We start from the raw sequence: 72,089 nt of genomic DNA on the forward strand, positions 1-72,089 counted from the left end.
AAAAAAATCCAGAAATCACAATGTATGATTTAATAATTTATTTGCATGTTACTGCTGCAAATAAGTATTTCAACACCTGCCAATCAGCAGAAATTCTGGCCCTCAAAGACCTGTTAGTCCGCCTCTAAAAAGTCCACCTCCACTCCACTTATTCCAAATTATAAGCACCTATCTGAGGTCGTTAGTTGCATAAAGACATCTGTCCACCCCACACAATCAGTAAGACACCACTTCTAACATGGCTAAGACCAAAGAGCTGTCCAAAGACACCAGAGACAAAATTGTAGACCTCCACAAGGCTGGAAAGGGCTACGGGGCAATTGCCAAGCAGCTTGGTGAAAAAACATCAACTGTTGGAGCAATTATTAGAAAATGGAAGAAGCTAAACACGACTGTCAATCTCCCTCTGACTGGGGCTCCATGCAAGATCCCACCTCGTGGCGTATCAATGATCCTAAGAAAGGTGAGGAATCAGCCCAGAACTGCACGGGAGGAGCTGGTCAATGACCTGAAGAGAGCTGGCAACCACTGTTTCCAAGGTTAATGTGGGTAATACACTAAGACGTCATGGGTTAAAATCAGGCATGACACAGAAGGTTCCCCTGCTTAAATCGGCACACGTCCAGGCCCGTCTTAAGTTTGCCCATGACCATTCGGATGATCCAGAGGAGTCATGTGAGTAAGTTATGTGGTCAGATGAGACCAAAATAGAACTTTTTGGTCTTAATTCCACTCGCCGTGTTTGGAGGAAGAAGAATGCTGAGTACCATCCCAAAAACACTGTCCCTACTGTGAAGCATGGGTGTGGTGGAAGCATCATGCTTTGGGGGTGTTTTTCTGCACATGGGACAGGACGACTTTACTGTATTAAGGAGAGGATGACCTGGGCCATGTATTGTGAGATTTTGGGGAACAACCTCCTTCCCTCAGTTACAGCTTTGAAGATGGGTTGTGGATGGGTCTTCCAACATGACAATGACCTGAAGCACACAGCCAGGATAACCCAGGAGTGGCTCCGTAAGAAGCATATCAAGGTTCTGGAGTGGCCTAGCCAGTCTCCAGACCTAAACCCAATAGAATATCTTTGGAGGGAGCTCAAACTCTGTTTCTCAGCGACAGCCCAGTAACCTGGCTGATCTAGAGATCTGTTTGGAGGAATGGGCCAAAATCCCTGCTGCAGTGTGTGCAAACCTGGTGAGAAACTACAGGAAACGTTTGACCTCTCTAATTGCAAACAAAGGCTACTGTACCAAATATTAACATTGATTTTCACAGGTGTTCAAATACTTATTTGCAGCAGTAACACAAATAAATTATTTAAAAAAATCATACATTGTGATTTCCAGATTTTTTTTTTTTTTTTAGATTATGTCTCTCACAGTGGACATGCACTTAAGATGAACATTTCAGACTCCTCCATGATTTCTAAGTGGGAGAACTTGCAAAACCGCAGGGTGTTCAAATACTTATTTTCCTCACTGTATATGTTTTCTGCTGCTTTCTTTTTACCTTTTTTGATTGTGCATTTAGAGCATTTATCCAGTCCAAATTCCATACAAGTGTCTTTGGAGAACTCTCGTATGGACTGTTTCCATGAGTCGGCAAAGACTTTTAAATCATCCATGAACAGCAGATGGTTCACAGGTTTTAGAGTTTTCCTTCCTCTGCCTCTACTTAAGTCATACCCGATGTCATGCTCCTTCAGGATCTTGCTAAGCAGGTCTATGGTTAAGCAGAATAAAAGTTGTGAGAGTCTGTCTCCCTGAAATATCCCTCTCTGAATTCATATACTCAACAAAAATATAAACGCAACACTTTTGGTTTTGCTCCCATTTTGTATGAGATGAACTCAAAGATCTAAAACTTTTTCCACATACACAATATCACCATTTCCCTCAAATATTGTTCACAAACCAGTCGAAATCTGTGATAGTGAGCAGTTCTTTGCTGAGATAATCCATCCCACCTCACAGGTGTGCCATACCAAGATGCTGATTAGACACCATGATTAGTGCACAGGTGTGCCTTAGACTGCCCACAATAAAAAGCCACTCTGAAAGGTGCAGTTTTGTTTTACTGGGGGGGGGGATACCAGTCAGTATCTGGTGTGACCACCATTTGCCTCATGCAGTGCAACACATCTCCTTCGCATCATCCGTGAAGAGAACACCTCTCCAACGTGCCAAATGCCAGCGAATGTGAGCATTTGCCCACTCAAGTCGGTTACGACGACCAACTGGAGTCAGGTCGAGACCCCGATGAGGACGACAGATGAGCTTCCCTGAGACGGTTTCTGACAGTTTGTGCAGAAATTCTTTGGTTATGCAAACCGATTGTTTCAGCAGCTGTCCGAGTGGCTGGTCTCAGACGATCTTGGAGGTGAACATGCTGGATGTGGAGGTCCTGGGCTGGTGTGGTTACACGTGGTCTGCAGTTGTGAGGCTGGTTGGATGTACTGCCAAATCCTCTGAAACGCCTTTGGAGATGGCTTATGGTAGAGAAATGAACATTCAATACACGAGCAACAGCTCTGGTTGACATTCCTACTGTCAGCATGCCAATTGCACGCTCCCTCAAATCTTGCGACATCTGTGGCATTGTGCTGTGTGATAAAACTGCACCTTTCAGAGTGGCCTTTTATTGTGGGCAGTCTAAGGCACACCTGTGCACTAATCATGGTGTCTAATCAGCATCTTGATATGGCACACCTGTGAGGTGGGATGGATTATCTCAGCAAAGGAGAAGTGCTCACTATCACAGATTTAGACTGGTTTGTGACAATATTTGAGGGAAATGGTGATATTGTGTATGTGGAAAAAGTTTAGATCTTTGAGTTCATCTCATACAAAATGGGAGCAAAACCAAAAGTGTTGCGTTATATTTTTGTTGAGTGTATGTCTGGGATTATTATTTGCCCCTCTGTGTGATTGAGGGTGATGGTGGTGTTCCACTTGAAGATCTTATTTCCTCATTGATGTTGTAGAGTTCTAAGCACCTCATGATCCAGGAGTGTGGTACACTGTCAAATGCCTTTTTGTAGTCAATCCAAGCCATGCTGAGGTTTCTCCTCCTTTTTTGCAGTTCTCCAGGATAGCTTTATCTATCAGTAACTGGTCTTTAGCTCGTAATCTTTTTCTGAAACAACCTTTCTGTTCATTTTCCAGGTAGCCACCAGTGTCCAGATGTTCATAAATGGTATCAGCTCTGATTCCTGTCAGTCATTTGTACGTTGTTGTTAGGCAGCAGATGGGTCTGTACTTCTTGGGAAGCTGTGTTTCCTCGGTCTTTGGAAGTAGGCGTGTTTTCCCAGTCGTTAGCCAGTCTGGTGTGTTCTCTTCTCTGTTCAATATTTTTGTGAAGTTACGGTATAATAGTGGTGCGATGCTGTCAGTCTTTTCAACCAAAAATTTGAAGTTCCTGTATTCACTCATTTTCTTTCTGATTTCCTCTTCAGTGATTACAACTGCTGGCATTTGCTGTTTGTCTTTGTTTTTCTGTTTTATTTTTTCAATCCACTCTGCCTCTTGGTGTTGTTTTGGGTCTTCAAAGAGTGGTCTCCAGAATTTTTCAACTTCTCTCTCGGGTGGCCGTTGTACTTCTATTGTGTTGTTTGCCAACTTCCTGTACACTGGCCTGGGGTTTTTTGCAAATTGTTTATCTGTTTTGCTTGTATTTTCTTGTCTTTGCTCCTCATCTGTACAGCCAAAGCTTTCACTAAGGCTTGATGTTCAGCCAGACTCCCACTCCCATTCAGAATGACCTCGGCTCCTGTACCGCTCCCATTTTTTCCCCTTCTTTTAATTTTAGTGTTCTGCAGTTTTATTTCAGAAGATAGACAGTTCTAGAGTATCCCAGAATCCTTTGCGTGCTGGGGAGGGAGGCTTGATAATGGCTCGGCTTAATGCTAATTTTAACATTGAAAATGCCATAGATATGCTCACGCGTTAGCATCGGCCCCGTTTTTAAGTTACATAATACATCTATGAACTGTTTCAGAAGACCATAACAGGTCGGTTTCACATAAAAAGGTAAATATTACTCACAGACATATGCTCTTTAGGGTTTTAGCGGGGAAAAATTAAGACAAAGGGAAATAAAACAAATCTTAGATCGAAGCACTTCTTCATGGGTCAAGGTTCAAAGCAAAGGAGCGCTGCAGAAATGCTTATTTACAGACCAGCTGCAGGGTCTGTAATCAATATGGAGATATGACCATTTTCATGACAAACACCTCAAAATAACGGCCACTCTGAAGGACAGATAAGGGAATCGATAAGCAAAAGGCTATTGATGTCGATGGATCGAATCATTTCTTAAGGATACCCAAAAAGATACCCGACACACAACCCTAACAGCAACACATTGTATTGGTTTTTTTTTTTGTTTTTTTTTTTTTTAATAAAACTCACATTAAAGACTCACGATTATCTTAAACACCTAAAAACATATTTTGGTTGAACTCACCTCCATAGACGCAATGTTGCAAACAAGTTGCCGCAAACGCTTGTTTACACTGACAACGAAATCTCGGCCTCCCCAGCGAGAACGTAATTAAGCGCAAGATTTGACATCATAAAGGTGTCAATGGCAACAGGGACACTTCATCTGTGGTAATACAGGGAGGCACTTATTGCCTTAATCCAAAAAAAAAAAAAAAGTCACTAAAAGACACAAAACATAAATAATGCACAGCCTGTGGTCTTACAGTTTTTCAAAAATGTGGTGGACACGTAATGATCCCAACATTTACTTAAACTTCTATTTCTGTAACTGCAGACTGTACGAAACCAACATATTTCATGTTTTGTGAGGTCAGCTTTATTTTTATTTTTTTGTTAATATATATATCCATTCCTACATTTAAGGCCTGCACCATTTTCCAATTAAGAAAAGGTTGGGACAGGACAGTTTATTCTAAATATAAGAATTAATTAATAATTTTTACATTCAGTTTTCTTGAGAAATGTCAGAGGATGAATACATGAACATTTCCAAGTCACTGAATATTTCTTAGACTTCATTTATATCAATCATTCAGAAATACAAACAGTGTGGTACTTTATGGTAAATCTGTGTCAGGTAGGCAGTTCTCAAAACTAATGTCCATGCTGGAAGAAGACAAGTGAGGGAAGCCACCAAGACAACTCTGGAAGAACTTTTGGCTTCTGTGGGTGTGAGTGGAGAAACTGGGATTAGTGGAAGATTTTTATTTTATCTTCATTTTACATACAGAACCAACTTTTTCTGATTTGTGGTTGTTTCTGTTGCATTTCTGAAATTCAAGAACTGCTATAAAGAAAAGTGTTAACATTTTATTGTTTTTTTCAGACTTTGTAGAACAAATGCAAATGCCAAACTCTTATGAAGGAAAAAAAAAAATACACAACGTGCAGGAAAAACTGAACAATGCAGACTGATTTGACTCATGATTTTTGAAAATACACTCAACAAAATATAAACGCAACACTTTTGGTTTTGTTCCCATTTGTATGAGATGAACTCAACGATCTAAAACTTTTTCCACATACACAATATCACCATTTCCCTCAAATATTGTTCACAAACCAGTCTAAATCTGTGATAGTGAGCACTTCTCCTTTGCTGAGATAATCCATCCCACCTCACAGGTGTGCCATATCAAGATGCTGATTAGACACCATGATTAGTGCACAGGTGTGCCTTAGACTGCCAGCATGTTCACCTCCAAGATCGTCTGAGACCAGCCACTCGGACAGCTGCTGAAACAATCGGTTTGCATAACCAAAGAATTTCTGCACAAACTGTCAGAAACCGTCTCAGGGAAGCTCATCTGCATGCTCATCGTCCTCATCGGTGGTCTCGACCTGACTCAAGTTTGTCGTCGTAACCGACTTGAGTGGGTAAATGCTCACATTCGCTGGTGTTTGGCACGTTGGAGAGGTTTCTCTTCAGGATGAATCCCGGTTCACACTGTCCAGGGCAGATGGCAGACAGCATGTGGCGTCGTGTGGGTGAGCGGTTTTCTGATGTCAATGTTGTGGATCGAGGGCCCATGGTGGCGGTGGGGTTATGGTATGGGCAGGCGTCTGTTATGGACGAAGAACACAGGTGCATTTTATTGATGGCATTTTGAATGCACAGAGATACTGTGACGAGATCCTGAGGCCCATTGTTGTGCCATACATCCAAGAACATCACCTCATGTTGCAGCAGGATAATGCACGGCCCCATGTTGCAAGGATCTGTACACAATTCTTGGAAGCTGAAAATGTCCCAGTTCTTGCATGGCCGGCATACTCAACGGACATGTCACTCATTCAGCATGTTTGGGATGCTCTGGACCGGCGTATACAACAGCGTGTACCAGTTCCTGCCAATATCCAGCAACTTCGCACAGCCATTGAAGAGGAGTGGACCAACATTCCACAGGCCACAATTGACAACCTGATCAACTCTATGCGGAAAGAGATGTGTTGCACTGTATGAGGCAAATGGTGGTCACACTAGATACTGACTGGTATCCCCCCCCCCAATAAACAAACTGCACCTTTCAGAGTGGCCTTTTTATTGTGGGCAGTCTAAGGCACACCTGTGCACTAATTATGGTGTCTAATCAGCATCTTGGTATGGCACACCTGTGAGGTGGGATGGATTATCTCAGCAAAGAAGGTGCTCACTATCACAGATTTAGACTGGTTTGTGAACAATATTTGAGGGGAAATGGTGATATTGTGTATGTGGAAAAAGTTTTAGATCTTTGAGTTCATCTCATACAAAATGGGAGCAAAACCAAAAGTGTTGCGTTATATTTTGTTGAGTGTAATAAGTGGTAACTTACTTTGAAATAAATGAAAATGCAGAGCTGCAGCCTGATAACTTTGAAAAATAACTCAGCAGCTTGTATTTTAATTCTGACTAGAGTTCATTTCCTCTTTTTTTTCTCCTCCTCAGTCACACTTTGTGCTTGAACATAAAACAACTGCATTAAGCCCTCTAAAATAAATATCTTTGGAAATATCAACCTGTTAATTAGTTCAGAGTTCTCAGTGCTTTATGTGATTTCTGCTTCTGAACATCACTGCAGAGTTTCTCCACATCAGGTTTTTAACACGTGTGTGATTTTTATTCGTTCATTCCTTTATTCTCATTTTTAAGTAATTTTGACCATTTATTTCATCTCATAAATTCAGTATGTCACCGACATGTGCACATGATGTAACAGGACGTACTGTCAGACACTCCAGAGAGAAATAGACAGAGCCACCGTTTAGTTTGTGTTGTTTTCTCTCTGTGCTCAGCGCAGCGCTCCACTTTGCACTGACTGAAGCGCTCACACCCCGCTCCCTGCTCGCAGCCAGCCGACTCACACACAGACAGACAGACAGACGGACAGACGGCTGCAGCGATCAGACCCAGTCCTAATTTTAGACGGCGCAAAACTGCGGCTATTTTTTTCGGCGTCTTTCTTGAAAATTGACCGCCCAAATAATGGCTGCCTAAAACCTTGGTTCCCGCTCCCGTCGCTCCTGTGAACTTTAATCCCGTACCTTCCCAATCATGTGATAATAGCAACGTTGACTCGCATCCCATGGGAATATGTGACCCATGGGATTCCCGAAAAAAAGTCAGCCTCTACCTCCCACCCAGCTGTTTATCTTCAACATTGTATTTTCTTTTTAATGCAATTTACTTTTTAAAGAGGTTCTTTTTATGGTTTTGGCCTCCCCAAAAATGTTGCCATTTGGGAGACTCTGCTCTTAGACAGCTGATTTTTTTTGTTGTTGTTGTAATAATGTCTTTCTCCATCCTGGCACGGTATTCTTTTTCTTAATTGTGGTTCCTTTTCTCTCCAAATCATGTGGGGCATAATTTACTTTGTATGTACCACGCCGCTCCATAATTTACACAGTTTAAATCTATCAATGTGGTTCCTTCTGGGACCAGTTTAGCCAATCCCAGGTTAACTTTCTGTAGTATACTTTTGACATTGTTATTCTCAATTAATTTAGTCAGTTTTGGATGGTATTTCATGACCATTCTCCTTGTTTCCTCAATCTTATTTACCAATTTCTCTTAATTCCCACTGCTCTGGTTCGGGTGCACCTGTCTATTGTTTTGTGGATGAGCTGGTGAATGACTCCTTTTTTTGTGGGGGGGGGGCTGACTTCCTTTTTTGTTGGTGTGGTGGTTGACAACCTATTGTGTTGGGTTGTGTTTGACTCCTACTTCTTCTTTGGTGCGAGAGGCTGGTTTGGTCTGGTATTTTTGTTGGATGCATGTTTTCTGAGGACAGTCAATCTAGGTGGTACAATGGGTTGTGTCAGAGGGCAGATGCCATCCCTGACCATTTGCTCAATCTCGTGTTGCATTACTTGTATTCCCACTTCAGAGAAGTGTTTTTGTGTGACAAAGTTGTGACTTTGGGTGGCGAGTTGCCCTCTTGGTATGTCTTTTTTGCCTTTTATGATCATCATGTGTTTGTTTAGAATGCTTTTTCGTCCAAATCTTTGACCCACCTCAAAACAGACAAATGACTTTTTGCCCTGTATGAATATCATGTTGTGTTCATGTTGCTCTTTTGGCCAAATCTTTGACCACACTCAGAACAGACACATGCCTTTTGCCCTGTATGAATTATCATGGGTGTATTCAGGTTGCTCTTTGTCCAAATCTTTTACCACACTCAGAACAGACAAATGCTTTTTGACCTGTATGAATTAGCATGTGTGTGTTCAGAGTGCTCTTTTGTCCAATCTTTGAACCACACTCAGAACAGACAAAGCTTTATGCCCTGTATGATTATCATGTGTGTGTTCAGGGTGCCCTTTAGTCTAAATCTTTTACCACACTCAGAACAGACAAATGCCTTTTTGCCCGTATGAATTATCAGTGTGTGTTCAGGGTGCTCTTTTGTCCAATTGTTTTACCACACTCAGAACAGACAAATGTTTTTTGCCCTGTCTGAATTCTAATGGTTTGTTCAGAGTGTCCCTCTGTTTTCTGTCTTTTACTCCGTTCAGAACAGCTAAATGGTTTTCTGCGTGCTTGCCTCCCTTTCTGTGCTCTGAGTTGTTTATGTGACCAGATGCTTTTTCCATATTTAAAGCAATTAGATCTGTTCTGATCCTGTGTTGCCCTGAATTTTTTCGACAGTTAAAACGCTGACTGAAGTCCATGATCTGATCCCAGTCAAAACTGTCATCAGTCTCACTTCCAGAATCGGTTGTAAATAACTGTTTGGACCTGAGTTGCTGGCTGGTTGTGGTCCTCCATCGTCCTCTCCACGGCTCTGCTGTCAGTGTTCTGTGTCACAGATGAGCTGCTGGCTACAGGTTCAGCCTCTGTGCTCTCATCACTTTGTTTTTGATGAAGCTGTAATGACTCTGGATTTTCATCATAGTCACTCTTCACAGGGACGGCAGTAGTGAAAGCAAACTTGGTGAGATCTGCCTCTCAGCTGCTGAAGCTGCTCTCCACTCCTGACTTATCCACAGCTTCTCTTCTCTTTAATGTCCTCCTGTTCAACACTCAGATTCCATTCCTGGTTTTCAGGGAGAATTTCTTCTTCTTTAATCACCAACAACGTCTGCATGTCTGTAAAGAAAAATTAACAATAAATGTTAAAACAGCACTGCTGAAATAAAGTAGTAGTGTGGTGAGTTTGACCTGATGCCAGTAAGTTATTGCACTGATGGAAATGTACTTCAGGAGGATTTGTTTAACATTTTCCACATTTTAATTCAGCCTTTGCCTTCCAGAATTGACTATTGTAATGTATTTTCTGGATTGCCACATAAAAGTATGACATGCCTACAGATGGTACAGAATACTGCTGCTTGAGTTTTGATGAAAACCAGGAGGTTTTATCATAGCCATTCTACCCCTTTCACTGGCTCCATGTGACTCAAAGACAAGATTTGACAGGGAAACATCAGTCACCATATCGAACCAACCAAATCTGTCAGTTGGAAATCTCCAGTGATCCGAGTCCCAAAGATGCCTAACCTGAAGCAACTTAAATCAAATCAAATCAGTTTTATTTATATTGCGCCAAATCACAACAACAGTTGCCCCAAGGCGCTTTATATTGCAAGGCAAAAGCCATACAATAATTACAGAAAAACCCCAACGGTCAAAACGACCCCCTATGAACAAGCACTTGGCGACAGTGGGAAGGAAAAACTCCCTTTTAACAGGAAGAAACCTCCAGCAGAACCAGGCTCAGGGAGGGGCAGTCTTCTGCTGGGACTGGTTGGGGCTGAGGGGAGAGTATCAGGAAAAAGACATGCTGTGGAAGACAGCAGAGATCAATCACTAATGATTAAATGCAGAGTGGTGCATACAAAGCAAAAAGAGAAGAAACACTCATGCATCATGGGAAACCCCCCAGCAGTCCTAAGGTCTATAGCAGCATAGCTAAGGATGGTTCAGGGTCACCTGATCCAGCCCTAACTATAAGCTTTAGCAAAAGGAAGTTTTAAGCCTAATCTTAAAGTAGAGAGGGTGGTCTGTCTCCCTGATCCGTAATTGGAAGCTGGTTCCACAGGAGAGGAGCCTGAAAAGCTGAAGGCTCGCCTCCCATTCTACTCTAAAAACCCCTAGCAACTACAAGTAAGCCTGCAGTCTGAGAGCGAAGCGCTCTATTGGGGTGATATGGTACTAAGAGGTCCCTAAGATAAGATGGGACCTGATTATTCAAAACCTTATAAGTAATAAGAAGAATTTTTAAATTCTATTCTAGAATTAACAGGAAGCCAATGAAGAGAGGCCAATATGGTGAAATATGCTCTCTCCTAGTCCCCATCAGTACTCTAGCTGCAGCATTTTGGAATTAACTGAAGGCTTTTCAGGAACTTTAGGCCAAACCTGATAATAACGAATTACAATAGTCCAGCCTAGAGGAAATAAATGCATGAATTTAGTTTTTCAAGCATCACTCTGAGACAAGACCTTTCTAATTTTAGAGAATTTCGCAAATGTAAAAAAGCAGTCCTACATATTTGCTTAATATGCGCATTGAAGGACATATCCTGATCAAAAATGACTCCAAGATGTCTCACGTATTACTAGAGGTCAGGGTAATGTCCATCCAGAGTAAGGATCTGGTTAGACACCATGTTTCTAAGATTTGTGGGGCCAAGTACAATAACTTCAGTTTTATCTGAATTTAAAAGCAGGAAATTAGAGGTCATCCATGTCTTTATGTCTGTAAGACATTCCCGCAGTTTAACTAACTGGTGTGTGTCCTCTGGCTTCATGGATAGATAAAGCTGGGTATCATCTGCGTAACAATGAAAATTTAAGCAATGCTTTCTAATAATACTGCCTAAGGGAAGCATGTACAAAGTGAATAAAATTGGTCCTAGCACAGAACCTTGTGGAACTCCATAATTAACCTTAGTCTCTGAAGAAGCCTCCCCATTTACATGAACAAATTGTAATCTATTAGATAAATATGATTCAAACCACCGCAGCGCAGTGCCTTTAATACCTATGGCATGCTCTAATCTCTGTAATAAAATTTTATGGTCAACAGTATCAAAAGCAGCACTGAGGTCTAACAGGACAAGCACAGAGAGTCCACTGTCTGAGGCCATAAGATCATTTGTAACCTTCACTAATGCTGTTTCTGTACTATGATGAATTCTAAAACCTGACTGAAACTCTTCAAATAGACCATTCCTCTGCAGATGATCAGTTAGCTGCTTTACAACTACCCTTTCAAGAATTTATGAGAGAAAAGGAAGGTTGGAGATTGGCCTATAATTAGCTAAGATAGCTGGGTCAAGTGATGGCTTTTTAAGTAATGGTTTAATTACTGCCACCTTAAAAGCCTGTGGTACATAGCCAACTAATAAAAATAGATTGATCATATTTAAGATCGAAGCATTAATGGTAGGGCTTCCTTGAGCAGCTTGGTAGGAATGGGGTCTAATAGACATGTTGATTGTTTGGAGGAAGTGACTAATGAAAATAACTCAGACAGAACAATCGGAGAAAAGGAGTCTAACCAAATACCAGCATTACTGAAAGCAGCCAAAGATAACGATATGTCATGAGTAATTTTTTCTCTAATAGTTAAAATTTTATTAGCAAAGAAAGTCATGAAGTCATTACTAGTTAAAGTTAAAGGAATACTCGGCTCAATAGAGCTCTGACTCTGTCAGCCTGGCTACAGTGCTGAAAAGAAACCTGGGGTTGTTCTTATTTTCTTCAATTAGTGATGAGTAGTAAGATGTCCTAGCTTTACGGAGGGCTTTTTTATAGAGCAACAGACTCTTTTTCCAGGCTAAGTGAAGATCTTCTAAATTAGTGTGATGCCATTTCCTCTCCAACTTACGGGTTATCTGCTTTAAGCTGCGAGTTTTGAGTTATACCACGGAGTCAGGCACTTCTGATTTAAGGCTCTCTTTTCAGAGGAGCTACAGCATCCAAAGTTGTGCTCAATGAGGATGTAAAACTATTGACAAGAATCTATCTCACTCACAGAGTTTAGGTAGCTACTCTGCACTGTGTTGGTATATGGCATTGGAGAACATAAAGAAGGAATTATATCCTTAAACCTAGTTACAGCGCTTTCCGAAAGACTTCTACCGTAATGAAACTTATTCCCCACTGCTGGGTAGTCCATTAAAGTAAATGTAAATGTTATTAAGAAATGATCAGACAGAAGGGGTTTTCAGGGAATACTGTTAAGTCTTCAATTTCCATACCATAAGTCAAAACAAGATCTAAAGTATGATTAAAGTGGTGGGTGGACTCATTTACATTTTGAGCGAAGCCAATTGAGTCTAATAATAGATTAAATGCAGTGTTAGCGATTACTATAATGAAAAGCTTTCAGAGAATTGTGAAGAATCTTATTTTGTAAAGGGCAGATGGTAGGGGTGCTGGAAAAAATTGATTCACATCCAAATTGCAATTCTTATTAAGATTCAGAATCGATCCAAAATGTCCAAGAATCGAATTTTAAAAAGCATTTTTTAAACATTTGTCAGGCAACGACCTCCGTACTGCAGCGTCCCCGCTAGGGGCGGGTCCGGCGTGCTTCAAACATTTGTGAGCTGCAACTTAGCATGGCGGACGAAGAGCTAATTCAGCCATCACCCTCTTCACTGAAGGCAAATGTTTGGGCGCATTTCAGATTTTATTATTTGCCGCGTAAGAAGGAGTCTGACATGACTTATGTAGTGTGCAAAAATCGGCAAAATGAAAGTCAAGTACTTCGGGAACACTTCAAATCCTCGAGCCCACATGCTACGCCATCACCCGGAGCTAAAAAACGCGGCACAGCAGTCTCTGCCAGCTACTGACCAGCGCACACTCCATCACTTCATTAAACTGCCAGCCAACTCTGAACGAGCAAAGTGGATAAGTAAATCCATCGCATGTTCATTTTGAAAGACCTTTGCCCCTACAGTGCTGTGGAGAACGAAGGCTTTAGATTGATGCTGCATATGATTGAGCCTAAATACGTCATACCGTCACGTCAGTTTTTTCAGTTTTTTCACAGAAACTTTACAAAAGTTAAAGTTGAGGAAACCTTGGCCAAAGCCCACAGAGTAGCGCTTACCTGTGATGCATGGACTTCCAGTGCAACGCACTCCTTCGTCACTTCCACGGCTCATTTTATCACCGGCACCTGGCAGATTGAGTCGCGTGTGTTACAAACACGAGTGATGCACGAAAGCCACACAGCCACCAATGTGAATTTGATGTTCCACAGTGTGGCAGATGAATGGAAACTAACAATCACAGATGTCGTTATAGTTACAGATAACACTGCAAATATGCTGGCTGCTGTGCAGCTTGATAATTTAACACATATCACGTGTTTTACACACGTTAAACCTGGCTGCTCAGCGAGCACTGAAGCTTAACTGTGTCACGACTTCTTGGGAAGATAAGATGAATCACTGGCTTTTTCCAGAAACAGAAACTTCTGTAATTACTAGCACACAGGATGAAAACTGACATAGCAACAAGATGGAACAGTGCTTACGAGATGGTCGAAAGATTTTTAGAGCAGCAGCCTGCAATCTGTGCTGCTCTCCTCAGGTGAGAAAAGGTGTAACTTCAGGTAACATCTGCACACTCAGTGAAACTGACATCTCCATGCTGAGGAAATGGCCAAAGCACTGAAACCATTAAAGGATGCAACGAACATCATGTCAGAGGACTCCACGCCCACTCTGTCAGTGATCGCTCCATTAAACCACCCAAAAAATGTATTGGAAGTTGCAGATAACCGATAACTAGGGTTGCCAACCGTCCCTTGAAAAACGGAATCGTCCCTTATTTGGAAATAAAAGTGTGCGTTCCGTATTGACCTGAAACGGGACACACTTTGTCCCGTATTTCTGTGAGAATCAAAAAGTCTGTAAAATGTCAATGGAATTGACTGGCGCTTTATATGGAAACTTACGGTAAATTTGATCCCAGCCTTTCTCCTGCTCTTCACCAATGAGCTGACAGACACAAGTTGACGATACAGAATCACTCTTATCTCATTGGTCGAGGGACATCTGCTCGCAAGAAGATCCCGGACGAGAATCATGAGCCGACGACGGTCGTCGGACGACCATAGCAGCATGGCTGATACCGACACAGACACCGACACTGGCATTGCAGACATGCCTACGAACAGCAAAGTCTGTAACGTCGTTACTCCTCCTCGAAAAAACAAAACAAAAAAGAAGCAAAAATACATGGGCAAATGGGAAAAGGAAAATGGCTGGGTGGAAAAGGTGCGCGACAACAGCTATAAGTATTGTAAGTATTGTTTACTTTTTCAGATTTTCACTGTTACATTGTTTTGGATTATATATATATATTTTGTTAATTTATACACTTTTATAACAATAACACGATAGAGAAAGATTTATTTTTAAGGACATATTTTTTTTTATACTTTGAAGCAGGCCAGGATGCTCATATTGAAATTGTAAGTGAAAATTTATTTTGCACTAAAATAAATTGCTAAATAATAATTTGTTTTCCGCATGTTCATATCATAACAAATGCATGTGTGCATCTACTTAAATTCAGGGTCAAGTCAATAGTCAAATGGTTAAAATCGTTTCACACACACGCTGGGAAGGGTGAAGGCAAAGGTCAGTTGGCCGGTCCATGGAAATAGAGACTGGAATGGACGTCACGTGACTAGCGGCGTGGAGAGAGACCATGATCCTGTTAAACAGAAGCGATATGAGGAGAAAAAAAGGCAGCCAGTGCTTCATCATCAACTGCACGAACCACAAAAACAAATTCTCCAATACTAAAATTAACTGTACAAGAGCCTTAATGTAATTATGTAAAACAAATGTCTATTTTAAAGTCGTTATGCCGCAATTTAATGTCAATATACTGAGACTATAACCAACGCCATAAGTTCTTTTCATTAAGCTGCGTTCACATGCGGTAAACAAAAATGTTTGAAATATATTTATGTCTATATTATACTTGCAGCTGTTGTTTAATATGATATGTACATGTGGTCACAGGAGGCATTTAAATTTGAACAGTGTGGTTGGAGGGGATGGAGGAGGTACTATTTACCCTGACTGAGGGTCAAAAGTCATAAATTCTGAATGGCTTTATATCTACTTGTAATAAAATGTAGTAAAAATCATATATATGTTGTCATTAAAAGTCTAGCAGTAATATTACAGTGGAAAAGCAGCAAGATAAATGAGCACAATGTCAAGGCATACTTCAGATTAATATTTAATACATAAGGATTTTTTTTATCCAGACATGTATGGGTTCGTTAGACCTTTAATTAGCATGAATACAACTTACAAGGCTTCATTTATAAAAAGCCATCGAGAATATGATGACAGGAAAAAAATCACAGTAAATGAACGAATGGAATATTTCCACAATTTTCCACACTTTACATAAAACATTTTTTTCTACCTAGACACTGTATGGGTTTCATTAGAAAGAGCAATGAAAGGCTTTAAAACAAGCCGACTTTATTAAAACCTGTTAACAAATAGCGACAATAGAGCGAGAAAAGCAGCACAGTTGTCCTAATTTCCCCAAATTTCTGCATTTACATAAAAGGTTTTTTTTTTTTTAACCCACACATGCATAGGTGCCTTTGGGCTTTGAAAACAAGCCTACATTTATTAAAATCCATTAAGAAATAGTGGACGCTAGTGCAAAAAAAAAGCGGTCAGTTTATATTGATGAGCTGCACATTTCCACCCTTAGTAATGGCGCCTTCCTGTCCTGAGGACGCTAATAGATAGAGGCGCAATGTCCATTCTAGTCTATATTTCTATGGGCCGGTCGCCCTGCCATGAGGTGTCCCTTATTTATTGTTTCAGAGAGTTGGCAACCCTACCGACAACAATAAATTCCAGTATTGTCCCGGGTACATTTGCAACTACTAATAATTGAATTTGAGTATTAACACCACAATCAAATCAAATCAATTTGTATTTATAGAGCACCAAATCACACAAACAGTAGCCCCAAGGCGCTTTATATTGTAAGGCAGTCATACAATAATTACGGAAAAACCCCAACGGTCAAAACGACCCCCTGTGAGCAAGCACTTGGCGACAATGGGAAGGAAAAACTCCCTTTTAACAGGAAGGGAGGAACAATCGCTTCTGGTAGCATCAAAAGCTATAACAGACCTAAACAATGAGCCCACACTTCTGTCTTTGAACATTTGCCCACTACTGGAAACTGTTGTTTACTACATGGCTTCCATCATAGACACACGCTGAGAGCAGCCACAAAACGCAGCTCTCTACCAATCATAATGCTCCGGTCAGACAGCGGTCTTGGAAAATAAAGCCATAGAATAGAATAACCATTAATGTCAATTCTGTTATTTGTACAAAGTTAAAATATAACATATCTTTTAATGTTGAATAATGCACTAATTCTGAGGTTTTGTAACAAACAGACAGATTGCAAAGGATTCTGGGTAAAATGTGCCTCTGCTAAACACTGATTGGTTCAGTCATTCATTATGTAAACCAACACGTTAATGTGACGTGTGTTGGTGTTTACAGATACATGTGCTTTTTGTAAAATATCCATTTTTTTATTTGTAAAAACAGGCATTTTACGGAGCCCGGGAATGTCATCGCAAAATGCTTTGCATGTGGAAAGAATTTTATGACGTTTTTTCTTATCATCTTTATGAACCCATTTCTCACACAATATTGTAGAGAAATGGAGACTTGGTTTTGATGGAGAAAGAATTCTGATTGGAGCACAAGATCAGGGACTTCTAACAAATGGCTTCAAAAAAATTGGCAGAGATCTCACAAAATGACAAATGCCGATTCTGTCATACAGCTGTTGAAAGTGTGAACCATCTAACATCAGCATGCCAGATCCTTATAGCAGACGGACATTATACATCCCGAAACAACAAGATCTGTTTACACTTAATTCATTTATTAGGAAACGGGAGCATGCCGCGGCCTCAACTTTACCTAAATTCTGGATCTTCTAGTGAGCTTAGGGCTAGTGGCCGGGATCACCTTAGTAATTTCCTGTTTTTTCTTTTTGTTTAATGCTGGCAAATTATACTGTATTCTTGTCTTTCTGGATGCCTGATTGTGTTTTTATCCCTGTTTAAGCTGCAGCTTTTTTTTTTCTGTGCACCAACAGCATTTCCTGTATATTCGTTTTGTGAATTGTTCTTTATGTCTGTAGCATGGCCCGAAGGCAGAGGGTCCCCCTTTGAGTCTGGTCTGCTTGAGGGTTTCTTCCTCATGGGAGCTTTTCCTTACCCTGCTGCTCGGGGGGTTAGTAAGGTTAGACTTTACTTGTGTGAAGCGCCTTTGAGGCAACTCTCTCTCTCTCTCTCAGGTTTGATTGCACCTCCTTCGATATGTCTTCCTGCTGGGATCTTTTTGTTGTAGAAGACAGTTACTTTTCCATTGGACGAGACTGGTGTTGGCTCATACTCCCAGACGTTTTCCTTTAGACTTTGTTTTTCATTTATCTTTGATTTCTTTTTAATATAATGCAGTGGGCCCCAGACCCGGGGTCTAAAGTTACATCCTTGGCTCTATAGTTATCCTAACATAGCTGGCATCCTATCTGAGGGCTCTCTTCAAGATGGTGATTGTTCCCTTAATTGCAGACAACTGCACTTTGTGTGCGCTTGGGTGACCGGGGAATGGCTCAAGGTATTTCTTCAGGTTCTTCTTCATAAGGCCTTGTTGCCCCCACCACACTGGGATGATAATGATGTCTTTCAATGACCATGTTGTTTGTAGGTCTTTTTTCAGGTCTTGATATTTCGTGATCTTTCCCCTTTCAGCTCGATTCAGGCCATAGTCATTGATGACTGTCACGTCGATGATTTTGGCTGTTTTCTTGCTTGTTCCAGATGGCAATATCAGGTTTTATTGCACCTGATACCAATATGTCTTCCTGCTGGACTCTCTTTGTCGTAAAAGACAGTTACTTTTCCGTTGGATGAGACTGGTGCTGGCTCATGCTCCCAGACGCTTTCCTTTACTTCCATCTCCAGTTCCTTCAGGGCTTGACATAAACCAATTTGCCCCACAGGGCCAGTAGAAGTTTTAGCTAGTGGCCCACAGTATAGGAGCACTGGCCCATGGTTTTGCACGTGAGAGTTCATGATATTCCACCTTGAAATCCTGCAAATAAAACTGCCTATATAATATAAACCAATCCAGAAAAAACATAAAATAGTCTATGAACCATGAAATCAAAAAATCGTATCAGAGGGCATTCTCAAGTATAAAAAAACAAAGTGACTCCCATGAAATTTAGAGGGCATTTTTAAGCAAACCCTCAGAGTTGGCTAACTCACAGTCAGAAATGTAAAATACAGATGTAGGTCCATATAAAAATTTAAAAGTATGCCTTGTCTGGATTGGAGTTATAGATGTAAAAAAAAAAAAAAATTATGCTTGGCTCCTTTGCTCATGTTGTCACTGTGAGGTTTCCACAAAGGCAAGCTGGTTAGACTTTAAACTAGCTTTAAAACAGCCAGGGTCTACCAGGACCAGCATATACTTTACTTACTTGTCAGCATACAACAGATAGGCCCTGCAGATTTGGCAGAAAACTTCATTCTTCTCTTGGTCATGACCAAGCCACGGCCATTTCTATGGCCAGGTCGGACAAAACCTCTCTTCCTCTGTTTCTTTCATATAACCTCTCTCTCCCTTAACTCATCCTCACTAAGCTTCCTCTTCTGGCCAATCCTTTAACAAAACTCTTTCCTGGTTGTTGTCCGGGTTTGGGTGAATGTAGCATTCTGTTAGATTTGTGTCTTGTTCGCCTTCGTTTCCTGCAGCTTCCCGCGCATATAAGGAGTGCTAACAAACATTGCTGAAGATCTGTGACGGAACGGCCAACGCACACTCCACACTTCGACAACATACATTTCAATATGCGTGAGATTCTGCGGGAGCATGGAGTGTGGTAAGGGATGGATATTGATACAAGGGATACAAGGATACAAGGGATGGATATTTTATCAATATCGATACAATTATCAATTCTGCTTATCAATTCCCTATCGATACCGCTTGTGAATTTTCTATGTACTAAAGTAGGCTTTAAAGGTTTTGTATGTCAACAACATTTTATTTAGTCTTAAAGTAATAAATATGAAACTGGTCACTGGATCCTTAAACTCTGGAATAAATAAACTCTACATGGTAGATCCTTGATCTCTGAACATAAATAGAATTAAACAAAATCTGTAGTTTTTGTCAAAAGCATTTCCTTTCAGACATTATTGGCATGAATGTCTTTCCAATCTGAGCTGAGCTCTTGCTTCAAGTCAGCATCAGTTTAATTCATAAAGAATGCAGGACGTCTCATTTGGGGGAAAAAAAAAAAAAACGTTTTAGTCGATTGTAGTTTATTTTCTGTATTACAGTGTTTGGAAAGAGGTGTCATTGTTATGTGTCGGACGCAGCCCGGAGAACCGACCAGCGTTTGAAGGACCCAGTATAAAATAAGCAGAGCACGGTACAAAGGATAACAAAGTTTAATAAACATAACAGTGACGTGCTAATACAACAAATGAGTGCGCGGTCTGCGAGGTGGATATATGGTGCGCTCCCAGCTGCACAAACGGTCCAGAGCCAGAAACAGTTCGGACCCAAGGACCCCGCCGACACCCCCCAGGTGGCCGCGACAAACCGAGTCTGTGAAAGAAGAAATCATCATGTGAGTCCACACTCAACACACAGAGAGACCGCTCAAAGGTGTACAAACAGCAAACACTTCCTGGCTTAATTACTAATCAGCTTCCCTCCCTGCAGGCATGGAACAGCCAGTTCACATAACTCAACTGCAGTGGAAGCTGATTAAAACGACTAACATAACAGCTCAATACAATAAGGTGTGAGGGACACCACATTTACTGACTGTACAAATGTTAGTCACAAAACCTAACGTACCTCAGGAAGTGTGCTGACGAGCGTGAGACCTCACCCCCTCCTCTTTCACAGACCATGCATCAAACCTGGACGTTCTCTGCATCCACTGATGATGAGATGGTGAGATACACACTGTGTACTCCAGACTTAAATGCCACCATGTTCCAATCCGTGTAGATGCACCACAGCTGTGAGTCCTGACGAGCCGCACCTGATCAGCCTCAGGTGATTAGGGTGAGGTCCTGAAAACTCAGCCACACAGCCACTCAGTCCTAAACGCGCACCACCTGGAAGGAAAACCAAAAGACAGAAACAGAAGACCAACAAAAGCCAGCCAGGCACGCCAGCCACAACAGTCATTTTATTTAAAGCGGCAATTCATTTGGAAGTTATTAATTCCGACTGTACTCTGTCTCAGCAGAGATCCGCGCAGCGTTTGGAACTGTGCCAATGGAACGGAGGACAATTCTCATTTCTTGACTGCCACAAGACAAGACCCCACTTAGCGACTTTAATCTGCACAAAAGTGACTCTGTCACAATTGACATATTTTAATGGCTTTGAGAGGAGTTAAGAAGCGGACTTGCCGCTTCTGAAGAGTATTATTGCTATTATTGCTGTTGTTACTATTATTATTATTAATATATAAATAAAAATCAATTAAATATTACAATTTTTAATACATTTGTCTCTTTTACGACAACAAGCACTGAGCCATTTATTATTATACAGAAAACAAATGCACACAAACGTGCTGAAATGCCAACAGCTAATGCTAACTTTAACATTGAAAATGTCATAGACATACAAACGCGTTAGCATCTGTCCCGTTTTTAAGTTATAAAATACAATTATCAACTGTTTCAGAAGACATAACAGGTCGGTTAACATAAAAGGGTATATATTACAGGCATATGCTCTTTAGGGTTTTAGCGGGGAAAGTTAAGATAAAGTCCAACGACCCAGCGGATCGAACCATTACTTCATTGGTTTACGCTTCAAAGTGCAGTCGCTCTGCAGAAGCGGGTGATTACAGACCCACTGCAGGGTCTGCAGTCAATGTAGAGAAATGACAAAGACCCTCAAAAACAATGGCCACTCTGTAGGACCACTAAAGGAATCATTAAGCAAAAAGACTATTAATATCGGTGGATTGTATCATTTCTTAATGATACCCGATGCAAGATGTGGTCCGTACCACCAGACCAAAACAAATAAAGAAGAAGAACAAAACAAACATGGAGGACTCGGTGAAGTTCAATGACACGGAAATGTGAAGAAATTCGACTTTGCCACAGCAAAATATGGTAAAATAAATAGAATTTTGTGTATTTTTGTAGTTGCCCGAGCGGGCCATCATTTAATAGATTGTACTGGCCCAAAAGTGGGCCAAATTGGCGCTGGGCCAGCGGGCAAATGGCTATGTCGAGCCCAGTTCCTTGCATACTTTCCAGTGGATATATTGACAGATCTTGTTGTGTCAGGATGTATAATGAACGTCTGCCATGGGGATCTCGCATGCTGGCGTTTGATGTTTTACACTCAACAGCTGTATGACAGAATTGGCATTTGTCATTTATGAGATCCCTACCATTTTTTAAGCCATTTGTTAGAAGTCCCTGATCTTGTGCTCCAATCAGGACTCTTCATCAAACCAAGTTCTCCATTTTTCAGCCACTGCATTGATCCAGCTTTGTTCAAGTTCTTCTTGGAATCGTCCAGCCGTTTTGTGCTGTTTCCATTGTCCACTTGATGTTTTCTTCTCTTTTGCTGTATTGTTCTCTGGTTTGTCTTGCGAGTTTTGTTGCAGGTGTCAGATTGTTGCTTTCTCTCTCTTTTAAGAGTTCTCTGCCAACGTTTTTTGCCTATTTGATGACTGAGGTCTGTTCGGATAAGGTCTTGTCATGGTGTTGTGCGACCTTTTCATGATTTCTTTATCAGAGCTCGTTAAGTACTGTCCAATACTTATCGATGCTCTGTAGGCCTGGTTGATTTCAGTAAGACCCAGACCGCCTTCTCTGTGAGGGAGATACATTCTGTCCATGCACTGATTTCTGTACGTGACTTTGTGGAGGGTGAGCATCTTCCTGGTTTTTGTGTCCAATTTATTAAGCTCACGCTGCAGTCTACTATGCCAAACCCATAGGTCACCACTGGTATTGCAAACTGGTTTATGGCTGTGATCTTGTTCTTTGGTGTCAACTCTGTTTTGCAGATCTTTTTTAAGCGGTATGGGTATTCTTATGTTGTTTTCTTTCTCATTTTCTTGTGCTCGATTGTAACATTTTGCTTAATTCCCAAATATTTGTATGTGTAGTCTATGTCAAGGTTTCTTTTTTTATTCTTTTGATTATTTAATCTTACTTCAATGTTTTGTCATTTTAACTAGTGTTTTTCTAGCTGACTGATTTGAGCATGGACTTTTAATTAGGGATTGTAACTGACTCAGCTGGGACTGCTTAGGCTGCACGAGGACACCGTTTATCGGGGAGACGCACAGGTGTGCAAGATAAGAGAAGACGCAGTAGAAGGTGCGGAAAAAGACAGAGGGGCAGTGAGCTTACGGCAGCAGAAGCAACAATGGCAGGAGCACTGGAGAGTAGATGGAGCAGGCCTAATTGTTGGAGGAAACAGGAGCTTGGTGTGGGCGTGTGGCCAGAGCAGAAAGATGGTGACAGCTCACTACCTGGGCTGATGAACGGCACGTGGTGAGGACAGGCGGTGCATCGGAGCCGGGCCACCACAGCGCTGAGGACTGTGGGAGTGCTGAGATACAGTGAGTGCTGGATACAATGCCTACTTACAGCTTAGTGAAGGAAAGAAATTTGGCCACTTCCTCTTTCTGTGTGTTGGTTTTTTCATGCTTTGTGTGGTGCTGAGACGATCTCCCTCCTTTATAGTGTAGCTGGGCACCGGAGGAACGGCAGAGAGATAGCTGACTTTTGTTTCTGTCTCTGTGAATTTCAGGTTTTTATGTTGGATTGTGCTTTTAGTGTGGTAGAGTTTTATTTTTTATAAACCTTTCCAAATAAATTTCTTATTATTTATATGACTTAAGTTTCTAACAGTGGAATGATTTCTAAGCTGGTTGAACCTTTTATTTGCATCAGCCAAATATTCAATGTAGCTCCCTTCATCCAACTACAGTGAGGAAAATAAGTATTTGAACACCCTGCGATTTTGCAGGTTCTCCCACTTAGAAATCATGGAGGGGTCTGAAATTTTCTTCTTAGGTGCATGTCCACTGTGAGAGACATAATCTAAAAAAAAAAAAAATCCAGAAATCACAATGTATGATTTAATAATTTATTTGCATGTTACTGCTGCAAATAAGTATTTCAACACCTGCCAATCAGCAGAAATTCTGGCCCTCAAAGACCTGTTAGTCCGCCTCTAAAAAGTCCACCTCCACTCCACTTATTCCAAATTATAAGCACCTATCTGAGGTCGTTAGTTGCATAAAGACATCTGTCCACCCCACACAATCAGTAAGACACCACTTCTAACATGGCTAAGACCAAAGAGCTGTCCAAAGACACCAGAGACAAAATTGTAGACCTCCACAAGGCTGGAAAGGGCTACGGGGCAATTGCCAAGCAGCTTGGTGAAAAAACATCAACTGTTGGAGCAATTATTAGAAAATGGAAGAAGCTAAACACGACTGTCAATCTCCCTCTGACTGGGGCTCCATGCAAGATCCCACCTCGTGGCGTATCAATGATCCTAAGAAAGGTGAGGAATCAGCCCAGAACTGCACGGGAGGAGCTGGTCAATGACCTGAAGAGAGCTGGCACCACTGTTTCCAAGGTTAATGTGGGTAATACACTAAGACGTCATGGGTTAAAATCAGGCATGACACAGAAGGTTCCCCTGCTTAAATCGGCACACGTCCAGGCCCGTCTTAAGTTTGCCCATGACCATTCGGATGATCCAGAGGAGTCATGTGAGTAAGTTATGTGGTCAGATGAGACCAAAATAGAACTTTTTGGTCTTAATTCCACTCGCCGTGTTTGGAGGAAGAAGAATGCTGAGTACCATCCCAAAAACACTGTCCCTACTGTGAAGCATGGGTGTGGTGGAAGCATCATGCTTTGGGGGTGTTTTTCTGCACATGGGACAGGACGACTTTACTGTATTAAGGAGAGGATGACCTGGGCCATGTATTGTGAGATTTTGGGGAACAACCTCCTTCCCTCAGTTACAGCTTTGAAGATGGGTTGTGGATGGGTCTTCCAACATGACAATGACCTGAAGCACACAGCCAGGATAACCCAGGAGTGGCTCCGTAAGAAGCATATCAAGGTTCTGGAGTGGCCTAGCCAGTCTCCAGACCTAAACCCAATAGAATATCTTTGGAGGGAGCTCAAACTCTGTTTCTCAGCGACAGCCCAGTAACCTGGCTGATCTAGAGATCTGTTTGGAGGAATGGGCCAAAATCCCTGCTGCAGTGTGTGCAAACCTGGTGAGAAACTACAGGAAACGTTTGACCTCTCTAATTGCAAACAAAGGCTACTGTACCAAATATTAACATTGATTTTCACAGGTGTTCAAATACTTATTTGCAGCAGTAACACAAATAAATTATTTAAAAAAATCATACATTGTGATTTCCAGATTTTTTTTTTTTTTTTTAGATTATGTCTCTCACAGTGGACATGCACTTAAGATGAACATTTCAGACTCCTCCATGATTTCTAAGTGGGAGAACTTGCAAAACCGCAGGGTGTTCAAATACTTATTTTCCTCACTGTATATGTTTTCTGCTGCTTTCTTTTTACCTTTTTTGATTGTGCATTTAGAGCATTTATCCAGTCCAAATTCCATACAAGTGTCTTTGGAGAACTCTCGTATGGACTGTTTCCATGAGTCGGCAAAGACTTTTAAATCATCCATGAACAGCAGATGGTTCACAGGTTTTAGAGTTTTCCTTCCTCTGCCTCTACTTAAGTCATACCCGATGTCATGCTCCTTCAGGATCTTGCTAAGCAGGTCTATGGTTAAGCAGAATAAAAGTTGTGAGAGTCTGTCTCCCTGAAATATCCCTCTCTGAATTCATATACTCAACAAAAATATAAACGCAACACTTTTGGTTTTGCTCCCATTTTGTATGAGATGAACTCAAAGATCTAAAACTTTTTCCACATACACAATATCACCATTTCCCTCAAATATTGTTCACAAACCAGTCGAAATCTGTGATAGTGAGCAGTTCTTTGCTGAGATAATCCATCCCACCTCACAGGTGTGCCATACCAAGATGCTGATTAGACACCATGATTAGTGCACAGGTGTGCCTTAGACTGCCCACAATAAAAAGCCACTCTGAAAGGTGCAGTTTTGTTTTACTGGGGGGGGGGATACCAGTCAGTATCTGGTGTGACCACCATTTGCCTCATGCAGTGCAACACATCTCCTTCGCATCATCCGTGAAGAGAACACCTCTCCAACGTGCCAAATGCCAGCGAATGTGAGCATTTGCCCACTCAAGTCGGTTACGACGACCAACTGGAGTCAGGTCGAGACCCCGATGAGGACGACAGATGAGCTTCCCTGAGACGGTTTCTGACAGTTTGTGCAGAAATTCTTTGGTTATGCAAACCGATTGTTTCAGCAGCTGTCCGAGTGGCTGGTCTCAGACGATCTTGGAGGTGAACATGCTGGATGTGGAGGTCCTGGGCTGGTGTGGTTACACGTGGTCTGCAGTTGTGAGGCTGGTTGGATGTACTGCCAAATCCTCTGAAACGCCTTTGGAGATGGCTTATGGTAGAGAAATGAACATTCAATACACGAGCAACAGCTCTGGTTGACATTCCTACTGTCAGCATGCCAATTGCACGCTCCCTCAAATCTTGCGACATCTGTGGCATTGTGCTGTGTGATAAAACTGCACCTTTCAGAGTGGCCTTTTATTGTGGGCAGTCTAAGGCACACCTGTGCACTAATCATGGTGTCTAATCAGCATCTTGATATGGCACACCTGTGAGGTGGGATGGATTATCTCAGCAAAGGAGAAGTGCTCACTATCACAGATTTAGACTGGTTTGTGAACAATATTTGAGGGAAATGGTGATATTGTGTATGTGGAAAAAGTTTTAGATCTTTGAGTTCATCTCATACAAAATGGGAGCAAAACCAAAAGTGTTGCGTTTATATTTTTGTTGAGTGTATGTCTGGGATTATTATTTGCCCCTCTGTGTGATTGAGGGTGATGGTGGTGTTCCACTTGAAGATCTTATTTCCTCATTGATGTTGTAGAGTTCTAAGCACCTCATGATCCAGGAGTGTGGTACACTGTCAAATGCCTTTTTGTAGTCAATCCAAGCCATGCTGAGGTTTCTCCTCCTTTTTTGCAGTTCTCCAGGATAGCTTTATCTATCAGTAACTGGTCTTTAGCTCGTAATCTTTTTCTGAAACAACCTTTCTGTTCATTTTCCAGGTAGCCACCAGTGTCCAGATGTTCATAAATGGTATCAGCTCTGATTCCTGTCAGTCATTTGTACGTTGTTGTTAGGCAGCAGATGGGTCTGTACTTCTTGGGAAGCTGTGTTTCCTCGGTCTTTGGAAGTAGGCGTGTTTTCCCAGTCGTTAGCCAGTCTGGTGTGTTCTCTTCTCTGTTCAATATTTTTGTGAAAGTTACGGTATAATAGTGGTGCGATGCTGTCAGTCTTTTCAACCAAAAATTTGAAGTTCCTGTATTCACTCATTTTCTTTCTGATTTCCTCTTCAGTGATTACAACTGCTGGCATTTGCTGTTTGTCTTTGTTTTTCTGTTTTATTTTTTCAATCCACTCTGCCTCTTGGTGTTGTTTTGGGTCTTCAAAGAGTGGTCTCCAGAATTTTTCAACTTCTCTCTCGGGTGGCCGTTGTACTTCTATTGTGTTGTTTGCCAACTTCCTGTACACTGGCCTGGGGTTTTTTGCAAATTGTTTATCTGTTTTGCTTGTATTTTCTTGTCTTTGCTCCTCATCTGTACAGCCAAAGCTTTCACTAAGGCTTGATGTTCAGCCAGACTCCCACTCCCATTCAGAATGACCTCGGCTCCTGTACCGCTCCCATTTTTTCCCCTTCTTTTAATTTTAGTGTTCTGCAGTTTTATTTCAGAAGATAGACAGTTCTAGAGTATCCCAGAATCCTTTGCGTGCTGGGGAGGGAGGCTTGATAATGGCTCGGCTTAATGCTAATTTTAACATTGAAAATGCCATAGATATGCTCACGCGTTAGCATCGGCCCCGTTTTTAAGTTACATAATACATCTATGAACTGTTTCAGAAGACCATAACAGGTCGGTTTCACATAAAAAAGGTAAATATTACTCACAGACATATGCTCTTTAGGGTTTTAGCGGGGAAAAATTAAGACAAAGGGAAATAAAACAAATCTTAGATCGAAGCACTTCTTCATTGGGTCAAGGTTCAAAGCAAAGGAGCGCTGCAGAAATGCTTATTTACAGACCAGCTGCAGGGTCTGTAATCAATATGGAGATATGACCATTTTCATGACAAACACCTCAAAAATAACGGCCACTCTGAAGGACAGATAAGGGAATCGATAAGCAAAAAGGCTATTGATGTCGATGGATCGAATCATTTCTTAAGGATACCCAAAAAAGATACCCGACACACAACCCTAACAGCAACACATTGTATTGGTTTTTTTTTTTGTTTTTTTTTTTTTTTAATAAAACTCACATTAAAGACTCACGATTATCTTAAACACCTAAAAACATATTTTGGTTGAACTCACCTCCATAGACGCAATGTTGCAAACAAGTTGCCGCAAACGCTTGTTTACACTGACAACGAAATCTCGGCCTCCCCAGCGAGAACGTAATTAAGCGCAAGATTTGACATCATAAAGGTGTCAATGGCAACAGGGACACTTCATCTGTGGTAATACAGGGAGGCACTTATTGCCTTAATCCAAAAAAAAAAAAAAGTCACTAAAAGACACAAAACATAAATAATGCACAGCCTGTGGTCTTACAGTTTTTCAAAAATGTGGTGGACACGTAATGATCCCAACATTTACTTAAACTTCTATTTCTGTAACTGCAGACTGTACGAAACCAACATATTTCATGTTTTGTGAGGTCAGCTTTATTTTTATTTTTTTTGTTAATATATATATCCATTCCTACATTTAAGGCCTGCACCATTTTCCAATTAAGAAAAGGTTGGGACAGGACAGTTTATTCTAAATATAAGAATTAATTAATAATTTTTACATTCAGTTTTCTTGAGAAATGTCAGAGGATGAATACATGAACATTTCCAAGTCACTGAATATTTCTTAGACTTCATTTATATCAATCATTCAGAAATACAAACAGTGTGGTACTTTATGGTAAATCTGTGTCAGGTAGGCAGTTCTCAAAAACTAAATGTCCATGCTGGAAGAAGACAAGTGAGGGAAGCCACCAAGACAACTCTGGAAGAACTTTTGGCTTCTGTGGGTGTGAGTGGAGAAACTGGGATTAGTGGAAGATTTTTATTTTTATCTTCATTTTACATACAGAACCAACTTTTTCTGATTTGTGGTTGTTTCTGTTGCATTTCTGAAATTCAAGAACTGCTATAAAGAAAAGTGTTAACATTTTATTGTTTTTTCAGACTTTGTAGAACAAATGCAAATGCCAAACTCTTATGAAGGAAAAAAAAAATACACAAACGTGCAGGAAAAACTGAACAATGCAGACTGATTTGACTCATGATTTTTGAAAATACACTCAACAAAAATATAAACGCAACACTTTTGGTTTTGTTCCCATTTTGTATGAGATGAACTCAACGATCTAAAACTTTTTCCACATACACAATATCACCATTTCCCTCAAATATTGTTCACAAACCAGTCTAAATCTGTGATAGTGAGCACTTCTCCTTTGCTGAGATAATCCATCCCACCTCACAGGTGTGCCATATCAAGATGCTGATTAGACACCATGATTAGTGCACAGGTGTGCCTTAGACTGCCAGCATGTTCACCTCCAAGATCGTCTGAGACCAGCCACTCGGACAGCTGCTGAAACAATCGGTTTGCATAACCAAAGAATTTCTGCACAAACTGTCAGAAACCGTCTCAGGGAAGCTCATCTGCATGCTCATCGTCCTCATCGGGGTCTCGACCTGACTCAAGTTTGTCGTCGTAACCGACTTGAGTGGGTAAATGCTCACATTCGCTGGTGTTTGGCACGTTGGAGAGGTGTTCTCTTCAGGGATGAATCCCGGTTCACACTGTCCAGGGCAGATGGCAGACAGCATGTGGCGTCGTGTGGGTGAGCGGTTTTCTGATGTCAATGTTGTGGATCGAGTGGCCCATGGTGGCGGTGGGGTTATGGTATGGGCAGGCGTCTGTTATGGACGAAGAACACAGGTGCATTTTATTGATGGCATTTTGAATGCACAGAGATACTGTGACGAGATCCTGAGGCCCATTGTTGTGCCATACATCCAAGAACATCACCTCATGTTGCAGCAGGATAATGCACGGCCCCATGTTGCAAGGATCTGTACACAATTCTTGGAAGCTGAAAATGTCCCAGTTCTTGCATGGCCGGCATACTCAACGGACATGTCACTCATTCAGCATGTTTGGGATGCTCTGGACCGGCGTATACAACAGCGTGTACCAGTTCCTGCCAATATCCAGCAACTTCGCACAGCCATTGAAGAGGAGTGGACCAACATTCCACAGGCCACAATTGACAACCTGATCAACTCTATGCGAAAGAGATGTGTTGCACTGTATGAGGCAAATGGTGGTCACACTAGATACTGACTGGTATCCCCCCCCCCCAATAAAACAAAACTGCACCTTTCAGAGTGGCCTTTTATTGTGGGCAGTCTAAGGCACACCTGTGCACTAATTATGGTGTCTAATCAGCATCTTGGTATGGCACACCTGTGAGGTGGGATGGATTATCTCAGCAAAGAAGTGCTCACTATCACAGATTTAGACTGGTTTGTGAACAATATTTGAGGGAAATGGTGATATTGTGTATGTGGAAAAAGTTTTAGATCTTTGAGTTCATCTCATACAAAATGGGAGCAAAACCAAAAGTGTTGCGTTTATATTTTTGTTGAGTGTAATAAGTGGTAACTTACTTTGAAATAAATGAAATGCAGAGCTGCAGCCTGATAACTTTGAAAAATAACTCAGCAGCTTGTATTTTAATTCTGACTAGAGTTCATTTCCTCTTTTTTTTCTCCTCCTCAGTCACACTTTGTGCTTGAACATAAAACAACTGCATTAAGCCCTCTAAAATAAATATCTTTGGAAAATATCAACCTGTTAATTAGTTCAGAGTTCTCAGCTGCTTTATGTGATTTCTGCTTCTGAACATCACTGCAGAGTTTCTCCACATCAGGTTTTTTAACACGTGTGTGATTTTTATTCCGTTCATTCCTTTATTCTCATTTTTAAGTAATTTTGACCATTTATTTCATCTCATAAATTCAGTATGTCACCGACATGTGCACATGATGTAAACAGGACGTACTGTCAGAACACTCCAGAGAGAAATAGACAGAGCCACAGTTTAGTTTGTGTTGTTTTCTCTCTGTGCTCAGCGCGCGCTCACTTTGCACTGACTGAAGCCGCTCACACCCCCGCTCCCTGCTCGCAGCCAGCCGACTCACACACAGACAGACAGACAGACGGACAGACGGCTGCAGCGATCAGACCCAGTCCTAATTTTAGACGGCGCAAAACTGCCGGCTATTTTTTCGGCGTCTTTCTTGAAAATTGACCGCCCAAATAATGGCTGCCTAAAACCTTGGTTCCCGCTCCCGTCTGCTCCTGTGAACTTTTAATCCCGTACCTTCCCAATCATGTGATAAATAGCAACGTTGACTCGCATCCCATGGGAATATGTGACCCATGGGATTCCCGAAAAAAAAGTCAGCCTCTACCTCCCACCCAGCTGTTTATCTTCAACATTGTATTTTCTTTTAATGCAATTTACTTTTTAAAAGAGGTTCTTTTTATGGTTTTGGCCTCCCAAAAATGTTGCCATTTGGGAGATCTCTGCTCTTAGACAGCTGATTTTTTTGTTGTTGTTGTAATAATGTCTTTTCCATCCTGGCACGGTATTCTTTTTCTTAATTGTGGTTCCTTTTCTCTCCAAATCATGTGGGGCTAATTTACTTTGTATGTACCACGCCGCTCCATAATTTACACAGTTTAAATCTATCAATGTGGTTCCTTCTGGGACCAGTTTAGCCAATCCCAGGTTAACTTTCTGTAGTATACTTTTGACATTTTTATTCTCAATTAATTTAGTCAGTTTTGGATGGTCTTTCATGACCATTCTCCTTGTTTCCTCAATCTTATTTACCAATTTCTCTTAATTCCCACTGCTCTGGTTCTGGGTGCACCTGTCTATTGTTTTGTGGATGAGCTGGTGAATGACTCCTTTTTTTGTGGGGGGGGGGCTGATTCCTTTTTTGTTGGTGTGGTGGTTGACACCTATTGTGTTGGGGTTGTGTTTGACTCCTACTTCTTCTTTGGTGCGAGAGGCTGGTTTGGTCTGGTATTTTTTGTTGGATGCATGTTTTCTGAGGACAGTCAATTCTAGGTGGTACAATGGGTTGTGTCAGAGGGCAGATGCCATCCCTGACCATTTGCTCAATCTCGTGTTGCATTACTTGTATTCCCACTTCAGAGAAGTGTTTTTGTGTGACAAAGTTGTGACTTTGGGTGGCGAGTTGCCCTCTTGGTATGTCTTTTTTGCCTTTTATGAATCATCATGTGTTTGTTTAGAATGCTTTTTCGTCCAAATCTTTGACCACACTCAAAACAGACAAATGCCTTTTGCCCTGTATGAATTATCATGTGTGTGTTCATGTTGCTCTTTTGGCCAAATCTTTGACCACACTCAGAACAGACAAATGCCTTTTGCCCTGTATGAATTATCATGTGTGTATTCAGGTTGCTCTTTTGTCCAAATCTTTTACCACACTCAGAACAGACAAATGCTTTTTGACCTGTATGAATTATCATGTGTGTGTTCAGAGTGCTCTTTTGTCCAAATCTTTGACCACACTCAGAACAGACAAATGCTTTATGCCCTGTATGAATTATCATGTGTGTGTTCAGGGTGCCCTTTAGTCTAAATCTTTTACCACACTCAGAACAGACAAATGCCTTTTGCCCTGTATGAATTATCATGTGTGTGTTCAGGGTGCTCTTTTGTCCAAATGTTTTACCACACTCAGAACAGACAAATGTTTTTTGCCCTGTCTGAATTCTAATGTGTTTGTTCAGAGTGTCCTTCTGTTTCTGTCTTTTACTCCGTTCAGAACAGCTAAATGGTTTTCTGCGTGCTTGCCTCCCTTTCTGTTGCTCTGAGTTGTTTATGTGACCAGATGCTTTTCCATATTTAAAGCAATTAGATTGTTTCTGATCTGTGTTGCCTGAATTTTTTCGACAGTTAAAACGTGACTGAAGTTCCCTGATCTGATCCCAGTCAAAACTGTCATCAGTCTCACTTCCAGAATCTGGTTGTAAATAACTGTTTGGACCTGAGTTGCTGGCTGGTTGTGGTCCTCCATCGTCCTCTCCATCGGCTTCTGCTGTCAGTGTTCTGTGTACAGATGAGCTGCTGGCTACAGGTTCAGCCTCTGTGCTCTCATCACTTTGTTTTTGATGAAGCTGTAATGACTCTGGATTTTCATCATCGTCACTCTTCACAGGGACGGCAGTGAAAGCAAACTTGGTGAGATCTGCCTCCTTCAGCTGCTGAAGCTGCTCTCCCTCCTGACTTATCCACAGCTTCTCTTCTTCTTTAATGTCCTCCTGTTCAACACTCAGATTCCATTCCTGGTTTTCAGGGAGAATTTCTTCTTCTTTAATCACCAACAACGTCTGCATGTCTGTAAAGAAAAATTAACAATAAATGTTAAAACAGCACTGCTGAAATAAAGTAGTAGTGTGGTGAGTTTGACCTGATGCCAGTAAGTTATTGCACTGATGGAAATGTACTTCAGGAGGATTTGTTTAACATTTTCCACATTTTAATTCAGCCTTTGCCTTCCAGAATTGACTATTGTAATGTATTTTCTGGATTGCCACATAAAAGTATGACATGCCTACAGATGGTACAGAATACTGCTGCTTGAGTTTTGATGAAAACCAGGAGGTTTTATCATAGCCATTCTACCTTCCTTTCACTGGCTCCATGTGACTCAAAGACAAGATTTGACAGGGAAACATCAGTCACCATATCGAACCAACCAAATCTGTCAGTTGGAAATCTCCAGTGATCCGAGTCCCAAAGATGCCTAACCTGAAGCAACTTAAATCAAATCAAATCAGTTTTATTTATATTGCGCCAAATCACAACAACAGTTGCCCCAAGGCGCTTTATATTGCAAGGCAAAAGCCATACAATAATTACAGAAAAACCCCAACGGTCAAAACGACCCCCTATGAACAAGCACTTGGCGACAGTGGGAAGGAAAAACTCCCTTTTAACAGGAAGAAACCTCCAGCAGAACCAGGCTCAGGGAGGGGCAGTCTTCTGCTGGGACTGGTTGGGGCTGAGGGGAGAGTATCAGGAAAAAGACATGCTGTGGAAGACAGCAGAGATCAATCACTAATGATTAAATGCAGAGTGGTGCATACAAAGCAAAAAGAGAAAGAAACACTCAGTGCATCATGGGAACCCCCCAGCAGTCTAAGTCTATAGCAGCATAGCTAAGGGATGGTTCAGGGTCACCTGATCCAGCCCTAACTATAAGCTTTAGCAAAAAGGAAAGTTTTAAGCCTAATCTTAAAAGTAGAGAGGGTGTCTGTCTCCCTGATCCGAATTGGAAGCTGGTTCCACAGGAGAGGAGCCTGAAAGCTGAAGGCTCTGCCTCCCATTCTACTCTTAAAAACCCTAGCAACTACAAGTAAGCCTGCAGTCTGAGAGCGAAGCGCTCTATTGGGGTGATATGGTACTAAGAGGTCCCTAAGATAAGATGGGACCTGATTATTCAAAACCTTATAAGTAAGAAGAAGAATTTTTAAATTCTATTCTAGAATTAACAGGAAGCCAATGAAGAGAGGCCAATATGGGTGAAATATGCTCTCTCCTAGTCCCCATCAGTACTCTAGCTGCAGCATTTTGAATTAACTGAAGGCTTTTCAGGGAACTTTTAGGACAACCTGATAATAACGAATTACAATAGTCCAGCCTAGAGGAAATAAATGCATGAATTAGTTTTTCAGCATCACTCTGAGACAAGACCTTTCTAATTTTAGAGAAATTTCGCAAATGTAAAAAAGCAGTCCTACATATTTGCTTAATATGCGCATTGAAGGACATATCCTGATCAAAAATGACTCCAAGATGTCTCACAGTATTACTAGAGGTCAGGGTAATGTCATCCAGAGTAAGGATCTGGTTAGACACCATGTTTCTAAGATTTGTGGGGCCAAGTACAATAACTTCAGTTTTATCTGAATTTAAAAGCAGGAAATTAGAGGTCATCCATGTCTTTATGTCTGTAAGACATTCCCGCAGTTTAACTAACTGGTGTGTGTCCTCTGGCTTCATGGATAGATAAAGCTGGGTATCATCTGCGTAACAATGAAAATTTAAGCAATGCTTTCTAATAATACTGCCTAAGGGAAGCATGTACAAAGTGAATAAAATTGGTCCTAGCACAGAACCTTGTGGAACTCCATAATTAACCTTAGTCTCTGAAGAAGCCTCCCCATTTACATGAACAAATTGTAATCTATTAGATAAATATGATTCAAACCACCGCAGCGCAGTGCCTTTAATACCTATGGCATGCTCTAATCTCTGTAATAAAATTTTATGGTCAACAGTATCAAAAGCAGCACTGAGGTCTAACAGGACAAGCACAGAGATGAGTCCACTGTCTGAGGCCATAAGATCATTTGTAACCTTCACTAATGCTGTTTCTGTACTATGATGAATTCTAAAACCTGACTGAAACTCTTCAAATAGACCATTCCTCTGCAGATGATCAGTTAGCTGCTTTACAACTACCCTTTCAAGAATTTATGAGAGAAAAGGAAGGTTGGAGATTGGCCTATAATTAGCTAAGATAGCTGGGTCAAGTGATGGCTTTTTAAGTAATGGTTTAATTACTGCCACCTTAAAAGCCTGTGGTACATAGCCAACTAATAAAAATAGATTGATCATATTTAAGATCGAAGCATTAATTAATGGTAGGGCTTCCTTGAGCAGCTTGGTAGGAATGGGGTCTAATAGACATGTTGATTGTTTGGAGGAAGTGACTAATGAAAATAACTCAGACAGAACAATCGGAGAAAAGGAGTCTAACCAAATACCAGCATTACTGAAAGCAGCCAAAGATAACGATATGTCATGAGTAATTTTTTCTCTAATAGTTAAAATTTTATTAGCAAAGAAAGTCATGAAGTCATTACTAGTTAAAGTTAAAGGAATACTCGGCTCAATAGAGCTCTGACTCTGTCAGCCTGGCTACAGTGCTGAAAAGAAACCTGGGGTTGTTCTTATTTTCTTCAATTAGTGATGAGTAGTAAGATGTCCTAGCTTTACGGAGGGCTTTTTTATAGAGCAACAGACTCTTTTTCCAGGCTAAGTGAAGATCTTCTAAATTAGTGTGATGCCATTTCCTCTCCAACTTACGGGTTATCTGCTTTAAGCTGCGAGTTTTGAGTTATACCACGGAGTCAGGCACTTCTGATTTAAGGCTCTCTTTTTCAGAGGAGCTACAGCATCCAAAGTTGTGCTCAATGAGGATGTAAAACTATTGACAAGATAATCTATCTCACTCACAGAGTTTAGGTAGCTACTCTGCACTGTGTTGGTATATGGCATTGGAGAACATAAAGAAGGAATTATATCCTTAAACCTAGTTACAGCGCTTTCCGAAAGACTTCTACCGTAATGAAACTTATTCCCCACTGCTGGGTAGTCCATTAAAGTAAATGTAAATGTTATTAAGAAATGATCAGACAGAAGGGGTTTTCAGGGAATACTGTTAAGTCTTCAATTTCCATACCATAAGTCAAAACAAGATCTAAAGTATGATTAAAGTGGTGGGTGGACTCATTTACATTTTGAGCGAAGCCAATTGAGTCTAATAATAGATTAAATGCAGTGTTAGCGATTACTATAATGAAAAGCTTTCAGAGAATTGTGAAGAATCTTATTTTGTAAAGGGCAGATGGTAGGGGTGCTGGAAAAAATTGATTCACATCCAAATTGCAATTCTTATTAAGATTCAGAATCGATCCAAAATGTCCAAGAATCGAATTTTAAAAAGCATTTTTTAAACATTTGTCAGGCAACGACCTCCGTACTGCAGCGTCCCCGCTAGGGGCGGGTCCGGCGTGCTTCAAACATTTGTGAGCTGCAACTTAGCATGGCGGACGAAGAGCTAATTCAGCCATCACCCTCTTCACTGAAGGCAAATGTTTGGGCGCATTTCAGATTTTATTATTTGCCGCGTAAGAAGGAGTCTGACATGACTTATGTAGTGTGCAAAAATCGGCAAAATGAAAGTCAAGTACTTCGGGAACACTTCAAATCCTCGAGCCCACATGCTACGCCATCACCCGGAGCTAAAAAACGCGGCACAGCAGTCTCTGCCAGCTACTGACCAGCGCACACTCCATCACTTCATTAAACTGCCAGCCAACTCTGAACGAGCAAAGTGGATAAGTAAATCCATCGCATGTTTCATTTTGAAAGACCTTTGCCCCTACAGTGCTGTGGAGAACGAAGGCTTTAGATTGATGCTGCATATGATTGAGCCTAAATACGTCATACCGTCACGTCAGTTTTTTCAGTTTTTTCACAGAAACTTTACAAAAGTTAAAGTTGAGGAAACCTTGGCCAAAGCCCACAGAGTAGCGCTTACCTGTGATGCATGGACTTCCAGTGCAACGCACTCCTTCGTCACTTCCACGGCTCATTTTATCACCGGCACCTGGCAGATTGAGTCGCGTGTGTTACAAACACGAGTGATGCACGAAAGCCACACAGCCACCAATGTGAATTTGATGTTCCACAGTGTGGCAGATGAATGGAAACTAACAATCACAGATGTCGTTATAGTTACAGATAACACTGCAAATATGCTGGCTGCTGTGCAGCTTGATAATTTAACACATATCACGTGTTTTACACACACGTTAAACCTGGCTGCTCAGCGAGCACTGAAGCTTAACTGTGTCACGACTTCTTGGGAAGATAAGATGAATCACTGGCTTTTTCCAGAAACAGAAACTTCTGTAATTACTAGCACACAGGATGAAAACTGACATAGCAACAAGATGGAACAGTGCTTACGAGATGGTCGAAAGATTTTTAGAGCAGCAGCCTGCAATCTGTGCTGCTCTCCTCAGGTGAGAAAAGGTGTAACTTCAGGTAACATCTGCACACTCAGTGAAACTGACATCTCCATGCTGAGGAAATGGCCAAAGCACTGAAACCATTAAAGGATGCAACGAACATCATGTCAGAGGACTCCACGCCCACTCTGTCAGTGATCGCTCCATTACATGCTCAGCTGCTTCATGACACCACAGCAGGCTTTGCTGAGGATGACACACCGCTTGTGCAGGAACTAAAACTGACTATCCACGAAGATCTTGCAAAGAGATACTCAAGTGTGCAGACTAAGAACATTCTTCTCACTGCCTCCACATTGGATCCCAGGTTTAAAGCTCTGCCTTTCCTCACCAAAGAGGAGCAACTGGACATCCATGCCAAAGTGATTGCAGAGGCTGCAGCTCTTGAGGTAATTCTGTTATATTTTTTAAATGTGTAGCGCACACATACATATATACATTATTAATGAGGATGAATCTTAATGAATAAATGTTTAAGATATCTAACAATTAAGGAGCATATTATCCAATGCATACAATTGATGTTATAAGACTTCCACATATAACAGAAAAAATAGAAGGTGGCATCTGCTCTGGCTTATCTGCAGAAAGAGGTGGTGCTAGCTGAGGCTGAGGATGAGAATGCAGAGACCATAAAAGAAGAAGAAGAAGGCCCTCCTGCTCCTAAAAGAGTATCAGCACTTGTTAACCTGCTCGGACAGACATTTACTGAGGTAAGAGCTGTGTCCAAATCTGTCAGCATCAAAGCTGAAGAGGAGCTGAGGAAATATCTGGAGGCCCCTCCACTGTCACTCTCAGAGGACCACTTCAGTGATAGAGTTCCCATGAGGCATGTTTCCCTTACCTGGCTAAATTTGCTAAATGTTTCCTATGCATACCTGACACTAGTGTTGCGGCAGAGAGAGTTCTCTCTACTGCAGGGGATATTGTGACTGCACAAAGAAGCAATCTAATCCCAGACCATGTTGACCAACTCCTCTTTCTGCAAAAGAACTTAGACATTGCTTCTGGACAATGATATGTGTATATATTAATTTTTTCATGGCAGTGGTCTGATAAAATTAAAGGGCTGTTAGCCACAGCCCTACTGGTTTAAAGTTAAATTTGCATTAACTTTTTTTCCCTTTAATTTTTACATGGCAGTGGTCTGATAAATTTAAAGGACTGTTAGCCACAGCCCTACTGGTTTAAGTTAAATGAGGCTGAAGCTGTAATATTATGATCAAAGTTAATGAAACTTGAGAAGTAATCAAAATATTAATGTGAAGGTACAGTGAAGTGAGAACTGTTTTATGTTGTAGTTAAGATGTGCCTGGTTTTCCATTTCAAGTTATTGATGAGAAATTTGAAAAATAAATTAAGTCTGTCAAAAGATTATCTCTGTGTGTTTACATCTTTAGAATCACTTCATTAACCTTGTAAAGCTGCATTTTCTTAAACATAAACATTTTTTAAGTAATATAACTATTTCTCAGAGCTCTTTCAAGATTAGAGGAAGGCAGGTAATCCTGTAATTGGCACCCTTTGTTACAAAGAGTACTGATTGTGAATTGAGAATCGGTTTGAATCAAATTGTCACCCCAAGAATCAGAATCGAATTGAATCGTGAGTTATTGTAAGATTCACATCCCTAATGGACGGAGCCCTTGACACACTTCAAATTGCTTACCAGGCAAGGAGGTGGGTGGAGGATGCAAAGGTTTTTATTGACTCCTTGTATAAACTGGAGAAGCACATGCACTTGCCAGACTCTTCTTCATTTAATATGATGCAGCCGAATCTTTTAGTACAAAGGCTGTGAGATAATTTCCACCTGCCTCACCAGGGCAGAATTTTAGAAATTTTAATATAAAAAGCCTGAACAATAAGAACTCATGAAATCTTTCATGATAAATACATTTGTCCTCCTCTCTGATCTGAATTTAAGTAGGTCAGTGGTCCTGCCAAGCAGATGCTCAGAAAACACGAGGAATAAGCATCTAAAATATACGTATTCTAGATGACTTTTGATGTTCTTGTGGTCAAGAGAGATCATCTTGGAGTCCTTGTTTATTCAGTGCACATCTTATAGTTGTCACTAAACTTGTACCAGCCTTCATGAGGTTGTCCTTGTAGTGTGTCTTGCAGTCACACGGGGGTTTCTCTTAGTTATCCTGAGTTCCTAAGGGTCCTTGATGAAATTATGGTTTTCTTCTATGGTCAGCAGAGTTCTCCCCAGAAATTTTTAGTATAGCGGTGCTGTTGGGAACAGCACCGCGCAACGCTTAGTACTGTTTCTGGTCTGATTCTGTGCTGAATTGTTGATTAGTTAAATTAATCTAAAATGTTTGTGTTTTGTTGACACACTATATGTAACAAATGTGCAATAAACTTGTTTGAAAGAAAAAATAATGTACAGAAAGACAATTTAAAATGTGGGAGATTCCAGACTTTTTTTTTTTTAAAACACTTTTCCCCTCCATAATTTTCAATTTGAAAAGTTTGAATTCCAAAATCACAATATCACCAGGCTGGGGGCAAACACTTCAAAGTGTTAAAACCTCACCTTGTCCTTGTGATTCAGATTTTGACACCCATCTATACTGTCAAAAAATAAAATAAAATAAAAATAGAAAAACAAAAGGTCTAGTTTTCCTCCCCGAGTCAGCAGGGGCATTTCTGGAAAACGTCTTATTACTCTGCATTTTATTCTGCAACTGTCGGCATTTCTCACCGTGTGATGCACATTTTAGGAAAAGCAGAAACATCCCGCTGACAGTGAAGAAACGAACACTTCTTCGTCCAATAATGAAGCTTATGAGCTTTCATTCTAAAGTAAAGCTTCGGATTTACAGAGGCTGTACAGAGAGACAGGAGGCGATGCACTTCACCCCAAAACTCTGTCGGATTTTGGATTCTAACGTGTGGTGATGCTGCCGTTTGTGTCGCTGGACACTATTTTAGTCCCGCTGTGAACGTGCATGCGGAATGTCTGCATGACGCGGTTTCTTTACAGGCTAGACACGCAGATGGATTTTTTTTTTTTTTTTTTACATTGGGAAAAAGTCAGAATACGTTATTTTCAGGAGATAATGGACTTTCTATCTAACCGTGAGAGAACTTTGTGAAGAGCTCTGCAAAACCGGCTGGTGACTGCGCGATCCGTGTGTGGGGACTCCTTTGGTGGAGTGGACTTTGGAAATCAAGTGGATGACTGTTCAGGTTATTTTTCTTCTCAGTGGAGGTGGCAGGGTTTATTTTTATTTTACTTTGAGTCTCTGTCTTGATGTGAGACTGTTCTGTAACGGAGCAGCGCGCACCACACTCGCACAATGTGCACGCACACTAAGTTTTTGCACAGTGGAAAGCGGCTCCTTTTACCGTGACTGCATCAAAATGAACAGTTATCAGTTAAAAAAAAAAAAAAGTCACCATAACACCACAGCACACTTATACAAACTTTGTAATTAATCTGTGGTTCCGTTTTTAACGTTACCAGCATTCAAGTGTGCGGTTTCCTCTAAGAAACGCTGTCGGAAACACTCGGAAATGTTCTGATTTCAGTGTGACATCTCATTTAAAACATAGAAGAATGGAAATAATGCACGCCACTGTCAAGCACCAAAATCTCAAAGTGCGTCTCGGGACCTGAAGAATTTCAAATTTCATTTTGCCGTTTTCTTCATAAATGCCTCCCTGTTCATTGTCACAGAGGCAGCATCATTTTTAGCCTCTGATCTGATTGATCCTACAGCAGACAGCATTGGCTGAGTCGGCTGTGCACCTGCCTTGTCATATCTCATTTCATATCATGTAACAAACTTATTACTATGCATCATCTCTATCAATTCCCAGGGTCTGTTTGTAGCCATATCAAAACTATAACAAGAAGCATAGTATGGTCTCCCTTGCTGCAGAGCTTGCTCAGTCCCTATGATAATAGCGTTTTATACACACACACACACATTTTTAAACATCAACAGAAATTTGTTTTGTTTGCCCTCATCACAGGGCCATAATATAGTAATATATACTGAAGAACAATATAAATATAATACTTTTTCTTTTACTCCCATTTTTCATAAGCTGAACTCAAAGAGCTAAAACATTTTCTATATACACAAAAAACCTATTTCTGTCAAGTGTTGTTCACAAATTTGTCTAAATCTGTTTTCGTGAGCACTTCTCCTTTGCTGAGACAATCCATCCTAGCTCACAGGTATGGCATATCAAGATGCTGATTCAACAGCATGGTTATTGCACAGATGTGCCTTAGGCTGGCCACAATAAAAGGCCACTCTAAAATGTTCAGTTTTATCACACAGCACAATGCCACAGATGTCGTAGGTTTTTGAGGGAGCGTGCAGTTGCAATGCTGACTGCAGGAAAGTCCACCAGAGCTGTTGCCCGTAAACTGAATGTTCATACTCTACCATAAGCCGTCTCAATTTGGCGTACATCCAACTGGCCTCACAACTGCAAACCACATGTAACCACACCAGCCCAGGACGTCCACATCTGTTACAGCATATATTGCTGCCGTGCATACATTGTCGCCACGGACAATATATATTCATATTCTCTCTCTCTCTGCCAAGGACAAAATAAAGACATAGGTTCTTTACCTTCACAAAAGTAAAGAACCCCTGCTCAGTCCCATTTTTCAATGATCACTTGTATCCCATGAAGTACAACATAGCTGCAGTATGCAAATGTTTCAACATATTGTTGAAGAAAGCCTTATTGTTTTATTAAACGTGTAATTATTGAAAATCTGCCCTGTCTGTCTGCTTGCCTCCCTCTCTGTCGTTCTCCTCCCTCTCTCACTCGCTCTCCCTCCCTCCCTCCTGCTCCCCGCGACCTCTGTCTGCGCCCTCACACACAACTGTTGCGGCATATTGGCGACAATATGAACCAATGTTCACCGGCAAATTGTTGCTGGTGAGCATATGTGCCGGTGGGCGACAATATGTGCTGTAAATGCCATGCACATATTGTCGCTGGTGACAATATATGAAGTGAACTATGTGCTATGTTGAAAATAAGGCTGATATAACTTTCAGACGAGTCGGTGTTCCCACCGTTAATATTATCAAGCCTTCGAGCAAGGATGCTGTTAGGTTTTTGCATTTTATTTATTGCACTTTGTATTGGTCTTTTTGAAAATCCCTTTATATTTTCATGGCTCAGTTGTTTTCCAGTCATAGTGCAAGGTGTTAATTACCCAATGATGTAATTTTGCTGACAATTACCTGACACCGCCCACGTGAATAATGAACACGTGCACAGGCATGCGCGCGCACACGCACACGATAGATCCAATCTAGAGAGTGGATAAATTAACCATTTAACATTTAGCATGTTTTGTCCACTTGCTCGTTCGTTCATTCTCTCTCTCTCTGAGTGTGCACGGACAGTAATGAAAAATGACGTCATGCATTTCGACCTGAGCAAACCGCTCAAAATCAGCACATACCATATGTCAAAATAGTAGCAGATCTCTATGGAAATGTAACATCATCTGTGGCGCCCCCACCTCCACGGGGCCACCGAAGCTGTTACACCGAAGTGTTTTTGCATCCCCTCTGCAGATCAGGCATGTTTTAAGATGCACAACAGATGCACAACTGCCATCATCCTGTATAACAGACACCTTATATGCACCAGAGTTTCCCCTCACCAGACTAGTTCAGTTGCAGACTCCCTCAAATTTTCTTATTTTTTAGTGGAAAATAAAATGGGAAATTTCCAGTTTACAAATCGTGTATGCCTGACATTATGAAAAGGGCTGTGTCTAAATATTTGATGAAAAAAAAAAATTGTTTAGTGTTATAAACTCTTATTTGCAAGATTAAAAAAAAAAAAAAAAAAAAGATGTTAGCTTACATGTGCTACCCCCCACCTTGATGGGGTGCCTGTAACTATAGTTACATGCATCAGTTCTAAACCTGTGATGCTTCTCGGCCTGACCTGAAAACGTTTGCTAGCACCACTCATGTTAACAGGCTAAGTCGACTGCTATCACAAAACCAAAGATAGTTCTGTTAAAGACCGTTTCTGGGACCAGAATTCAATCCCAATGCTACAATGCTGTTTTGCATTGCAACACCCACAACTCTGCACACTTCCACATTTACACTATTCAGGTCGACATGTCACACCTGGCAGCAAAGCCGTTGTCACAGACCAAATAGTCCCTCCTAAAAATCGGTCCGCCCTGCCTTCACAAGTTAACAAGAAAAAGGAGGAATACACGATGAGAAAAATATTTGACTGTTACAACAACATGTTATAAAGTATCAGTAACACAAACAAAGCTGAGTGAACAAACCTGTTCTGTAGAAGACATTTGGAGCATAAATACAGCATCCAGCCCTTTACCTCTTTTGTTGTCTTCTTTTAAATGACAAATTTCTTCTTCCTGGTCTGCAATCATTCCTTCATCAGCAGGTGTTAGCTGTAGTTTCAACATGTCCCTCAGCTGCTGGATTTCAGACATGTTTGTAAAAAGACTTTAAAACACACAAAAGAAAGAGCGTCAACAACAAGTGGAGGAAGACTAAAAACAGGCTGATTTAATCATGTGCCGCTGCCCAGGCTGACCAATCACAAGTGTGAGACAACACTGAAATGTCCTTGTGCTGGGACAGATATCCTAAAGCAGGAAACACCAAGCCTGATCCCAGAGATCACCTGAAGTGCACATTTTCCTTACGCACCTGCTGCAACCAGCTGATTAGCAAGAGAGAGATGATATTAATGCCCATAAGATGTTTGTTTAAATCAAACTAAGATGGTGTTGAAATAAAATTAGGTGTTCTGAACTTAAACGCTCAGTGATCAGGAAGAGAAAAGAAGAAAATGAGACATTGTCACCATTTTGTGGCAAAGCAATGGGACAATTTCCTTTACAAGGAGACATTTTAAATCTTTATAAGATGTAAAAGCTTTCACCATCTCCAGGGATGAAAGGGGTGAAAACCTAAAAAAAAGAAGCTGAAACCAAAAATTACTAGGGGGTTTGGGGGCAATCTGGTGCTATTCCAGCTTTCCTTCTTCAAAATTAAGTAACAAAACTTAATCATACCGAGGATGTTGACAGACGGGCGTGCGTGAGTGAGTGTTGTAGTCCATCCAACTCAGTTTTCATGACCGCAAACCGGAAGAACACTTTCATCACTGCAAACAGGAAGTACACAAGAAGCATGATGAGAGAATACCATTACCTGGTTACCACTGTCGTTGCGGCGGTCATCCCGTCGGACACCAGTGAAAGGCTGGCATAGGAATACACTGAGTGAGCCGTATGAGCTTCACTCATTTTCACAATGAAAAGTTAATAGTTTTCAATGGAAATGTTTAGAAACTACAAACTGTTTCCAAGCCTCAGTGTAACAGGAAAGTGTGGAAAAAGTTTTTAGAATTGCAATTTAATACATGTTATACATGTTGTCAGTGCCACTTAAGTCAAGAGAATAAATATCATTTGTTGTGTAAACATCACTATTTTTTTAGGAAATCATCAACTCCTAAAGAAAATTATTAAAATAATATTGTCCAATTGAATCTTCAAGTTTTACAGTATTTCAATCAAACAACTTCAATATTTTTCCATAGAGAAAAACGCTGCTCAGTCAAAGGCTTTGCCTTCATTACACTACCTGTAAAGTAATGCACAACCACTTGACTTTTACCTCTACTACATAAATATCTACTTCTAAATGTTTTGACCTGTCATCTACAGATATGATATGGTCTGGTCTTGTCTTTACATCGTTGAAAAGTGGATGGACACCATATGATGCTGTCAGATTAGCAACACATTACACATATATAGCCCCTCATTTTTTCTCAGCGGTGTTGTGAATGAGATACATAGAGAACTGTTCATTTGTTGATCTACTTTATCCACCACAGAACTCTGGTCAGAGAGTAGACATGGACACACAGGAACATTTCAGAGCCTTTATATGCAGATTTGTTGCCTAACAGATGAACTTGAATGTCTCATGTTAACATGCAGGGGTATGGAGCTAAATCAAGGCCAAAGGTTTTGTAATCTGAAAATTAAAAAAAGATTGAAAAAATAAACTTTGAAACTGAAAATTCAATGTCTGTTCTTGAATTTTATAATCATTTAAAAAGTATTATCAAAATAAAAAATAAGTGTAACATATATATTTTTCAGTTTAAATAAATTTTTGATTCAGCTCTGTAATTTTTTTTTTTTTTAAATCAAATAATTTATTTTCATTTATATTTCGTTTTTTCACCTTCAGATCTTTTTTTCCCACTTTCAGATCTTATTTTTTCAGTTTCAAACTTTTGGTCCGGTTCTGGCGTGGATTCGATTGAGAGGGGCGTGGAATTGTGAGTGACAGCAGAGCAATCAGTCCTCACATGATGTTGCATTCAGGAAACGTGGGTACTTTGATAGCTAATGACTCTGCTCCCGTCTCCATCGTTTATTTCCTATGCGGCTAGCGCGTGAAAGAAAATAGAGAGAAAGAAAGCTTACTACAAGGCTTTAAACCCTCGAGATAAAGCTGTTTATTGTGATCGATGTGTAGCAGTTGGTTCAGTGGATCCGTATGTTGTACCGGATAGTGAATTTAATGACGATGTAACAAAGTTGACCGCCCGTAAATCCAAATCCAAAGCCGCCCAGAAGAGCGCTCCGGCTACTGGTGGTGTGAAGCAGCCCCACAGTTACAGGCCCAGCACTGAGGCGCTGAGAGAGATCCGCCGCTACCAGAAATCCACCGAGCTGCTGATCCACAAGCTGCCGACCAGGTCAGCCTCGCCGGCATCCTGCAGAGCATCACAGTGAAGCTCTGAAAGCGGAGATCGGTCTTGAAATCCTGAGCGATTTCTCTCACCAGGTGCTGGAAGGGCAGCTTGTGGATCAGCAGCTCGGTGGATTTCTGGTAGCGGCAGAGTGCCACAGTGCAGGGCCTGTAACGACGAGGCTTCTTCACACTGCCGGTAGCTGGAGCACTCTTCCGGGCGGCTTTGGATTTGGATTTACAGGTGGTCTGCTTGGTTTGGCCATTTTAAAGCTTCCTTCAGATCTGCTTAGCCAGGTTTCTCTGTGTGTCACTTAGAAAGTTCATAACACTCCACTGCAGTCTGTAAAATGAGCGACCTGCCTCATTTTTATGCGGCAATGCTGCGCTGCGTTCACGGCCTTGTGTACATTTGGGACACATCGTTTTTTTAGGTATAGGTGTTAAAGTTTACAATCTTGCATATTTTCCAGTTTTTAAACATCAAAATGGACCAAGAGTGGTCTAGAATTACTTGTAATAGACATCTTTATCATCACTTTATTTACAGGTATCAAGACAATACAGTGGAGAGAAAGCGTTAAGTCATTATCTATCAAAGTACCCACGTTTCCAGAAAGCAACATCATGTGAGGACTAATTGCTCTCCTGTCGCTCACAATTCCACGCTCCTCTCAGTCGAAGCCACGCCCTCCCACGCCAGAACGGGGCCAAAAGTTTGAAACTGAAAAAATAAGATCTGAAAGTGAAAAAAAGATCTGAAGGTGAAAACAAGAAATATGAATGAAAATAAATTATTTGATCAAAAAATTAGAGCTGAATCAAAAATGTATTTAAACTGAAAAATATATATCTTAGACTTATTTTTATTTTGATAATACTTTTTAAATGATTATAAAATTCAAGAACAAAACTATAATTTTCAGTTTCAAAATTTATTTTTTCAATCTTTTTTTATTTTCAGATTATAAAACTTTTGGCCTTGATTTAGCTCCATACAGGGTGGACAGCAGATGGAATGAAACATCCATAAACCACTGAATGGTCTGAATTAATAGTTTGGATGAATGGAGGAATTAATGGTTTCTGCAAGACAGAAACACAAAGCAATGTGATTTTCGTTACAAATCCTACACACACGGTGCTTATTAATACAGTAATATCAGAGAAACACCGGTAACTGCAGTGTTACGTAAGTATAATGCACATAATAGTAGTTGGCTGAACTTAACAAAACGCAATTGCACAGAGCAACTAGTTAGCTTAGCCCTTAAAACATCCCCACACGACAGGAATCACTATCAACCCCACGCAACATCCATCCACGATAAAAAAAAACCCCTCTGCAAATAGGTAACTCACCCTCTTCACGAAAGAATTCTACTTTAAAAGCAGCGTTGTCGGAGCGAAAAATAACTCTGATCCTCGGCTAACGCGACCGAAGCTAACAGGCTGCCCAACTCGATGCCTGACCTAAATAACATAACACAGATACAACTAAAGTGAAGTTACAACACAACGCTTTTACACTGATCTAAAAAATGAGCCAGGGGACTGACAAAAAAAGCATTTATTTTATTTTATTTTATTTTCATGGGTATAGCTACTTCAAGATTTTGTACAGTGCTTGCTTTAGTGGCCCGGCCGCGAATTTGCGAAACGTAGTATGGTAGGGGAAGGTTCCGCCCTTTTCGCCTCTAATTGGGCCGTAAAACACGCTCGAGCTGCAGAAGTCTGAGGTAAATGTTTTAAAAGTGGTAAATATATCTGCAAAATAACTAGAAAGCTCTGTGTGTGTGAGAGAGTGACTTTGCTAATGATTCTTCCCATCTTGTATAGAAAAAAATCTCTTCTCTACTAACCCGAGACTTGCTAGTCAGCATAGTAATCATTTCAAGGTAAGTAATACACAATATTAGTGCATCAACATTAACTGAATGTTAAATATTACAAGTAATTAGTGTGTGTGTGTGTAGCCATGGATGTTGCGTCGCTAATGATAAGGTCCTATAACTCTTGCCTTATTATTCATGTGTTTGCGTTTTTGTATTTTTATTTGCTTTCCCTCTCCCTATAAGTCATGAAAATGTGGCGCATTTTGTGAGAGTATCACAGAGTAATTTACTTTTCAAGATGGCATCATGAAATGGCAGATTACAACAGCCAAAAGGAAATTATTCACAAAATAGAGTTTGGCCTATTATAAATACATAATAATGTTACTTTGTGTTTACACTTTTGACAGGCCCAGCACGATGGTGGACCACAGTTTTGAGGAAGCCGAAGCTTGTCTTCACCCACCGCTCCCCCTCAGTCAGTTCCGGGCACATCTCCAATCTTCTTGTCAAGACAGGTGTGGGTGTCTCGCAAGGATTTAAACCACCCTTGAAGGTGCTTGACAGTTTTCCCCATGGCAGCTGCTTGATTCTCCCACAGCTTGTACACCCGTCTGTAGTCACTCATCTTGATGTCCCACAGACATGCGTTCTTATGAGTGAAATCACACATTAGCTGCTCCTCTTGAACATCAAGACAAAACGGTGTCTTATTGGTCCTCTTCTTCTTGACAGGGGTTGGTGGGGCCTCCATAGAGGCTACGGGTGCAGCTACTGGGGCCACCGGTGAACCATGAGACACTTCAAGCCCACCTCTTCTCCTGAGGTTGAGCGTGAGGGTGACTGTTGGTGACCATGGATCCTTACGACCACGAGAGTTCTTGCCAGCTTGTTCAGACGTCCATTTCGGCATGTAGCTCTGACTTCTACTGCGGTGATCGTGGAGCTGCAGCCATTTATAGGGCAACGTCACGTGCTCATCTGTGATACGCTGCCACATGCTTTGCATAAATGGAACGATTGTTGGGTGTAAGTTGCTTAAGCCGGCAACACTATGCAGTCATTGGTGTAAATTCATTGAATGTTTTGTATAAGTTAAGAATACGACATATATGCTCCAACAGTGGGAGGGGGGAATCAGCGTATGACAGTGCTTTTGCTGTGGTCAGCAAACGCTGTCTAAATGGTCAAGGTGTGACAGGGCCATAAGTTTTAATATACTATCAATGAGTGTTGCTGAGTTCATAATTGTCCTGCTTGGATGTGTAATTTTTGGATACAGTCCCATACAAAACACAGAGTTAATGAATTCCGTTATTTGTGATTGACTATATGGATTTAAAAAATATATATCGAAGTCTCCACGAGCAAATAAAGCTTATTGCTTTTGATTGTGTTGTACATTTCTGTCAATCTATCCTCAAAATATTCATGTTTGAACCAGGAGCCTATAATTATAGACATAATTTTCTAATTGTTTTTTAAATTTTTTTTTCACATTTAATCTCAACTTAAGATGCTTTTATTTTCCTTTTTGTATGGCTAGTATACTGGCACAGTATGGTACTATGATTTCTACCCTTTAAAATTCATTTTATTTGTAAACAAAGTGGGTCACAGCCTCAGCTTTATCTAATGTCTGGATTTTTTTTGTGAAGCTTAGGGCTAGTGCCCGGCAATCACCTTAATATTTCTTCTGTTTTTTCTTGTTGCCTAATACTGACCAATTATACCATATTTGTCGTCTTTCTGCTGCCTGATTGTTTTTTTTCCTCTGTTTGAATTGCACCGCAGCCAGAAGTGGGAGTGGGTATCTACTTCTGCAGGTCTCCCATCCTGTGTATCAGCATGGAATCCCAAAATTTCCTCTATATTTGTATTGTCAAGTGTGTCAATATCATGACCCAAGCAGAGGATCACCCCTTTGAGTCTGGTCTGCTTGAGGTTTTTTCCTCAAATTATCAGAGGGAGTTTTTTTCCTTACCACTGTCTCCTGTGTGTTTGCTCTAGGGGTTGGTAAGGTTAGACCTGGTTGGTAAGGTTGTGCCTTGAGGCAGCTTTGTTGTGATTTGGCTCTATATGAATGAAATGAAAATCTTCAGTTTCTCGCAGCAGCACATAGATGGTTCAGTCTGTTCATTGAAGCATGAAACTGAAATCCTGGCATTTTTCTTGGGGACGGGGGACTCATCTTCTTCTAACTCTGTCTTGCAGAATGTGCATCAAAATGTGCCTGTGATGGGAGAGGGACTTCAACAGACAGCAGAAGTCCACTCTTTCTTCGCACTGTGTTTCACTTTTTACTTTTCGCTTTTTGGGGCAACACACAAGGCTTTGCAAACACGGTAACTTAAATAAAATAATCATTTTAAAAAACTGACAGAGGCTGGCATGTTCAGCCTTGCAGACAAGGAGGGATAAAAAAAAAAAAAAAATCACGCAGGGACCCAGTACACCAACCTTTATTTAAAAAAAAAAAAAAATTAAAAATGGTTAAATTTTGCAAGTTGGAGAAAACAAAACAGAAAGCCACATCCCATCACCATTTCAGCAAAATGTCAACACTTTGGCCAGCGACATTGTGCCATTGCTCAGGGAGAGCCCTGGACTATTGATGCTTAAAAATGCAAAAGTATTTTTTATCCGATTACTCGATTAATCGCCAGAATCGATTACTAAAATAATCGATACCTGGGTGATTCTTAGACTACAGGCACTTATGTCCTTTGATCATATTGTATGAAAAACAGAAAAAATGGGAAATTTCACACTTTTATAGTTATCTTTACAATGAAAGTGTGTTAAGAAATTTGTTCTAGTAGTCTATGATGACTTTTTCACCTTTTTTCAGTATCATTATATGCAAATATTGCCGTTTTGTGCTTGTCCCACACCCAGACTTTTGATCTTCAATGATAAAAATGAATGGTAAAGAAACGTTTTTTCTAATGTTTTAAAATATCTCAATAAAATATCAGTAAAATAATGAAAACATAATTGGGGTATTCAATGTCATACAACTGTTGTGATTTTTTTAAACAAAATGTAGTTGTCCCACACTATTGCTGTAATTTCCACCACAACACTGTAATGTCCCTTTAAACAGTTTGTATGAAAGATTGTTTGGGTAGTTTCTATGGAGATAAACAGTGACATCAGAGCACATGTATATAGCGCCAAATCACAACAAACAGTTGCTCCAAGGAACTTTATATTGTAAGGCAAAAGTGTGGTGGAAATTACATTTACAAGGCCAATAGTGCCCGTAGTTAAAGAATCACCCACCTGCAGCCCTACTGGACACCCTGTTGTCCTCGGTTCATGTCCGTCTCTTCTGTCATGTTGATCTTCCAGCATTTCTGCTGCCAAATTGTCTTCATGACAGATTCAGAAATGCCGGTGATTCAGGAAAAATGTTGTTCCCCTTTAAGACACTCCTCGTTCCACCTCCACCATCGACTTCTGTCACGCTGATGGTTTGACCTCTGGCCTTACAGGTATAGCAGCAGACATCGTGAACTGGTTCTAGCTAATAACCAGGGCTCACCTGGGTTTATTCTCCCAACTATTTCCCCGCACTATGCAGGTGAGGAAAATGATGACATACCCCAAATAAAATTCTTTACCAGCAGCTGTAAATTTTGTAAGAGTTGATTAGGGGAGGTGAATGTCTCGTGGTTAAGCTGTTGGGCTTGAGACCAGAGGATCCTTGGTTCAAATCCCAGCCTAACCGGAAAATCACTAAGGGCCCTTGTGTGGCAGCACCCTGACATCGGGGTGAATGTGAGGCATTATTGTAAAGCGCTTTGAGCATCTGATGCAGATGGAAAAGCACTATGTAAATGCAGCCCATTGAAGAGTCATTTTAGTGTTTACACTATTCTGTAAATAGACTTTTGAATGAAACCTGAAGTACCAGCTGAAATGTTGACAGCAGTGTGTCAAGGGGACAGAAATTTATTGGAAAGATTTTTTGCAAGAAGTTGAGGTTCTTCTTCGAAATGTTTGAGTTTAAATTTTCTTGAATGGCGTTTTGTTTTGGTGATTTTTTTTTTTTCTTTCATGCAACTTGTAAACTTGCCCAATTTTGGGTGTATTTCAAGGTTTTTATGACGCAAAGTTGGTATTTTGCCTAAATTCAAAATTATGCAATTAAGAACAGAGCTTTAATGAATCAAACAAAACCATCAGAATTAAAACTTATCAGAAACTTGAAGAAAAGAAGCATTTTGGGTGAATTTTATTGTTTTCCAAACATTCACATTTTTGTGAGGAAGAATTGTTAAGTGTTTAAATGAATCAAACAAACTAATCTGAATAAAAATCAGTAACATAAAAAAAGCATAATTTCTCACCAAAGAAGTCCATATTTTCCCTAAAATTTGTAATTTCATATTTCCACAAGACGAATTGTGAACACAGTTAAGATGAATCAAATAAAACCAACAGAACTAAAAACAAAACTGAAGGGGAAAATGTGTTTTAGCAAATTTCACTATTTTCACCATAAAAAAAAAATCTACATTTTACAAAACAATTCAAAATTTTAACATTTTGTGAGGAACAATTGTGAACAGTGTTTCAATGTAGCAAACAAAAACATGATCATCAAAATCCAACAAGAACTAAAGAAGGGGAAAAAATGAGGTGAGTTTCAGTTTTTACCTGAAAAAGTCCACATTTTCCCTTAAATTTACATTTTCAACATAACAGTCAGAGAATCAGAACATTTCCAGCATGCAGCAGGACTCCTGACACAGACGCCATCTCACGCCTTGACTACTGCAGCACCTTGCTGACATGTTAAACACTATGAACATCCAAACACATCACACCACCTTTTAGTCCAAATCTTCTGACACACTGATGGACACTTTTTAATTTCTCCTGAATTTCTTTTTAATAGAATGCAATGGGCCTCAGACCCAGGGTCTATAGTTGCACCCAAACATTGCTGGCATTGTATCTGAGGGCTCTCTTCAAGATGGTCACCGTTCCCTTAATTGCCGATAACTGCACCTCATGGGCACTTGAGTCACCAGCGATTGCCTCAAGTTATTTCTTCTGGTTCTTCTTCATAAGCCCTGTCCTTCCACCACAACTTATTTGTATTTCTTCAAGAACCATGTTGTTCATAGGTAGTGGTGGGCACAACTAACCAAAAAAAATTAGCTTCAATAACCTGTAATCCACAACTGAAAAGTTAACTACTATAACCCCAAAATGATTAACCACTAAAACATTTAGCAGAAGTTACAGTTAACCGCTAACTTTTAATACTGACTCCAGTACACCGTCAGCTACTGATAAGCCAGTTTTGAATTTAAGCACCGCCAATTCTTCTGAATACAATCAAAGGCATTCACAATGTCAAAATGAACAACGAGCCAGAGCTTCTGTCTTTGTGCACCCTGCCTGCTGCTGTAAAGAAGTGTCATTTACTTTCCACATGGAACAGCATAGACGTGTGGCAGAAGTAGGGCTGAAACAATTAGTCGAGTAACTCGAATAATTTGATTACAAAAAATGTTCCAGGCAAATTCTGTGCCTCGAAGCTCCATTTTAACACTGTAGTACATATGCCAGGCCTGTGTGTATCGCTTTAATGTCCCCAGAAAAAAAACAAAACAAAAAAAAAAAAACAGATGAAGGCTAGAGCATGCACATAAGCTGTGTAAACGCAAATCAATTTAGCACCAAAAGCTACAGCTTTCCAACACAGTGAAATAAAGTCTTTAAAGAGAAAGACGGCCGGCACTGATCATCTGAAACAGACTGTGCATTGAAAGCGAAGCAGTGTGTTTATGTATTTTTCAAAAACACACAGTCCGCTCTACATGGGGAGTGACTATTCACCCAGCGGCTGGCTGCTGTCTCTTTCAGTGTGAGGGGCTCAGCATTCCCCTCACACCGGGCAAGTCACAGCTCCATCCCTGGGTACACTGACAAAGTTTCCGAGAGATCCTCTCAGCAAAAACCCACTCTTTCTTCTGTGTTTTGCTCAGACTCACACTGAGTATTCGGCTTTTTAATTTTGGGCAACACACAATGCTTCACAAACACTGTAACTTAAATAAAACAATAAAAAAAAAAAAAGAAAACTGACTGAGGCTTGCATGTTCAACCTCCAGCTGAATTGCATCTGCTGAATCACAGAGAAAGATGAATAAAAAAAAAAAAAAAAAAAAAAAAATATATATATATATATATATCACGCAGTCCAGCAACCTTTAAAAAAAAAAAAGGTTCAATTTTACAAGTTGGGGAAAAAACAAAGTAAGCCACATCCCATCGCCATCTCTGCAAAATGTCGAGACTTTGGCGCAGTGATATTGTGCCATTGCTTACGGAGAGCCCTGGACTATTGATGTTTAAAAACGCAAAAGTACTTTTTATCCGATTACTCAATTAATTGCCAGAATAATCGATAGAATACTCAATTACTAAAATGATTGATAGCTGCAGCCCTAGGCAGAAGACATCAAAAGCAAGGCCTTTTTCACTCATGGCTTCATTTTATAAACAAAACTAATTCCAAACATTTTATCAACATTAACGGCAACTGTCATTTTTACAAACTGAAAATATCACACATATATTTTAAAGTAATGCGCAAATTCTGAAGGTTTGAGTATTAAGGGAGTAACAGCCACACATGCCAAAAGGCATTATGGGAAAATAAGCCTCCTCATCGCTGGTTTGTTGGTTTATTTATTTGTAAAAACCAACACACAAGTTACTGTAACTTGTGTGTTGGTTTTTACAAATAAATGTGTATTTGTAAATATGGCAGAATTTTAATGTTAAAAAAGCCATTTGCAAAACAGAAAAATTCTGTCAAGTGTAATGCAGCAGAGCGACCGTGTGATTGTAGGTCACTATTCACACTCCCATCCAGTAGATCTCAGTGTTCTATGCATTTGGATGGGATGAGGGGAAGCGGGGGTTAGAAGGGATTCATTTTCCCATAATCCCTTTTGGCATTTGTGACTGTAAACACAAATGCTGAAACCTTCAGAATTAGCGTATTGCTTTAAAACTAAAAAGATGTATGTGATAGTTTCAGTTTGTAAAAATGACAGAGTTGCTGTTAATGTCAATAAACAGTCCAGAATTACTTTTGTTTAAAAATGAAACCGTAAGTGAAAAGTGTCTTGCTTTTCATGAGTCCTGCCACACATCTGGGGAGCTGCATGTGGAATGTAAGTGATGTTTTGTTTTCGTAGCAGCCTGGTTCTTTCTGCTGAAGGACTAAGCTTCTCACAGCTGTCTGACTGCTGCAAAACATGTAAAAGACAGAAACTAACAGGTATGATTTTAAGATTTACAAATGTTTTTAACCATCAAGCTTTACTCAATCCCAGCAACAAAATATTAGTGGACTGAAAGTTAGCGGAAATAAATTTAGTGGAAGCTAATTGGTCCGTGATGGTTTTCAAAGTTGGCTGAAAAGCTAATCCACAAACAAAAAAGTTAGCATAGCTAATTAGTGGTAAGCGGATTAGCGGAACTGTGCCAACCACTGTTTGTAGGCAATTGCTTGGTATTTCCTCTTTCAGCCATATTCAAGCCATAGTCATTGGATGAGACTGGTGCTGGCTCATGCTCCCAGATATTTTCCTTGACTTCCACCTCCAGTTCCTTGCGTACTTTCTAGTGGAGATATTTACAGATCTTACTATGTCGGGATGTATAATGTCTGTCTGCCATGAGGGTCTGGCATGCTGATGTTAGATGATTTACACTTTAAACAAACAGCTGTATGACAGAATCTGCATTTATCATTTCGTGACATACCTGCCATTTTTTTGAAACCATCTGTTTCCATCTGTCCACTCGAAGTTTTTTGGCTGTCTTCCTAGTTTTGTTGCAGGTGTCAGATAGTTTGCCAGTTTGATAACTGAGGCCTGTTGGGATAAGATCTTACTGTGATGTTGTGCTAACGTTTTCATGACTACTAATTCAGAACTCTAAATACTGTCCAATACTTATTTTAGATGCTCTGTAGGCCTGGCTGATTTCAGTGAAACCGAGACCACCTTCTCGACGAAGGAGATACATTCTGTCCATGCACTGATTTCTGTATGTAACTTTGTGGAGGGTGAGCATCTTCCTCGTTTTAGTATTGAACTTATTAAGCTCACGCTGTGGCCAGTCTACTATGCCAAACCCATACGTCACCACTGGCAAAGCAAACTGGTTTATGGCTGCAATCTTGTTCTTTGCTGTTAATTCTGATTTGCAGATATTTTTTAAATGCTTTACGTATTACTGTGTTACTCTCTCCATTTCTTATGTACTATTGTACCATTTTCTTCTATTCCCAAGTATTTGTATGTGGAATCCTCAGCCAAATCTTCAATGTAACTCTCTTCATCCAACTGTATGTATTCCGCTGTTCTCTTTTTACCTTTTTTGATTGTGTATTTATCCAGTCCAAATTCCATATCAGTGTTGTTGGAGAACTTATGGACTGCTTCCATGAGCTGAGTGAGTTCCTGATCTAAGTCGACAAAGATTTTTAAGTCATCCATGTATAGGAGATGGTTCACAATTTTTTTTCCTTTCTCTGTCTCTACTTAAGTCATACCCGAAACATACTCCTTCAGGATCTTGCTAAGAGAGTCCATGGTTAAACAGAATAAAAGTGGCGAGAGGATGTCGCCCTGGAATATCCTTCTCTGAACTCGTATGTCTGGGATTATTATTTGCCGCTCTGTACGATTTAGGGTGATGTTGGTGTTCCACTGGTTCACTTGGGTCCTCAGGAAAGATATAATTTCCTCAATGATGTTGTAGAGTTCTAAAAACCTCATAATCCAGGAGTGCGGCACGCTATCAAATGCCTTTTTGTTATCAATCCAAGCCATACTGAGGTTTCTCATGCTTTTTTCAGTCTTCAATGATAGCTTTATTTATCAATAACAGGTCTTTAGTTTTGAATGTTTTCCTTATCCAGCCTTTGCTCATTTTCCATGTAGGTCCGCACTTGTTGGGTAGCTGTGTTTCCTTGGTCTTTGGCAATAGGCTTGTATTTCCCATTGTTAGTCAGTCTGGCGTGTCCTCTTCTCCGCCCCGATTTATTTATCATGTGTCTGTTAAGATGGCTCTTTCGAGCAAATGTCTGACCACACTCAAAACAGACAAATGGTTTTTGCCCTGTATGAATTATCATATGTCTGTTCAGGTCACTCTTTCGTCCAAATCTGTGTCCACATTCATAACAGCAAAATTGTTTTTGCCCTGTATGAATTATCATGTGGGTGTTCAGGTTGCCCTTTTGTCCACATCTGTAACCACATTCAGAACAGACAAATAGTTTTTGCCCTGTATGAAGTATTATATGTGTATTTAGAGTGCTCTTTTGTCCAAATCTTTTGCCACATTCAGAACAGCCAAATGGTTTTTCCCCTGTATGAATTATCATGTGTGTATTCAGAGTGCTCTTTTGTCCAAATCTTTTGCCACACTCAGAACAGCCAAATGGTTTTTCCCCTGTATGAATTATCATGTGGTTTTTCAAGTGCCTCTTTTGTCCAAATCTTTTACCACACTCAGAACAGCCGAATGTTTTTTTCCCTGTATGAATTATCACGTGCCTGTTCAGGTGACTCTTTAGTCTAAATCTTTGACCACACTCAGAACAAACAAATGCTTTTTGTCCCGTATGAATTATCATGTGTGTGTTCAGGTGGATCTTTAGTCCAAATCTTTGACCACACTCAGAACAGACAAATGCTTTTTGTCCCGTATGAATTATCATGTGTGTGTTCAGGTTGCTCTTTAGTCCAAATCTTTGACCACATTCAGAACAGACAAATGGTTTTTGCCTTGTATGAATTATCATGTGTGTGTTCAGGTATCTCTTTTGTCCAAATCTTTGACCACACTCAGAACAGACAAATGCTTTTTGCCCTGTATGAATTAACATATGTCTGTTCAGAGTGCTCTTTCTTCCAAATCTTCGACTACACTCAGAACAGACAAATGCCTTTTGCCCTGTGTGAATTATCATGTGTGTCTGCAGGTGGTTTTTATGTCCAAATCTTTTGCCACACTCAGAACAGACAAATGTTTTTTCTCCTGTATGAATTATCATGTGTTTTTTCAGACTACCCTTTCGTCCAAATCTTCGACCACATTCAGAACAGTCAAACGGTTTTTGTCCTGTCTGAATTCTAATGTGTTTGTTCAGAGTGCCCTTCTGTTTCTGTCTTGTACAACAGCTAGATGGTTTTTCACTTGCCTGCCTCTCATTTTGTTGCTCTGGGTTGTTCATGTGACCAGATGTGTTTCCATAGCCTTTAAATTGTTTCTCATCATCAATATTGGTATTTCCTCGACAAGTAAAACTTGACTGAAGTTCTCTGGTCTGTTTCCAGTCATCACTGTCATCAGTCTCAGTTCCTCCATCGTCCTCTCCATCAGCTTCTGCTGTCAGTGTTCTGTGTACAGATGAGCTGCTGGCTACAGGCTCAGCCTCTATGCTCTCATCACTTCGTCTTTGATGAAGCTGTGATGACTCTGGTTTTTCATCATTTTCACTCTTTAAAGGGATGGCAGTGAAACCAAACTTGGTGAGATTTGTCTCCTCCAGCTGCTGAAGCTGCTCTCCCTGCTGACATATCCACAGCTTCTCTTCTTTAATGTCCTCCTGGCCAACACTCAAATTCCATTCCTGGTGTTCAGGGAGAATTTCTTCTTTAATCACCAATGGCTGCATGTCTGCAAATAAACAAATTAACAATAAATATTCAAACAGTCATTAAAATAAAGTATTAGAGTGGTGAGTTTGACCTGATGACAGTAAGTTATTGCACTGATGGAACTGATAAAGTATTAGAGTATAAAGGATTAGAGACCCTGCAAGGCCTATGACAAATGTGGTTATGGAATCCATTACCTTAGCGGGGAAATTAGTGCAGAAAATCTACTATGGTGACAGTGCAGTTTGTGTGCCAGGGAGGGAAATTTAATCAACTTGAGACTGTGGCCTGTTTCCATAGACATGTCCATAAAAATCACAGAGGGATACACTTTGCAAACTTAATACCCATTACTACATTGGATTATGTTGAAATTGAGGATGGCCTCTTGGCTGTTCCAGCAATATCAAATAGTTTGTGTCTGTTACCTACGTCTGTCACCAAAACATTCAAATCGAGGCTTGCATCTCAGAAGTACCTTCTGGCAAATTGTAGCTGAACTTTCAGGTCTTTTTAATAAAACCCTCCTCTGTACCACTTCATCATGAAGTTGTATAACTGGGGATACAAAATGCAATACATGCACTATGCATAATTTCTCCAATCACAGCCACAGAAGCCTGTAACTTCTTCTGGGTTGTTTGGGTGTCTTGGTTGCTTTTCCTCACTTCTTGCACAGTCAGTTTTTGAGAACTGTCTACTCCACACAGATTTACCATAGAGTGCTGTACCGAATGTATTTCTACATAACTGACGTAAATAAAGGTCAAGACATATTCAGTGACTTGGAAATGTTCATGTATTCATCCCCTGACTTGTTTGAAGAAAACTGGCAATTAAACTGATTTACAGGTATTATACCAAAGGGGGCGATTACTTATGCAACCCATCATCTTGGCTTTTATATTTTTAATTAATTTATATCAAGAGATTTACTTTCAGTTTGAGTTGAAGGAAGATAATTTTAGGAATTTTTATATTGAGAAGCCTGATTTTCTTTTTGTATTTGAAATGCCGTAAACAAATTAAAATGCATGAAATGCCAAGGGGCTGAATACTTTTGCAAGCCACTGTAACTGGGTGATTCTTAGACTACGGGCACTTATTATGTCCTTTGATTATATTGTATGAAAAACAGAAAAAAGGGGAAATTTCACACTTTTATAGTTATGTTTACAATGAAAGTGTTAAGAAATTTGTTCTAGTAGTCTATTACAACTTTTTCACCTTTTTTCAGCATCATTATATGCAAATATTGCCGTTTTGTGCTTGTCCCACACCCAGACTTTTGATCTTCAATGATAAAAATGAATGGTAAAAAACGTTTTTTCTAATGTTTTAAAATATCTCTGAATAAAATATCAGTAAAATAATCAAAACATAATTGGTGTATTCAATGTCATACAACTGTTGTGATTTTTTTAAACAAAATGTAGTTGTCCCACACTATTGCCGTAATTTCCACCACAACACTGTAATGTCCCTTTAAACAGTTTGTATGAAAGATTGTTTGGGTAGTTTCTATGGAGATAAACAGTGACATCAGAGCACATGTATATAGCGCCAAATCACAACAAACAGTTGCCCCAAGGCGCTTTATATTGTAAGGCAATGGTGTGGTGGAAATTACATTTACAAGGCCAATAGTGCCCGTAGTTAAAGAATCACCCAATTATGGATCATGACTTAGATATGATTGGGTTACGTGAAACCTGGCTTAAAGCTACAGCTGTCCTCCCCTTAATTGAGGCCTGCCCACTGGCATATACATGTAGTCACATCCCTTGTGATGTGAAGCAAGACGGGGGTGTTGCTCTTATTTATAAATCTAGGTTTAGTTTATTAGCTGTTGGGGGGGTCATAAATATAACTCATATGAATATCTGATTCTCCGCTCTAGCCATGATGCTACATATTGCCAAGGTCAGAAGAATAAAAATCAGCAGTATTTGTCACTGTATATAGGCTCCCTGTCCCATACTCTGAATTCTTAGGAGAATTTGGTGTGGTCATCTCTAACTTGTTGACTAGTGGAGATAACAGTCTGATTATTGGTGACTTTAACATTAATATAAATAAGCCTTCTGCAACCGATCTGCTCTGTGGAAGCCTGATCCCATCCGATCTCAGAAGCTAAGCAGTGCAGGACCTGGTTAGTACTTGGATGGGAGAGTCTTTGGAACACCAGCGGCTGTGTGTTTCTCCAGGTAAAACTGGAGTTGCAGCTAGGGCATCCGGTGTAAAACTTGTGCCAGCTACCAATGCGGATCTGGTTGTATCCGCTGTGGCGACCCCGAACACAAAACGGGGGCAGCCGAATGCACAACAACAACAATTAAATAAGCTTTCTGATCCCCTCTACAAATCATTCATGGACATTGTGGATGCATTAAGATTCCAGCAATGCTTTCAGGACTCGACGCACATTAGTGGCAATGCCCTGGATTTGGTTCTCGCACGTGGTATTGCCATCACGAATCTTGAAATCATGCCTCTTGCATCAGTGGTCTCTCTGGTCACTCACCTTTAGGTTTATAGTTTCACTGCCGTGTTTAGTGGAACAACAACCTTATTCATCACTGTGGTGACACATTAACTCTTCAACTATGACTGAACTCAAAGCCAGACTGCCTGATATCTTTGCTTGATGTTTGGAAAATGCCCAATCAGTAGACAATGTTGTGGATAGTTTAAACTCAGCGCTCAAACCTACACTCGACATGATTGCAGCACCTTTATGAAAATGACGCACCCCAAAACACAGTCACCTTGGCTCAATGATTACTTGCGTGACCTCAAGCATAAGGCTACAAGTCTAGAACGGAAATGGCGTAGTTCAAAATTAGAAGTACTCCGTTGTGTGATGCTATCTTAGACTATAAGCATGCACTACTGGCAACAAAGCGGACCCATTACTCTGATTTGATCAACAAAAACAAGCATAACTCAAAGTTCTTGTTCGACATGGTGGCAACACTTATTCATGGACAACCACCTGTAAGTCGCTCTTCTTTTACAGTACAAGATTTCTTGGATTACTTTAAGAAAACAAAAGACATTTGGTTAAACAAATCCCAGCATGCCTTAACCCAGCCACTACACCCTGCTATTGAGGTGGGTGCCATTACTGAGGTATTACCTAGATTTACAGAATTTGATAGTATCTCATAGGGATGTGAATCGTACAACAACTCACGATTCAATTCGATTCCGATTCTTGGGGTGACGATTCGATTCAGAATCGATTTTCGATTCAAAGAGCTCTGAGAAATAGTTATATTACTTAAAAAATGTTTATGTTTAAGAAAATGCAGCTTTACAAGGTTAATCAAGTGATTCTACGTGTAAATTTACTTATCTGCTTTGCTTGTTCGGAGTTGGCTGGCAGTTTAGCAAAGCGCTGGTTGGTAGTCGGCAGATACCGCTGCTCCCCTCTTTTAGCTCCGGGTGATGGCATAGCATGTGGGCTTGTGGATTTGGAGTGTTTCCAAAGTACTTGACTTTCATTTTGCAGATTTTGCACACTGCATAAATCATGTCAAGCTCCTTCTTACGCAGCAAATAATAAAATCCAAAATGCGCTCAAACATTTGCCTTCAGCAAAGATGGTGCAGGCTGAATTAGCTTTTCGTCTGCCATGCTAAGCTACAGCCACTGAACTCTGCAGCCCACGAATGTATGAAGCACAACGGACCACCCCCACCCCCTCGCAGGGATGCTGTAGTACGAAAGCCGTTGCCTGACAGACAGTACACGCAGCGATTAAGCAAGAAAATGTTTTAAAAAATGCTTTGTAAAAATCGATTCTTGGACATTTTGGATCGATTCAGAATCTTAATAAATAAGAATCGCGATTCGGACGTGAATCGCTTTTTCCCCACACCCCTAGTATCTCAATAGGCATGCTGATGAAACTCGGAAAGTCTAGAAAAAGCACAACCTGCTTATTTGATCCTGTACCAACAAAACTGTTTAAGGACCTGTGGCCCACTCTCTTTATTAATCTCTCGTTAACTTCTGGATCTGTTCCTAAATGTTTCAAATCTGCAGTGATTAAACCGTTACTTAAGAAATCTAACCTTGACACCAGTGAATTGAAAAACTATAGGCTGATATCAAATCTATCATTTTGCTCTAAAATTCTGGAAAAAAGTGGTGTCACGGCAGCTTGTGGACTATCTTACTGAGAATAATGGTGAATGATCTTCTGCTTGCAATGGATTCGGACACCACTACGGTTCTGGTGCTGTTAGAGCTCAGTGCTACATTTGATACCGTGGATCATCGTATTCTACTCGATAGACTGGAGAATCATTTTGGGACCACTGGGAGTGCCCCTGCATGGTTGGCGTCATACCTGACCAGTCGTTCTCACTGTGTTTTATACAGTATCAGTACCCAACCCTAGTGACATGAAATTTGGGGTTCCAAAGGGGTCAGTCTTCGACCCCCTGCTATACTCCTATGTAGCACCCCTTGGGCACATATTGCGGTGTTTTGGGATTACCTTTCACTGCTATGCTGATGATACTCATGCCGATAACTGCTGGTAATCTCATGCTTGCTTCAGTGAGAAGCTGGATGTCTAGCAACTTCCTACTTTTAAACTCTGGTAAGACTGAAATGATGGTTCTTGGTTCAGTGAGACAACGGCATCAATTTGACCAGCTAATGCTTAGACTAGGCTCGTGTGTCATACATCACACTGACAAAGTGAAGACCCTTTGGGGTAATTTTTGATCCTACGCTGTCCTTTGACCTCCACATTAGAGATATTAGGAGGACTGCTTTCTTCCACCTGCAAAATATAGCTAAGATTCATCCCATCCTGTCTATGGCTGATGCTGAGACCCTGATTCATGCATTTGTCTCTTCTAGTTAAACAGCAAGGAAGGAGAAAAGGACTTGTACCATTGACAAGCCAGACAAAGGGACAGAGCTGGAAAGGATGTGCAGCAGGTTGGTACAATTTTGAGGAGCTGATGAATGAAGAAAATGAGAGAGAGAAAAGGCTGGATGATGTGGAGAGAGTAAATCAAGAAGTACAAAGGGGTAGTAAGGAAGTGAGGACAGCTATGAAGAGGATGAAGAGTGGAAAGGCAGTTGGTCCAGATGACATTCCGGTGGAGGCATGGAAATATCTTGGAGAGATGGCAGTGGAATTTCTAACCAGATTCTTTAAAAAAAAAAATCTTGGAAAGTCAGAGGATGCCTGAAGAGTGGAGAGGAAGTGTGCTGCTTCTTATTTTTAAGAACAAGGGTAAGCTGCAGTAACTACAGAAGTTTTTCATGATTTCTTCACATCTGCGAGGCATATAGAACTCAAGCTCCACCCTCCCATACTGAAAAATGAAGCCAGCATAGTGCCAAATATTGCAGTTTTGAGTGACCACTTGAGGCTGGATACAAGAGTCACTCCCTGTAGATACTCATGCTAAAATTCCCAGCTTTACAGCAGAAATAAACATTTACCACCTGGCACAAAACTGATTTGGTCTCTAAAGGTAGTTTCCCCTGATCAACAATGCCAGATATTTTAAGCTATAAAGTTATTAATATTTAGGGGCATGGTCATTTTTAATGACAGTTTTGTGCTAGCAAGCCAAGTCCAGCGTCCCGCGAGTGTTGGCTGCTAGCTGCTGAGGATTTATCCATATTTGTCCTTTATGAGCATTTTATTACAGATATCTGAGATAATATGGCTTAATTGCACTAAGGGACTATCTAAGAAGTCTTTGCTGCAGTATTTCCGTTAAGTGAAATGTTAAAATAATTTATTTTATATATTAGCATTTAGGGGGTGGTGGCCAAGTGGTTAATGCACTTGGTTTCAGTGCAGAAGGTTCCGGGTTCAAATCCCACCCCCGCCACATTTCTCCATGTAATGTGGAGTTGCGTCAGGAAGGGCATCCGGCGTAAAACCTGTGCCAATTCAACATGCAGATCCACCTTGGATTTGCTGTGGTGACCCCGAGTGCAAACAAGGGAGCAGCCGAAGGGACTTACATTTTATATATTAGCATTTGAGCTTCAGAACTGCTCTTCAGAAATCCTATGGTCCAGAATATATATAGTCTATGATTGAACCCAAATCAAGATGATAGATTCATGGTAATTATGGCGGGAAATACTGGTGTCTCTATAATAGTTAATGATTTTTGTGTGTGTGTGTGTAAACTCTGTTAACCACAGGTCTGTAATATCCACTACACATTTGTTTTTCCTGCAGTATTCACTAAAATTGGGGAATTGTTGAATTCATATCATTAGGATATTGATTGTATCATTCTGTTTGTGCAAACTTTATATGCACGGTGCCAAAAGTTAAATTACAGTAAAACAGCAACGTTAATGCGTTGCATGAATATGTGAATACGATTGCTCAAAAAATTTATAGTGTAGCATTAAAAACAAGTTGTATGGCATTTTAAGTATTTTAATTAATGGTATATTTTGACAGAAATCTGGGAAAATGTGAAGTACTTGATGTAACATCCCCATCTCATACGTTTTTCGTTACACGACTCAATTTGTTACTTAAACTCCACTGGCCTGGGGCGGGATTACAAAAGGCGGTCTGTCCATTCAGCTGTCACGTTTCATAACTTTATGATTAAAAAGGTGTGAAATTTGGTAGACTTAACCAGGGGCATTCCTGTTGTCTTTTTCACCAGATTTCATGTCTGCACCTCTAAACCTGTAGCGCCACCAACAGGACAAATTTCAAGCTTTTCTGCATGCAGCTGTTGAAGTGTTTGATTTTCAATAATCAGGTGTCATTGGATTATATGGAAAAGTCTTAAAAAAAAAAATCACAAGCCACAAATTTTGGTCAATCCTCAAAAAGTTGGACTGTTTATGTTTGGCCCAAACCTCACCATTCTATTTAGGTGCATTTATATTATTTATTATTATGCTAGGTACCATGTTTCTTGTGATTATGTAATAGAATATTGAAAAATGGGAGTTGCAGTTCCATGTTTTAGCCAGAAGATGGTGGTAGAACCTTTTAAAAACAGTGTTTGCCAAGTACAAACTTTTATTAATCCCTTGGGAAATTGAGGTTCCGGCAGCATTGTATAGCAGCACACAGGGTAAGAAGCACACAGAGTATCAAAAGTGAGTAAAAAGCAACTTGCAAATATAAACACAAATATGAGTCAACCAACTTGTGGCACCTTTCAGCTGTGATTCCACTCCAAGATTCTTTAACAACATTCCACAATTCATTCACACTTCTTGGTTTTGCTTCAGAAACAGCTTTTTTGATGTCACCCCACAAGTTCTCAATTGGATTTAGGTCCGGGGATTGGGCAGGCCACTCCAAAACATTAATTTTGTTGGTTTGGAACCAAGATGTTGCTTGTTTACTAGTGTGCTTGGGGTCATTGTCTTGTTGAAACACCCATTTCAAGGGCATGTCCTCTTCAGCATAAGGTAACATGACCTCTTCAAGTATTTTGACATATCCAAACTAATCCATGAAAGCTGGTATGCGATATATAGGCCCAACACCATAGTAGGAGAAACATGCCCATATCATGATGCTTGCACCACCATGCTTCACTGTCTTCACTGTGAACTATGGCTTGAATTAGAGTTTGAGGGTCGTCTCACAAACTGTCTGCGGCCCTTGGACCCAAAAAGAACAGTTTTACTCTCATCAGTCCACAAAATATTCCTCCATTTCTCTTTAGGCCAGTTGATGTGTTCTTTGGCAAATTGTAACCTCTTCTGCACATGTCTTTTATTTAACAGAGGGACATTGCGGGGGATTTTTGCAAATAAATTATCTTCACACAGGCATCTTCTGTCACAGCACTTACAGGTAACTCCAGACTGTCTTTGATCATCCTGGAGCTGATCAATGGGTGAGCCTTTGCCATTCTGGTTATTCTTCTATCCATTTTGATGGTTGCTTTCCGTTTTTTTCCATGCGTCTGTTTTTTTTTTTTTTTTGTCCATTTTAAAGCATTGGGGATCATTGTAGATGAACAGCCTATAATTTTTTGTCCCTGCGTATAGGTTTTCCCCTCTCCAATCAACTTTTTAATCAAACTACGCTGTTCTTCTGAACAATGTCTTGAACGTCCCATTTTCCTCAGGCTTTCAAAGAGAAAAGCATGTTCAACAAGTGCTGACTTCATCCTTACATAGGGGACACCTGATTCACACCTGTTTGTTCCACAAAATTGACAAACTCACTGACTGAATGCCACACTAATATTATTGTGAACACCCCCTTTTCTACTTTTTTTTTTTACTAATAGCCCAATTTCATAGCCTTAAGAGTGTGCATATCATGAATGCTTGGTCTTGTTGGATTTGTGAGAATCTACTGAATCTACTGGTACCTTGTTTCCCATGTAACAATAAGAAATATACTCAAAACCTGGATTAATCTTTTTAGTCACATAGCACTACTATTATTCTGAACACTACTGTATGTTAGGATAGTACAGGATCAGTCTTCTATAAAGTATCTCAAAGTGATACATGAGTGAAAGTACACGTAACTAACCATAACATTACTTTGGTATAAGTTAAAGTCTCTCTTAAAAATATTAGTTGAGTAAGTCTTAAAGTATTTGACATTTACTGTACTTAAAGTGTAGGTGACACCAAAAATGTGCACAAATAATCACTAAAAATGACGAGGCTTCACGGAAGGATAAACAGCTGTCTGAAGCCTGCGCTCGATTTCAGCCCTCAGCCACAGCCATATTGTTGCTACGTCATAACCAGAACGGGACCTAATTGTAAACACGGCGGAGGTCAAGCTGTTTTTGGACAGTTTTTTTTTTGTTTTGTTTTTTTAAGTCCAGTCTGAAGGTTTTTCTGAGGCAGCTGTGGAGGACACAGCCTTAAGGGCCTTTCACACCGGACACTTTATAAGCTTCAGGCAACGCCTACCAATGCTTCCAACATGTGATGTCAGACGCTTCACTTCCTAAGTGGCAAGGGGGGCAGAGATTGCTATGTCACACTCTTGCTGTTTCCACAACCTGAATAAAAGTTGAGCGATCGCCATCTTTGAATTTGTGTCGGCTGAACCACAAAAAAAAAAAAAAAAAAGCTTTAAAAAACATGAGCAGAATGTTTCTCCTATCACCCTGCTGGAAGAAGCTTGTTTTTCAACTACTTTTCAGAGTGACGCCGACCAAGAGAGGACTGGCGACTTGGTGGGATAACATTCAAACTGCAACATCGGGCCGATCTGCATGGAGAAGCCAGGGTTCAGGCATCATCCCCGGGGTGATGGAGCAGACCCACTCAGTACAAAATTTTACACTTTTTGGATATATGCGAACTCCCAGTTTGACCAGCGGAGCTTAGTTGTGCAGCTTTATCGAGGTGAGAATAATATAAAAATAAAACTTGATGTTTACTGCACTGCTGTGAAGGTTTAATGATTGGCTAACGTTAGCTTAGCCTTTTAGCACAGTTGATCTGAGTGGATTATGTTGTAAATGGTTCAATATTTTATTTTTACCAAATAAAGCCACAGCATTTTATATATATATATATATATATATATATATATATATATATATATATATATATATATATATGTGTGTGTGTGTGTGTGTGTGTGTGTGTGTGTGTGTGAGAGAGTGAGTGTGTGTGTGAGAAAAGTGTTTGCCCCCTTGACCTTTTACATGTTAGATTTTATTAGGACATCAAAAAACAAAGCAAAAATTCAGGCCTTGTACAGTGAGGAAAATAAGTATTTGAACAACCTGCGATTTTGCAAGTTCTCCCACTTAGAAATCATTGGAGGGGTCTGAAATTTTCATCTTAGGTGCATGTCCACTGTGAGAGACATAATCTAAAAAAAAAAAAAAAATCCAGAAATCACAATGTATGATTTAATAATTTATTTGCATGTTACTGCTGCAAATAAGTATTTCAACACCTGCCAATCAGCAAAAATTCTGGCTCTCAAAGACCTGTTAGTCCGCCTCTAAAAAGTCCACCTCCACTCCACTTATTATCCCAAATTAGAAGCACCTATTTGAGGTTGTTAGCTGCATAAAGACACCTGTCCACCCCACACAATCAGTAAGACTCCAACTATTAACATGGCTAAGACCAAAGAGCTGTCCAAAGACACCAGAGACAAAATTGTAGACCTCCACAAGGCTGGAAAGGGCTACGGGGCAATTGTCAAGCAGCTTGGTGAAAAAAGATCAACTGTTGGCACAATTATTAGAAAATGGAAGAAGCTAAACACGACTGTCAATCTCCCTCGGACTGGGGCTCCATGCAAGATCCCACCTCGTGGCGTATCAATGATCCTAAGAAAGGTGAGGAATCAGCCCAGAACTGCACGGGAGGAGCTGGTCAATGACCTGAAGAGAGCTGGCATCACTGTTTCCAAGGTTACTGTGGGTAATACACTAAGACGTCATGGGTTAAAATCAGGCATGACACAGAAGGTTCCCCTGCTTAAATCGGCACACGTCCAGGCCCGTCTTAAGTTTGCCCATGACCATTCGGATGATCCAGAGGAGTCATGTGAGAAAGTTATATGGTCAGATGAGACCAAAATAGAACTTTCTGGTCTTAATTCCACTCGCCATGTTTGGAGGAAGAAGAATGCTGAGTACCATCCCAAAAACACTGTCCCTACTGTGAAGCATGGGTGTGGAAGCATCATGCTTTTGTATTGCGAGATTTTGGGGAACAACCTCTTTCCCTCAGTTAAAGCATTGAAGATGGGTCATGGATGGGTCTTCCAACATGACAATGACCTGAAGCACACAGCCAGGATAACCAAGGAGTGGCTCTGTAAGAAGCATATCAAGGTTCTGGAGTGGCCTAGCCAGTCTCCAGACCCAAACCCAATAGAAAATCTTTGGAGGGAGCTCAAACTCCGTGTTTCTCAGCGACAGCCCAGTAACCTGGCTGATCTAGAGAAGATCTGTGTGGAGGAATGGGCCAAAATCCATGCTGCAGTGTGTGCAAACCTGGTGATAAACTACAGAAAACGTTTGACCTCTCTAATTGCAAACAAAGGCTACTGTACCAAATATTAACATTGATTTTCACAGGTGTTGAAATACTTATTTGCAGCAGTAACATACAAATAAATTATTTTAAAAAATCATACATTGTGATTTCTGGATTATTTTTTTTTTTTTTTTAAGATTATGTCTCTCACAGTGGACATGCACCTAAGATGAACATTTCAGACCCCTCCATGATTTCTAAGTGGGAGAACTTGCAAAATCGCAGGGTGTTCAAATACTTATTTTCCTCACTGTATGATGGAATGTTGTGGAGTTACGGGGTAAAAATGGTGACACAGATCAGTTTCAGTTTGTACAGGGGTCAAAAGTTAAAGTTGTGCCAATTTCAGTAAAAAAAAAAAAAAAAAAAAAAAATGATGCAAATTATTGGTTGAAATAAATGATTAATAAATGGAATAGTTTTGACTGTGTTGAATGTTTGGTCTCCAAAGTAAAGGTCAAACAAGGTCAACATCCATTGGATTCTATGACATGTGACATATGTTACCCTGTAACATGAAAATTAAGCATGACAGATGGTGCACACTATTCCTTATTAGAACCCTATTAACCCAAATAATAATTTGCATCAGAATTAAGGTCAAAATTGATGACTAGCTCATGGACTATCAGGACTCAGCACTCTCCTAGACTGAAGACCCCCCTGCCTTCACTGCGTATGAGTCATGGCGGAGCGTCAGCAGCGATTAACAGATTATTGCCTCATTTCTGCTCAAAACTGCCCCGTTTCTACTTAAAACTGGCTCATTTCTGCTTAAAACTGCCTTCACAATGATTTAAGAGGTTTTACTTTGTCATCTGATGGTTAGCAGGGGTGGTGGCCAAGTGGTTAATGCGCTTGGTTGCAGTGCAGAAGGTTCCAGGTTCAAATCCCACCCCTGCCACATTTCTCCATGTAATGTGAAGTTGCGTCAGGAAGGGCAGCCGGTGTAAAACCTGTGCCAATTCAACATGCAGATCCACTTTGGATTTGCTGTGGCGACCCCGAGTGCAAACAAGGGAGCAGCCGAAGGGACTTACTATCTAATGGTTAATAAATGGTAAATGGACTGCATTTATACAGTGCTTTTCCATCTGCATCAGATGCTCAAAGCGCTTTACAATTATGCCTCACATAATGGGCCTCATGTATCAATGTTGCGCACTTGTGGCGTAAATTTACGGCGTAAACTTGAAATACACCAAAGTCGCCGTGACATGTATCAAGCAGTGCGCACCTGCCCATTTCTGGCATACGCCTGACGTGATCTTGATAAATGCGGCGGGTGGAAACGATCGTAATTATAATAAACACGTCCATAAATATTCAGACTCTGCTTCAGACACACCCTCATTTTACGACATGGAAGCCGGAAAGACGGCAATGAAAAAGAACTCCACCAATCACGACGCGTGCCAATAGAGCGTCAAAAGCAGCCGTCGTATCAACTGTTTTGTAGTATATCATCAATAAAGTGTTAACAGTGGTCCCTCAATCGCTGGAGTTACGTTCTAAAAAATAGCCCGTAATACGCGAAACCGCGACGTAGTCAGCGTTATTTTTTACAATTATTATAGACGTTTCAAAGCTGTAAAACCCCTCACTACACAGTTTATACACTTTCTCAATCAGGCATGAACATTTTCTCACTTTTCTCTCGTGTGTAAACACTCTCAAAGTTCAAACCTTAGTAGGAAAATAAGACCAAACTGTTTTCAGGCCCAAACATTTGTTTTAGAAATAAAAATAGAACAGTTTCCTATAAATAATTATGATGACATTTAGAACTAACAAATTAATTTTAACGATCAACGAACGAGGTCGGACACATAAATTATTAATAGTGACTGACCAGTATTTCACAGATCGCTCCTCTGCGTCCTGGCACTGCGCCTTTTCCCACTCACACCTGGCTGCAGGTGTTTGTTTCCGTGTGACAAACACAGTTATGAGTAGTTGTTGGCGCTTTCTCTTCTGGGCAACAAGATTCTTATAAACAGATATGCAGAACACAGAACACTGTAAAAAAAA

The 72,089-nt window shown here is 40.5% G+C and overlaps 1 protein-coding gene and 3 long non-coding RNA genes across 4 annotated transcripts; 2 read left to right on the top strand and 2 right to left on the bottom strand.

Annotated features, from left to right (window-relative positions):
- Window positions 1–8,740: 8,740 nt before the first annotated feature.
- On the bottom strand, window positions 8,741–32,443 carry LOC117505665. Its single transcript, XR_004559203.1, has 2 exons — window positions 32,366–32,443; window positions 8,741–8,936 (listed from the first exon to the last, which is right to left on the bottom strand). It is a non-coding gene; the product is annotated as an uncharacterized LOC117505665 (long non-coding RNA).
- Window positions 32,444–37,694: 5,251 nt separating this feature from the next.
- LOC117505654 (zinc finger BED domain-containing protein 1-like) lies at window positions 37,695–38,671 on the top strand. The gene is made up of 2 exons (XM_034165227.1): window positions 37,695–38,128; window positions 38,327–38,671. The coding sequence occupies exons 1-2, from the start codon at window positions 37,802–37,804 to the stop codon at window positions 38,669–38,671; spliced, it is 672 nt and encodes a 223-aa protein (XP_034021118.1). The 5' UTR covers window positions 37,695–37,801.
- Window positions 38,672–44,171: 5,500 nt separating this feature from the next.
- On the bottom strand, window positions 44,172–47,943 carry LOC117505684. The gene is made up of 3 exons (XR_004559224.1): window positions 47,867–47,943; window positions 44,806–44,897; window positions 44,172–44,230 (listed from the first exon to the last, which is right to left on the bottom strand). It is a non-coding gene; the product is annotated as an uncharacterized LOC117505684 (long non-coding RNA).
- Window positions 47,944–48,198: 255 nt separating this feature from the next.
- On the top strand, window positions 48,199–49,678 carry LOC117505669. The gene is made up of 4 exons (XR_004559210.1): window positions 48,199–48,243; window positions 48,344–48,402; window positions 48,750–48,895; window positions 49,075–49,678. It is a non-coding gene; the product is annotated as an uncharacterized LOC117505669 (long non-coding RNA).
- The last annotated feature ends 22,411 nt before the right edge of the window (window positions 49,679–72,089 follow it).

Source organism: Thalassophryne amazonica, unplaced genomic scaffold, assembly GCF_902500255.1.
Source record: "Thalassophryne amazonica unplaced genomic scaffold, fThaAma1.1, whole genome shotgun sequence".
Lineage (NCBI taxonomy): Eukaryota > Metazoa > Chordata > Actinopteri > Batrachoidiformes > Batrachoididae > Thalassophryne > Thalassophryne amazonica.

Excerpts from the sequence above, each read along its gene's own strand:
- LOC117505654 (XM_034165227.1), top strand. The coding sequence starts at position 37,802 with ATGGCCAAAGCACTGAAACCATTAAAGGATGCAACGAACATCATGTCA. Across the intron at positions 38,129-38,326 it reads CAGAGGCTGCAGCTCTTGAG|AAAGAGGTGGTGCTAGCTGA; the intron begins GTAATTCTGTTA and ends GCTTATCTGCAG.